Genomic DNA, 72089 nt, shown 5'->3' on the forward strand with positions numbered 1-72089 from the left:
AGTTCGTGGTCGTTCTGTTGTTAGGGCTTTATTTGTACGGCATTCTGTTATTGACGTACTTGTAAGTAACTTCTTGGTTGGTCTGTTTCCTTTAAAGGCATTTTGTTGTAAGGGGTCGCGGGTAATTTGTTGTTAGAGCTTTATTTGTAGGGCATTCTGTTATTGACGTACTCAGTACTTGTTGATCAGATCGTGGTTGTTCGGTTAGGGTTTTATTTGTCGGTATTCTGTAATGAACGTACTTGTTCGTAACATTATGAGTATTCTGATGTTATGGTGCGAGGGAATTCCATAAAAATGTTGTAAGTGTTTTGTTTGGTATTCTGTTATTGGGATATTATCTGTAGAGTATTCCGGTAAGGACGTACTTATACGGACTTTGTGGGTATCCTGTTATTGGGTTTGTAATGGAAGGGTATTTATTTATTGACACATTTATTTAGAAATTGTAGTTATTCTGTTATTAAGATTGTGTTTTTAGGGTATTCTGTTATTGGGGTTGTATTTTTAGGGTATTTTATTTTGGGGGTTGTATTTGTAGGTTATTAAGTTATTGTCGTTCTTATACGGAAATTTTGGGTATTCTGTTTATGAGATTTTATTTGTAGGCTATTTTGTCATTGACTTTCTTCTGCAAAAGTCTGTGGGTATTCTTTTATCGGGAATCTACGGATGTTCGAGGGTATTTTGTTATTGAAATATTATTTATAGGGCATTATGTTATAGGGATATCATTTGTAGGGTATTTTGTTATTGGGATATTATTTGTAGGGTATTTTTGTTATTGGGATATTATTTGTAGGGTATTTTGTTATAGGGATACTATTTGTAGGGTATTTTGTTATTGGGATACTATTTGTTGGGTATTTTGTTATTGAGATATTATTTGTAGGGTATTTTATATTGGGATACTATTTGTAGGGTATTTTGTTTTTTGGATATTATTTGTAGGGTATTTTGTTATTGGGATATTATTTGTAGGGTATTATGTTAGTGGGATATTGTTTGTAGGGTATTTTGCTATTGGGATATTATTTGTAGGGTATTTTGTCATTGAGATATTATTTGTAGGGTATTTTGTTATTCGGATTTTATTTGTAGGGTATTTTGTTATAGGGATATTATTTCTAGTTTTTTTTGTTATTGAGATATTATTTGTAGGGTATTTTGTTATTGGGATATTATTTGTAGGGTATTTTGTTATCGGGATATTATTTGTAGGGTATTATGTTATAGGGATACTATTTGTAGGGTATTTTGTTATTCGGATTTTATTTGTAGGGTATTATGTTATTGGGATACTATTTGTAGGGTATTTTGTTATTCGGATTTTATTTGTAGGGTATTTTGTTATTGAGATATTATTTGTAGGGTATTTTGCTATTGGGATATTATTTGTAGGGTATTTTGTCATTGAGATATTATTTGTAGGGTATTTTGTTATTCGGATTTTATTTGTAGGGTATTTTGTTATAGGGATATTATTTCTAGGTTTTTTTGTTATTGAGATATTATTTGTAGGGTATTTTGTTATTGGGATATTATTTGTAGGGTATTTTGTTATCGGGATATTATTTGTAGGGTATTATGTTATTTGGATACTATTTGTAGGGTATTTTGTTATTCGGATTTTATTTGTAGGGTATTTTGTTATTGAGATATTATTTGTAGGGTATTTTGTTATTGGGATATTATTTGTAGGGTATTTTGTTATTGGGATATTATTTGTAGGGTATTATGTTATTGGGATACTATTTGTAGGGTATTTTGTTATTCGGATTTTATTTGTAGGGTATTTTGTTATTGAGATATTATTTGTAGGGTATTTTGTTATTCGGATATTATTTGTAGGGTATTTTGTTATTGGGATACTATTTGTAGGGTATTTTGTTATTGGGATATTATTTGTAGGGTATTATGTTATTGGGATACTATTTGTAGGGTATTTTGTTATTCGGATTTTATTTGTAGGGTATTTTGTTATTGAGATATTATTTGTAGGGTATTTTGTTATTCGGATATTATTTGTAGGGTATTTTGTTATTGGGATACTATTTGTAGGGTATTTTGTTATTGGGATATTATTTGTAGGGTATTATGTTATTGGGATACTATTTGTAGGGTATTTTGTTATTCGGATTTTATTTGTAGGGTATTTTGTTATTGAGATATTATTTGTAGGGTATTTTGTTATTGGGATATTATTTGTAGGGTATTTTGTTATTGGGATATTATTTGTAGGGTATTTTGTTATTCGGATTTTATTTGTAGGGTATTTTGTTATAGGGATATTATTTCTAGGTTTTTTTGTTATTGAGATATTATTTGTAGGGTATTTTGTTATTGGGATATTATTTGTAGGGTATTTTGTTATCGGGATATTATTTGTAGGGTATTATGTTATAGGGATACTATTTGTAGGGTATTTTGTTATTCGGATTTTATTTGTAGGGTATTTTGTTATTGAGATATTATTTGTAGGGTATTTTGTTATTCGGATATTATTTGTAGGGTATTTTGTTATTGAGATATTATTTGCAAGATATTCTGCTATTAAAGTTCTTACAGGAACGTTTTGGGTATTCTACAATCAGGATTGTATTTTTAGGATATTCATTTTATTGAAGTATTTAAACAAAAAAACTGTGGGTATTCTTTCATTGAGATATCATTTATAGCTAATTCTGGTTATGGATTTTATTTGTGAGTTTTTTGTTTTTAAAGTTCTTGTGCAGAAGCGTGTGGGTAATCTGTATTTGTGATTGTATTAGTAGGATATTCTGTTATTGACGTACTTATACGGAAATTGTGGGTATTCTGTTTTTCGAATTATATTTGTAAGTAAGTCTGTTATGGTAGGGTAGCCTGTAGTTGACGGATATAGATGAATTAGTGACTGTGTGTGAACAGCTGCTTTTATCATGGTCGATTAACCCTTTTCTATGTCGTACACAATCAAAACCTTTCTGAGCCTTTCAATCTGTTATACAATTTTTACACCTTTTACTGATTAATAATTCGCAATTAGCCAGTACTGCTCTGATATTTATATTCAATGCAGAATTCGTACTTTGATACGTAATTAAGAACATACCTCCACTTCTGTTTCAACTGTATTTTTGACCAATTCGGATTTTCAACATTTTTAGCCCCTTGCATTCCCGATGTCTCCTAGAAGACGAAACAGATGTGGTGTGCAGTACGTTTTTGGAATACTGCATTTATAACCAGATTTTATGCTTGCAATTACATGTCTGTGTCTTGCGCAAATAAGGTTGGTACATTACTTCTTAGGCAAGAAAATTAAAGATCGAGGTGGAATAAACAACGTCATGATTTAAGTAGTGTTACGATTCCGTAAAGGTCAAACTATGGAGCTAGCGTAGAGGAATCTGTGAGGTCTGCATGTGGACATCGCTCTTTCGTGTTTGTCGAGGAATTTACATAACTAATAACATTTATCGGCATGTCTTACACCGTTTTCATTATGACTTCCAAAAAATGTGAAGTAGATCAGAGTACAAAAAGGTTTAAGAGATGAACTTCGTAGCCAGCAGTGAGTGTGATTAACGCATTGCTTGTTTTTATATGACGTACGGCCAATCAGATTTTGTTTCTCTATACTGCAAGCACGCTATCGATATAAACGATAAAAAAACCAAAAACGAAACAGTTTCTTTTTGTTTTACATACTATTTATTGTACAACAAAGGTTGAAATTTAACAATTTACATAAATTAAAGCGACTTATTGATAGATATTCGTCATACTGAAACATAGCACAAGATAACTTCTATAAATAAATCTATAAATTAAAATATTATACAATTACACAAAGATCTGAGTCGATACGTGCCACGTAGTTACAAAGTAGACACTCATATCCATACGCCCAATTGCTAATTGCAGTGAACGATAAATAGGCGCGATGTTTAATGAACACTTAGCTAGTTCAGCAGATACATGTCCCAAGTCATTGATAGGTCTGGTACTGGCAGTGTGTTGTCGATGGATGCGTAAAACACTAGAAGAATTGTTCAGTATACTGTGTTATATCCATCTGGAAAATGGCAATGTGGCCACAATTATCACAAACTAGGTGCTGGAATATTAGTCTTGATCTTTTGCTAAGAGAGAAATTCTATGAAAGCGAGTTGTACTTTCTTTCCTTTTTGGTTTTGTGTTGTAATCATTGCACTCGAAAAACATATCTCTGTTAAACCAACAGAAATTAACCAATAGTCATTACTTAAATGATCGACCGTCTTCATTTGTACAAAAGATTTCTCGATCACTGTACATTGCGGAAAAACGTTCAACATAGTGTCATTAAACAAAAATGAAGGACTCAATATATATAGCGTTTCGCTCTCTCTCGTTGGATGACTTACAAGACATGAAAAACTGATATCGTCATAAATGTGAACATTCGTGACATATACGACAAGAATGTGAACATTGTTGACATACATGATTAAATGTATACATCGATGTATTATATTGTAATACAACGTACAGATCACGTGATGCTCAAAATGTAAATACGGGACATGTAAACACAAACTGTAAAACAAAGACTGTAAATAACAGGGAATGTTAAAGAAGGGTAAGTAAGAATTGACGACCAAGTCAGCAGACACAAATTATAAGTCAGGTCTGTGACGTGTTTTGTGTTAGTCTGAAAATCGCGATTATATATAAAATATGACGTTTCTTGCGTCTAGTGTGTACATGGGATAGTTTTGTCACGTGTATAAACTAACCGCAGTAATATTCAGCTTCCGTGGAATACAAACAGTAGATGCAAATATTATTTGACCATTGTATCGCAATAAATCCGAAAAAATAGCATAGATTTATGTAGTAAATGCACTGATTAAACTGGGTCCGACGAGAGCATTCTGTTATCTTCTTCCCGGAAACGTAAAATCAAGTTGATTTGCATTTTCCCATGAAGAATGACCCTAGTATGTTGTCCGGGTCGCCCTGTATAGCGTACGAGGTTATCTGAGTCACCCAACGTAAGGGAGTCAATATTTGAGTCACTCAATGTGCAGGAGTCAATATTTGAGTCAAACATCGGAATGAAAGAAGAGCACAAGAAGGAGTGATGACGGATACTTAAAAAGTTATATAACTATGAATATAAAGCTACGACGTACAGCTATAATATACTCAGGTGACAGACATGTCCAGCATCCACAGCGTTCTATATGTGTATAACGTCATAGATTCAACGCCATAGAAACGAATTGCAATGATCAAAACACTGATTCCATCGAAATATCACGTATAACGCCCTTAACTGCAAAGCAGCATGGCCGGTATCCAAACCATTCAACTTCTATGTGCACGATCACCGAATCAATCACATGGAAACGTGTGTCGACGTACCGCATCTACCTCGGGCACTTGGATTGATAAAGGTGGTGGGAATCATGTCAGGATTCGATGATAAAGAAGACGAGACACATGTGATTCACTGTCATTACTCATTCTACACTAAAGTACGAATTCTGCATTGAGTAGAGTTTGTCAATAGGGTTAGGAACCCCACTTGAGTCTATCGAGGAATGCCCTGTCGTATCGCCGTTAAACATATGGTCCAGGCAGTCCTCCATAGAATGGCGTGCTCCTCCGGGGAGGTCCAGTTCATCATACGGGGACGCTATAACAGAAAGCACTTAGACTTATAATGGAGTTATGGTGGGGAAATGAACATCAAAATGGAAGATGACATTGCATGGCATTTTTGCTCGGCTTCATAATTAGAAGAATGACCAATGAAATCAGGTGAAGACTCAAAAAAACATTTCCCACTCTTAGCATGTTTATCCAGTGAGTTCCGTTTTCTATTTTGTCTATAAGCATTTCAATATAAACGTGTTTACATGACCACTGTGGTATGCACCAATGCTTGTTGTCTTTTGCGATTAACCGCATGTCATCCATCGTTCCGACAGAATGAAGAGAAATGGCATGATGTCACGACATTGTGACAGATGTATTTTTTAATTCTCCTCCTCGTTATACTGGATATCTTAATCCTTCCCGACGTTTTCTCATCAGTTCGACACTATCTCGCTTAATAAACACTTCGAGACTTATCTCATTTAAATGTCCCTTTTGTCGTTGTTTATTTTGTAAATGTGTTAACCAGTCTGTTAACATACAATATATGTTATGATTAACACTACTGTGGGTAAACGTTTAGCTACAATGACGATTGCTGAATTTCAAATAACAATTCTTAGTAGATTGTTACGTATAAAGCAAAAAAAAGATTTACACAATCCAAAAAAAAGACTGCCAAATGAGGGCCGAATATCAGGGAAAACTGACTCATTTCGATCTATTTAACAAGAACACCTCGGCTCTCGCTTGATTAGTCAGATATACGAGAAGGCTACATGGTCAGGCTTATACAGGTTACTCCATTGTATTATTTATTTGAAGAAACAAATATTTAATAGATTTACAACTGTTCCATGTCTAGGATGACAACTAAGTGTAAAGTAAATACCATGAAATACTAATTTCAAACAGCTCATATATAGCCCTAAATACGCTGTACAAATTATCAAGTCTGCGACTATAATGGGCCAGTCAGTTTTTCATTTGAAAGATGACAACATGCTGTGTTGAATTTTTTTCGAAATTATTTATTGATCAGCAGAATCTTTTGTTACCTTGATATTCGCTGGCAGGAAGTGGCGATATTTGTTCTGCATTGCCATGGTGACGGTTTTCGGATATCAGTGATCCTGCAAAGTAAGTCAGAATTAAAATGATGTAGTTTGACCTCCTAGAATGAATATCGTTAATTTGTTATTTGTGAGATGTTACGAGTCATCCTAAGTATAAAGCACGTGTATGACATCTACCAACATCAATTTCTGATGATTGTGAGGTATGCTATTTATTCGGATACAGTGACATATTGATAACAGTTATTGAAACACATTTTCTTAAAATCTTTATAGCGAAAATGAATTCGTAAAACTATTCGCAAAAGTAAGGAACACATCTCTATCCGCCAAGTTACAGAATTATTGTAAATTCTTACCAATAGATTCATCGTCGCCAAGTCTAGTGAGGCAATCTGTAGGAATAGTAAGAAAACATAAGTTATACAGTATGTAAAAGACAACGTGTAAGGAAAGAGAGAAAAAATAGATCATACAAAATTATAAATTGTATACTAGATAGAAAACGGGGAGTAAAGAAGACAGAACGAATAAGATAAAAAAAAAAAATGTCCTAGACAATTGGCAAGGAGAGAGAGAGAAAACATAATCTATCTAATGTATGCCAGAGACTTGTAATGATTGAGAGAAAATCAAATCTATATATTGTTTACGCTTGATTCATCGAGTAAGGCATGTTATTTTTATTTTACCTTACCCTGAAAGTAAGGAAATGTTAAGATTGTATAAGGGTTATACCAAATACTGTTAGTTAACATAAATCTTTATTGTAGTTAGATTAATAATATGCATGTGTAAAGTAACTTTAACCAAATACAGTTTTGTGAACATGTCGTTAAATTGTAATTCCAAACTAACTGCTTTGCAAACTTGCTGCACACGACATGCATGTTGAGATGCTGGTGTCCAATACGTTTAAAAGTTTAAAACACAAAGATATTTCCATGCTATCCAAGGGTTGTGAGGTCCTACGGGCGTTAAATTACCTTGATCAGTATCCTCATCCTTGGAGTCTGACTTCGAGTCGGATTTCATGTCTTTTTTGTTATCATTGTTTTTGTTTTTATTTCCGTTTCCGGTCTTGTTACCGTTACTGTCTTGACTTTGTCTGCGTGCTAACTTTTTCACCTGGAATCAAGATTGTATTGTTAATAACATCAGGGGAGTAGATCTCTTTGTTAACTACATTCTTTCCCTTTTCTTTATCATCTTTCGTATTTTATTTGTTAATAAAATATCTTTAAACATTCAGGCGTTAAGTGAAATTTCTATATAACCTATACTTTAATAAAGAGTTTGTACCCTATATCTTATATTATTAGTGGAATATTTCTTTCTAAAACCTTACAGTACACATGATTCTTTTAAATACAATATCAATTAAAAAAATAGGATTGTTCTACTGCTAGGATTATAACTGGTAACATCGCTTTCTATATTCTGTTGACAAAGGTGACCTATTGGTGATAAAGCGAGTGATGTGCCTGGACGTCTCTACACTACTACATTGTATATACCTACCTTAGCTCTCTGGTTCTGGAACCACACCTGTACCACCCGTACACTCAGTCCAGTCTCCGCCGCCAACTGTTCACGTACCTGTTAACGTAACAGTAACAATGTAGTCCTTGGATTCCTAAATATTTCAACGACCAGTTTAGCAAATTTAATATCATGAAGAAATTTCATTGAAATAATTTTTGACTGCAGTAATATGTTGTATAGATAAGATATTTTGATACGCCGTATGACAGAAGTTTGTCGCCTCTGTTGTTATACTTCAGCGTATGACTGATTGAGGACTATTGCTCTGTTAGAGTGTATGATACAGTGCATAACTGATAGAGGAGTATTGCTCCTGTTAGATGGTATGATACAGTGTATGACCGAGAGAGGATTATTGCTCCTGTTAGATGGTATGATACAGTGTATGACTGATAGAGGAGTATTGCTCCTGTTCGATGGTGTGATACAGTGTATGACTGATAGAGGAGTATTGCTCCTGTTAGATGGTATGATACAGTGTATGACTGAGAGAGGATTATTGCTCCTGTTAGATGGTATGATACAGTGCATGACTGATAGAGGAGTATTGCTCCTGTTAGATGGTATGATACAGTGTATGACTGATAGAGCAGTAGTGCTCCTGTTAGATAATATGATACAGTGTATGACTGATAGAGGAGTATTGCTCCTGTTAGATAGTATGATACAGTGTATGACTGATAGAGGAGGATTGCTCCTGTTAGATGGTAGGATACAGTGCATGACTGATAGAGGAGTATTGCTCCTGTTGGATGGTATGATACAGTGTATGACTGATAGAGGAGAATTGCTCCTGTTAGATGGTATGGTACAGTGTATGACTGAAAGAGGAGTATTGCTCATGTTAGATGGTATGATACAGTGTATGACTGAGAGAGGATTATTGCTCCTGTTAGATGGTATGATACAGTTCATGACTGATAGAGGACTATTGCTCCTGTTAGATGGTATGATACAGTGGATGACTGATAGAGGACTATTGCTCCTGTTAGATGGTATGATACAGTGAATGACTGATAGAGGAGTATTGCTCCTGTTAGATGGTATGATACAGTCTATGACTGATAGAGGAGTTTTGCTCCTGTTAGATGGTAGGGTACAGCGTATGACTGATAGAGGAGTATTGCTCCTGTTGGATGGTATGATACAGTGTATGACTGATAGAGATGGTATGATACAGTGTATGACTGATAGAGCAGTAGTTCTCCTGTTAGATAATATGATACAGTGTATGACTGATAGAGGAGTATTGCTGCTGTTAGATGGTATGATACAGTGCATGACTGATAGAGTACTATTGCTCCTGTTAGATGGTATGATACAGTGGATGACTGATAGAGGACTATTGCTCCTGTTAGATGGTATGATACAGTGCATGACTGATAGAGTACTATTGCTCCTGTTAGATGGTATGATACAGTGTATGACTGATAGAGGAGTTTTGCTCCTGTTAGATGGTAGGGTACAGTGTATGTCTGATAGAGGAGTATTGCTCCTGTTAGATGGTAGGGTACAGTGTATGACTGATAGAGCAGTATTGCTCCTGTTAGATGGTATGATACAGTGTATGACTGATAGAGGAGTATTGCTCCTGTTAGATGGTATGATACAGTGTATGACTGATAGAGGAGTATTGCTCCTGTTAGATGGTATGATACAGTGTATGACTGATAGAGGAGTATTGCTCCTGTTAGATGGTATGATACAGTGTATGACTGATAGAGGAGTATTGCTCCTGTTAGATGGTATGATACAGTGTATGACTGATAGAGGAGTATTGCTCCTGTTAGATGGTATGATACAGTGTATGACTGATAGAGGAGTATTGCTCCTGTTAGATGGTATGATACAGTGTATGACTGATAGAGGAGTATTGCTCCTGTTAGATGGTATGATACAGTGTATGACTGATAGAGGAGTATTGCTCCTGTTAGATGGTATGATACAGTGTATGACTGATAGAGGAGTATTGCTCCTGTTAGATGGTATGATACAGTGTATGACTGATAGAGGAGTATTGCTCCTGTTAGATGGTATGATACAGTGTATGACTGATAGAGGAGTATTGCTCCTGTTAGATGGTATGATACAGTGTATGACTGATAGAGGAGTATTGCTCCTGTTAGATGGTATGATACAGTGTATGACTGATAGAGGAGTATTGCTCCTGTTAGATGGTATGATACAGTGTATGACTGATAGAGGAGTATTGCTCCTGTTAGATGGTATGATACAGTGTATGACTGATAGAGGAGTATTGCTCCTGTTAGATGGTATGATACAGTGTATGACTGATAGAGGAGTATTGCTCCTGTTAGATGGTATGATACAGTGTATGACTGATAGAGGAGTATTGCTCCTGTTAGATGGTATGATACAGTGTATGACTGATAGAGGAGTATTGCTCCTGTTAGATGGTATGATACAGTGTATGACTGATAGAGGAGTATTGCTCCTGTTAGATGGTATGATACAGTGTATGACTGATAGAGGAGTATTGCTCCTGTTAGATGGTATGATACAGTGTATGACTGATAGAGGAGTATTGCTCCTGTTAGATGGTATGATACAGTGTATGACTGATAGAGGAGTATTGCTCCTGTTAGATGGTATGATACAGTGTATGACTGATAGAGGAGTATTGCTCCTGTTAGATGGTATGATACAGTGTATGACTGATAGAGGAGTATTGCTCCTGTTAGATGGTATGATACAGTGTATGACTGATAGAGGAGTATTGCTCCTGTTAGATGGTATGATACAGTGTATGACTGATAGAGGAGTATTGCTCCTGTTAGATGGTATGATACAGTGTATGACTGATAGAGGAGTATTGCTCCTGTTAGATGGTATGATACAGTGTATGACTGATAGAGGAGTATTGCTCCTGTTAGATGGTATGATACAGTGTATGACTGATAGAGGAGTATTGCTCCTGTTAGATGGTATGATACAGTGTATGACTGATAGAGGAGTATTGCTCCTGTTAGATGGTATGATACAGTGTATGACTGATAGAGGAGTATTGCTCCTGTTAGATGGTATGATACAGTGTATGACTGATAGAGGAGTATTGCTCCTGTTAGATGGTATGATACAGTGTATGACTGATAGAGGAGTATTGCTCCTGTTAGATGGTATGATACAGTGTATGACTGATAGAGGAGTATTGCTCCTGTTAGATGGTATGATACAGTGTATGACTGATAGAGGAGTATTGCTCCTGTTAGATGGTATGATACAGTGTATGACTGATAGAGGAGTATTGCTCCTGTTAGATGGTATGATACAGTGTATGACTGATAGAGGAGTATTGCTCCTGTTAGATGGTATGATACAGTGTATGACTGATAGAGGAGTATTGCTCCTGTTAGATGGTATGGTACAGTGTATGACTGATAGAGGAGTATTGCTCCTGTTAGATGGTATGATACAGTGTATGACTGATAGAGGAGTATAGCTCCTGTTAGATGGTATGGTACAGTGTATGACTGATAGAGGAGTATTGCTCCTGTTAGATGTTATGATACAGTGTATGACTGATAGAGGAGTATTGCTCCTGTTAGATGGTATGGTACAGTGTATGACTGATAGAGGAGTATTGCTCCAGTTAGATGGTGTAATATAGTGTATAACCAAGAGATGAGTATCATTCCTATTTGTCGGAGACGTACTTTTCTGCACGGCTTTGGGTTCAGCTCAAACGCGGCCTTGAACTTTCGTCGCTGACTGGTGGTGAGTATTGTTCTTGGTCGCTTTGGATGTTTCCCTCCGTCACTCTCTCCATCCTCATAACTCTCACTGTCGTCACCTGGGAACCAACAAGTGTGACACTTTATAGAAAACAACAAATATATTACATTTTAGAACAACTATCATTATCATAGCTTAATGATCTAATATGAAAGAAACGAAAATGAACAGAACGATGATAATACAATGCCAATACAGTAAGTGGCATACGATCAATTTATACCTCGAACTGTTCTTCACTAACACTATATGTATCTTTTTGTCTTTCGTCAACTTATAAACACAAGTGATAACGCCACAGCAAAAACTGTCTGCTGCACTGGAATATGCTTATAAAACATACCTACAGGTTTAATTTGGACCATCAATTCACGTTCAGACCTTTTCGCTTCTGTGAGCGATGCTATCGCGGAGGCTGAACACCTCATCTAGGCTAGTGCTGTTTCTAGACGACGTAACAGTCCATGCATTATAAAAAAAGTTCAGAGGAACTTAAAACAAAATAACTGTCTTATATCGAGCTTTATCATTATTTCCTACCTGGATCAATAGTCAGATGGGTATATATTACCCGTATTTTGAGTGCGCTAGGAAACGACCAGAATTGACGGCTTTGGTATATAATCATGTTAGATTTTCGGTAACCAAGACACATAACGACCTTTTACCGCCTAGACGGCAGCCTCGACTGCTTGTTGCCGACCGATTATCCCCCACGTTTGCCATCCCCAGCACGTCACGATCAATAATCCGGTCCGGACTCAGCCTCCTAATCTACTGTACACCGTGATTATCTAACTCCAGAGCTAGCGACGGAAGCTGTCATAACATCAGTCTGACACGAATGCACCCCATGTGGCTTGCCTTTACAGAGCTACCAATATGTACACTTGAATTTTTCAAAACACACTACAGCAAATATTTCGTTCGAAAACAAACTTTGTGTATCTTTAATACATAACGCATTGTTCATGTTAAAAAATGTTTTCCTGTTCTAATCTAATAGCGATAAGTATGTGCTGAACTTATACTGTCCTCAATATGGAAGTGATATATCTAGAAAAAGAACTGCACATGTCACAATTCATACGTATATAAAATGCATCTTTTTTAACTTTAACGTGACAGTATCCGTCAATCTTTGTCCGTTCATTAGTGTTTATAGAAAGTAATGCAAAACAAAGGCGTTCATAATTGTTTTACTCATTTAGACTTATAGTGGATGAAACATTTTGCAATCGGAAATCGATAATTTCTCCCTGTTTATAAAACAATAATCCAGATCAATATATCTCATTTTTAAGTAAAACGAAAGAAAAGTTGTATTTAGTATTTCATGGTTCATCCTTTCACTTTTTATTGAACACAATAATTTTACGGGTAAATCAAATATAAAATGCAATTATGTTATTCTTTCGATAATATAATTACATGTATGTGTACATAAGGCTTTTGATAAAGTTCCTACCATATGCTTGACAGTATTACTCATTAAGTATCCACTTTACAGAGACGTGGATAAACTGGATATTTAATGCACAACGGTTATGACGTATTTGTAATATGTGTGTACACCGACTATGACCGAGTAAAGACTGGATAGTGAAAAGATTCATGCAGCACAACCAAAAACGGTTTATATGTGACGTTTCGATGACTAGTACGATATATTCTCTGTCATCTTCATCAGACAAATGACCAGCGTCATCGATACATCACATATAAACAGATGTGGTTGTGCTACATAATTCTTTTCACAATCCATACTTACCAAGCTGATGAAAAATTTAGAAACATCCGAGTAAAAACAGTTTTGGAATATATCATTGTTGTTCAACAATTTATTTTTCATGAACTTATTTGCCTCAAGAAAAAAAAGCTTAATGTTCTAAAATTTAATATTTTAATAAGATTCCTGAGTATGATTTGTTCAGCAGGATATGTGTAGTCTACGTTGACCATAAGAGGATAATTAATTAGCATTTTTACTTCCAGCAGGGTACTTCTACTTGTTATATGTATGTGTGCTTTGTGATGCTTGTGATTTAAAAGGGATCAAATGCCAAATTACATACAAAAATATGAATAAAAACAAAAGCAATTATTTACAAACACAAAATTTGTGTGTGAGATATTAGTTTAATACACTTCTTGGAGGAAATGAAATTTAATTTAACTTTCGACATCAAATAAGAAAAGCCTAAAAAAAAATATATTGATACAATCAATATTTTATTTTGTATTGAATGATGTAGTTTGATATAAAGTGCATAAAATGCAATGTAGTATAACTCGCTGTTTGATTTAGTACGTATATTACCATAATGACGATATTACTTTTGCGATCTTGTTAACTATTACTGTATATTTACGAATTTCCTTTGTGTATAACAGTGTTATATCATTGCACATATCAAGTAATACTATTGTAGGTTCTGCAGACAGTTTTGTCTTATATTTTGCATGCTCCTGTATAATATATCAAATAACAATATATTGCATAGTTCGTGATATTGCATCAAGCTCTTTGTTTAAAATCAGTTTAGTATATAAGAAATATTGTTTGAAATTTAAGATATATTCAATGATATTTTACGTTTTTTGAATAGTAATGATGTGTGAGAGTACGAAGCTTTGTTACTTGTTTTATATGTTGTATATTGCATAAAAAGTTGTGTTACTTGTATATATTGTATATTGCATAAATAGTTATGTTACTTGTATATAAATACATCTGTGTTACTTGTTGTACATTCATATAGTTATGTTACTTGTATATAAATACGTCTGTGTTACTTGTTGTATATAGATACAGCTTTGTAATCTGTTACTTGTCTATGCATAAAACTCAGTGTTTTTCTGTATATAAACACAGCTGTGTAATTTATCATATATAAATGCACCTATGCTAAATTTATATATTTACAACTATTGAAGTTGTTGTTCAAAAATAAAGCTATGTTAATTGATATAAACACAGTTATGTTACTTGTTGTATATAAATATAGTTACATGTATGCTACTTTATATATAAATATAATTATGTTGCTTTATATAGATACAGCTATGTTACTTGTTGTATATGAATATAGTTATGATACTGTATATAAATACAACTTTGTAACTTGTTGTATATAAATATAGCTATTTTACTTTATATAAATACAGTTATGATACCTGTTGTATATAAAAATAGCTATTTTACTTTATATAAATACAACTATGATACTTGTTGTATATAAATATAGCTATTTTACTTTATATAAATACAACTATGTTACTTGTTGTATATAAATATAGTTATGCTACTTTATAAATACAACTATGATACTTGTTGTATATAAATATAGTTATGATACTTTATATAAATACAACTATGATACTTGTTGTATATAAATATAGTTATGTTACTATATGAATACAGCTGTGCTATTTTACATATAATACAGGAGTATCGATACTGACTTACTTTTCGGACTTAGAGGCAGCATGTGGAATTCCTTTTCATAATCCAACCGACAAAAGAGTTGACCGTCCCTGACGACGAATTGGTCACCTTTCTGTAGCTGCTGACCACATTCTATACACATGAAACACTGTAGGTGGTACACGTAGCCCTGGGCTCGCATCACCAGCTCGCTTGGCGACACGAACATCCCACAACCATTGCACATCACCCGGAACATTCTGAAACAAAGGTTGGGTTGATATAGAATATGAAAAACACCTTAAACATCACCCGGAACATTCTGAAACAAAGGGTGGGTTGAAATAGAATATAAACATATCATCATTCACATCTAGGAAAACACAAAAAGTTAATATATTCAATATGCAGCGCCCATAACATATCGCGAGGTACAATATGAAATTTCGTATGATCACTTTTTGTACAAATCATAAACAAAGTTTTATATATAAAGCAGAAAGGTTTAAATTGAAGCAAATAGGAAAAAGAATAGCACAGCGTCAACTAAACAGCAATAGAAATCTAGTCCTCTGCGGACGAAATAAATTCAATCTTTTCTGTGCCAAACGTATAAATCCCTTTTTAATAATTCAGCATACAGTATGTATATTTAAATTGAGATAACAACGATAAAAAGTTTGTTTCAGAAACGAAATCTGTAAATTAAAAGGTTCCATTCGTTTTTTAAATGCTAAGAAGGCGTGTTGGATATTTACTGTTGTACACTTAACATTGAATAGACCAATTAAAATAAGAAATTGTTTAAACAATTGTTTTACGTGGAAAGTGTATTGTTGTAATTGAAGTATACGTGTCGGATACCAAAACAAACCAGACTTGGACTTGGTTAGAAATCGTAAAACGTGGTTCGAAGTTATTCATGTGCGAAATTTAGTTTTGTTCACAAACAAAGGAAAAAACTATAATCTTGTAATTCGCCTTCTGAGAGATTGATGGTCACGTGTGCCTGTATTTCTGCTTCAACGACTTTAAAATAATTGCTTTATCAACTTTGAAATTGCACAAATGCTTTTCTTCAGAAGCTACTTGTGTTTTACGTTTACTGCACTAGGTAAACCACAGGGTTTTGTTCTATCAGCAAGCGTCTAAAAGACGCCGTAAATGAGTAGATAATGGAAACAAGCCTCCAAAAGACTAAGAAGAATAGCTGGATAAAACAGATGAGTTAGTGCGACAGAGAACGCTACTTTATGCTGGTGTTTCCCGGAAATGACAAGCGCTTTGGTGACGACGAGGCCCGCGGTGAATACAATCTGGAACAATAGTGGTCGAAGAGCCAGAACTAAAGAGCGGCAAATGAAATACTGGGGACAATGTTTGGCTGATGGGTTGGGAAATGATTCCGACAAAAACCCAGTGGTTACCAGATACGATCTTGTTTAAAGGGATTAGCTGCTAAAAGGCGAAAGCGAAAGGCGAGAAAGCACGCTTCTGAGAGCAACAAAAAGCTGAAAATATTATCTCTGCGGATTTCTTCCGTTCTGGGGGCGTACAAAACTTTTCCCTTTTGAAAAGTATAGCTGTATGCTGTTGGCTTTATATTTGCAAAATAAACAAAACATTAAACCAATAAAGCTGTTTAAAAATGAATACAGATATGTATGGAAAACGTTCAAAAAACAGTGACATTATTCAATGGCGATTCAAGTTCTTTTTTATAGAATTAGTTCATTATTTAATTTGATGAAAAAGATTGCTTGACTTATCCAAAATATATGAGGTCCGACTGGGAAATGAAAATAAATCTATATAAAGCAGAATACCTCTCGATCAGCATACTGTATACAAGGAAATGGATATATATCTATATAGCACATAAAAACAAAATGAGAACATGGAAGTCGATTTATAAAGACAGCACCTCGTCGAAATAGACAGACATCCACATAGAAAATTGTTGAAACCAGGAGCTCGGGAAAGGTGTTTCCTGTATGTACTTCATATCGGGCAGTCATTATGATGTCTCCCGTCAAATTCAGGAATGCTTGCAGGGCACAAACAATCAAAGACATAGTGGATACTGAAAATTCACCTAGTCATGATAACCAGTGTTATAATTGTTAGTGTAAAGTTAAGCCTCTCCGGTAGGTAACCCTTATTGATAAACACTATGCATCTATCTGGAATGTCACGATAACTAGAACAGGTTCCAAAGTAGCATGTGGGATGTGCAATCTATAAGCACCGGAAGCTGGTACATGTGTATGGTCCCACAAAGAAAAGAAGAATTAACGATCGTGAATTTAACAGTGTCTACGTTTGTTATAAATTTGCAGTGATGTGTCCATTATTGCAATTATGTAGAAAAAAATATTTTTTGATATTTTGTAAATCATTATTTGTATCCTAGATATAGTATAAGGAGCAAGGTTCTGCACAGGTTCGTGCTGTATCATTTTGTTAGACTGTTTTAATGCACGTGTAGAAAGCCCGAGTGATTATTTTGTTCTATCACGTCCTGCCGTGTTTCAATCAGACCATTATCTAACGCTACACAGATTAGATAACACATTTTTTATATCTAGAAAGGGCAAACAATAAATAATTGAGGGACGACCAACGTAAACGCAGTTTATCGCTTGTGTTTTATTACAAAGGGAACATAAACGAAAGTCCCCGTATTTTTACGACATCATGCATAATTTAGACGTTAACTTGGACGTCACACTGGTTAGATCGTCATAACGGGCAGTCGGGTACCGCCATAACGACCAGGTCAGGTATGATACACGTCCCCGACCTAGTAAACAGAGTCAATAAACCCAGCAGGCCCAGCTTAGTCCTGGAAATAATATCTGGAAAAACGTCAGTGTAATTATGTGGACAGTAATGCAGACTGTTGAGAAAAGCAGGCTCAGCGCAATAAAAGCAGCACGGTACTTTACCGTAATATACGTCACGAGCCGATGTACATAGATAAAGGTATACCACTAATTAACGTGATTTCAACGTGATTTAGTCACTGATACCTTTAAGAAATGCAGTTTCTTGAGAAATGGATATTTAATTTACTTTTTAACAAGTTTCGGCTACAATGCCTAGCTTTAATATTACGTATGTACAGCATTTTAGTTATTGGAATGCAAATGCTAAAACAAATCGTACAATAACAATCCCTACCTGAATAAAAATTATTTTGTTAACGCAGTAAAGTTCTTTTAAAAATCATTTCTACACTGCAAGCATTACTTATTGTGATGTTTAGTTCACAACACGGTTCATGTACATGTATACAATTTCTAAGAGTAGATGGTCTTGGTAATGTTTGATCTTATACAACTAACAGTGACTTCATTTACTTCAGAAATCATTAATGTAAAGCACCTTGAAAATCACAATATGACATGTATAAAAAAGCTTGTTTGTATCATAAAAGTCAAGCACAGGCATCTTAGCAGACTGGAAAAAAGTTGTACAGGTTTGAGAGATATTTGCTGTCGCGCTGTCGCTTAACAATACAATCAAAATATATTTTGTAACTTGGGGCAATCCAGACTTGCAATCAATGGATAAAATAGGGAAATGCAATACTGATGTGTACCTGCAAAAACAGTATAAGCCAGAAAAGCTCTGTGTCTCAAAGGAACACAAACCATAATTTTTTTACAGACATGCGTAATTTTCCCGTGATAAACATTGTTTGGTTGGAGAAACAAGAAAAGGATTACAGGAAGAAGAAGGCTCTACCTGGAGGAATGTTTGACAGTATCTATGTCGCCGAGTGCACACACACACTGTTTATATCTAAGGCATGATGTCTCTGATTTCGTGCCCACCAATCTATGGTCAACAACGCGTTCAGTGTAATTTCAACACTAGCCGGGCTTATTATTGTTCAAACTATCAAATCAGTTCATCTGATATAAGTTTGTTATGGTGTAATGTAACTTGTCCGTACTTTCCTGTCAATGTGCCTTGATAAGGGAACAGAACGACAAAAAAATGACAACCTTGAATTATCAATCCTTTCGCAATTAATTCCTTGTCCTATATGCCAACTTCAAGAAAATCGTAACATGTAAAAATAGGTTCATAAGGGTCCTGTATGTATATCTAATTTACAAGAATTTGATATCCTTAGTGCCCAACAAATACGACAAAGTCAAAATATTAAATATATTCTCATCTTCTTACTTCATTATGACTATCTCCCTATCGTTTGGCCGTCACTAATAACATCGTGAATGTAAAGAATGTATTGTTCAATGACAGCGTCACAATAGTAACTATGTACGAAATTATAAAATTAAAATGAAAGCGCTCGGGTTTTAAAGTTCTCCTTATATTTTGGTTCATGAACTGTTTCTAATTATATCAATAAAAATCAATGCTTTATGCTACATTGCATTAGAATCAAAGTAATCTCCTCGTCAAAACCAAGCTGATTCTGGTTAGTGGTTACCGTAATAATGGTATCAACACGTATTTAAAATTGATACACATGAACTAGCGTCATCTCACAACTACAAGTGTCGGGCATTAAGATAAGATTTGTTGATTTTTATCTTAACAACAGTAAACCCGTCAGGTATACACCACGATCATGCGATATCAAAACGTCAGGTATACACCACGCTCAGTTGGTATAAACCCGTCAGGTATGCACCACGCTCGTTTGGTATCATCCCGTCAGGTAAAAACCACGCTAAGTGGTATAAACCCAATAAGTAAATAACACGCTCAGTCGGTATCAACCCATCAGGTATACACCGCGCTCTGTTGGTATCAACCCGTCAGGTATACACCGCGCTCTGTTGGTATCAAACCATCAGGTAAACACCAAGCTCTGTTGGTATCAACCCGTCAGGTTTACACCACGTTCTGTGCGTATGAACCCGTCAGGTAAACACCAAGCTCTGTTGGTATCAACCCGTCAGGTATACACCAGGTTCTGTTGGTATCAACCCATCAGGTATACACCACGCTCAGTTGGTACATTGTACATGTATCAACTTGTCAGTTATACACCACGCTCGGTTGGTAGCAACCGTCAGGTATACACCACGTTCTGTTGGTATGAACCCGTCAGGTAAACACCGCGCTCTGTTGGTATCAACCCGTCAGGTATACAACACGCTCAGTTGGTATCAACCCATCAGGTATACATCACACTCTGTTGATATCAACCCGTCAGGTAAACACCACGCTCTGTCGGTATCAACCTGTCAGGTATACACTACGATCAGCCACGATTTCAACCTGTCAGGTATACACCACGCTCAGTGGTATCAACCCGTCAGGTATACACTACGCTCAGACGGTATCAGCCCGTCAGTTATACACCACGCTCTGTTGGTATTGGCTACACGTTACGGTAAAACGGAAAGCGCTGTAAATACCAGCGTGATGCCCTGCCGTCAAAGCCTTTAATGACATATTTGTCCAACATCCAAGCGTCTAACGGGCCACGGATTTATGCTTTGGGGACCTTGATTGCTGACATGGGATCGATGGTGCTAATCTTGTGTTTATTGGTGGTGGACGGCGAGGGAGACTGCGAGGCTATCATCCACCGATCCTCTACTGTACCACTGCCGGAGTTGTGACAAATTTACGACGCAATACAACGAGTTTACAAACATCTTTGCGCCACGCCGACTTGATTTATTCCCCGAACGTGAAAGCGCGAACTCATTGGAGCGACAATAATTGTGGAACGGACACCCTGCAAAATGCATGTCTATTGCACTGTATTTTAAACTAGGTCGTAACCGTTATTTTATTTACAATAAATGCACATTCCTTTAACTGCATATTAACATATATTTTACATGTCCTGAAAGTGAACGAGTTGTATACGCTTGGTTCATCTGGATTGTCATGATTTCCATATCCTACGTTGGCATGCTTTCTATGGTTGACGGGAGGCAACATGACAAGTATCATGTGATGTATTTTAGTAGACATTTGAAGTCGTATTTTTTTTTTTTATATAACAGTAATATATCAAAACATATATATATTTCTGTTTGATAAGATCAAAATGCAGAAAGCAATGGCCTAGCAAATAATTAGCCCGTAAAGGTCTAAGAATTAACTTGTCATGTACTTTTCAAAGTGATGAATCATCGTTACCAAAGATTTTTTTTTTTTTAATAAATAAGATGTTTTCGCGACATATGAACCAGATGTTCTGTATAAGACTTTGTTGAACTACTATCAATCAATGATTTAGTAGAGCAACATTGATAAGCAGAAAACACATCGTGCTAACAAAAGGACAAAATCGGTACAAACAGACAAAAACCGAGGAAAACAATCCGCCAAAAAGGATGACAGAACTAGGTTTTCGTCGGAACGGTAATACTTTCATGTTCTACAATGGTATAAAATGGTGTCAAATCCGGACTTAAACAGAAACTGTGACAAGTTAAAATCAAAACACTAAAACAGAAAATAAAAAGTTAAAATCAAAACGCTTAAACAGAAAATAATAAGTTAAAATCAAAACACCAAAACAGAAACTGTGACAAGTTAAAATCAAAACGCTAAAACAGAAAATAATATGTTAAAATCAAAACACCAAAACAGAAACTGTGACAAGTTAAAATCAAAACACTAAAACAGAAAATAACAAGTTAAAATCAAAACGCTAAAACAGAAAATGATAAGTTAAAATCAATATATTCTGAAGAACTGACTTTGCCTATTTCTTAATATATACATATGTTCTTTTTTATCAAATATTAAAACATTGTTTTAATGCAATAAGTCAATTATTCGATGAAGATGAAAAAAACAATCCACATTTCTTTTATTAATTGCCAACCTTGATAAAAAAAAACTTTATGATAAGAAACTAGTAATGTTTTTATTAAGTATAGACTTAGTATGTTAAATACTTCATCTGTATAAAAATCAATATGAAACTTTTTTTTTAAAGGGAAAACAAATCTCAACAAAAAACAGCTCAACATTTAAACATTTCGAAATCGATGCGGAAAGTCAACAAAATGAATCATTTACGCCTAACAAAATACAGAAGTCAAAACCAGATGAAAATAATTAAAGTTTTCTTTACCATTTGCATATATATTGACCATTGGTTCTGGAAAATAGTAGAAATCATTCATGTTTATATGTTAATATATTTCCCAACTAAAAGGACGTGTTACAGATTTTATGATTCAGTTTATCAAAATAATATATCTTTAACAAAAAAATGTCTTTGTTATTTTTCTTAAGTCGACAATTAACTTAGAAATCAAGTTTTTCTAGGAGACTGCATGACTATATTTTCACTGGTTTCCACTTCTTTTACGGTCGAAGAACATTTTATTGAAAATGATAGGTTTCCTTCGTTATCGTAACTTAATTATGCATTTAATTTCCTTTGTTTAAACATAATTTCAGATTAACTCCTGTTTCACGACGTTAAAAATCAAGAAAAAACATCATTTATTTTTTTAAATAGAGACAATAAGAACGATGACACGAGTACAGCAATATATACCAATAGTTAATAAGCAATATAATATGATACAACACTGAAACAAAAAATTGTTTGTGAGGAATTATGCTAATTAAAATGCCCTAAAGCGCTCAGATGGCTTTATAAGGAGTCTGTGTCGATATTACCCCTGCATGACCAACCCCACAGTAAATAAAGTCGGCTTTATTGTGGTCTGGAGTGATACTTATTCACGAAACCTGAATACTTGTGGACCGGCAGACCAGTAACAAGACAAGGAGAAGATAGCCGAAGCAATATCGTATAAGCCGTGGGCAAACCCTGCGCTTCGTATTTCGTCATCACTGCCTCGCGGAATAGAATGACAAACGATCTACGAACGGCAAATGACGGTTTGTCAATATGCAACACAAATAGTCTTGAGGCTAACCTCTCTTATTAAAAATGTCTTCACCCATATGAAAGATTTTCTCAATACGCATGAACGTTATTGAAACATTCGTTTTATTTGTTTCTCTTTTGGAACGTCGAGTTCACGTTGCGGTGCATTAATAAAGGGAGTTGTACTCTGTTGTGATGTAATAACGTAACCGACGCCGCTATAGAAATGTGTCGGCAGTCTTCACGGACTCATCCGTCACATGAGCTCCCTCCCTATAACCACAGCCTCTCATATCGATCAGGTGAATCAAGAATGGTGTGTACTACATAATGGGGTGGCCTGCTAGCTTGATGAAAATAGTCTTTAATAAATAATCTGGCACATTTTAAAAAAACATAAAGAATACTCTCTGGATTCATTCAAATAGTTTTTTCCTGGTAAACAAATCACAATCAGCATATCAAATATTGGTAAAACACTAGATACGAAGTAAATAATAAATAACAACACAACATCAGCTAAAATTAATAAATTAGTCAGTCATAATTAAACTATCAGATACTGGTCAATTATCTAAACACCATCTAAAAATCAGTTACTAGCAAAACAACTTGCACAAGTAATTTGCGAACAAAACACAAAGTAAATTACAGGCAAACACCATAAATTAATTAATTTCAAGTAAATCAACAGATAATTGTAAATTACACAGAGATACCAAGCCCAAGTTAATGATTAATAAACCACCAGGGTCAAGTTGTGCAAAAGGTGACAAGCTTAATCAGTGGTTCAATTTTTATTTTGTGTTTCATAGAACACAACCATAAACTGAATTAAAACTTCCCAGATAGCAAATATATAGAGGCTATTTAATGGTGTCTTCAGTAATAACAAACATATTTCACGAGTGTGGTATTTTGATAGTTTTCACGAGTGCGCATCACGAGTGAAACATATCAAAATTTTAGCCACACGAGTGAAATATATTTGTTATTACTTAAGACACCATTTAATTTCCTATTCTTTTATATTTTTAAAGCATAAAACATGAAAAATGTAATGCATTAAAATAATGGGCTGGAATCAGAAGCGTAATAATTAGCGCCATATTCTAATGACGTCACGCTTAACAACAAGGCTGTGCGCCATTTTGAATGGGATACTCAACGCAATTCCGACGTTTTCTGCTATTATCTGGTGTGATTGCTTATGAAAATGTTAATAATTGTATATTCATGTAAATACTTAAGTGTGTGTACCAAACATTTACCATAACAACCACTTATTCTACCGTCGCTTCATTTGAATCTGAACAAAAAAATCGTTGCCTTGGAATGCAGCGAATAGAAGATACCGTTATGATTGGTCAATACCAAAAAGTGATATTTACAGTGTGAAACTATCACTTGATATTTGTCACAGTGTGAAAGATATCAGTTTTAACAAGTTGATAGAATCCGATATTTCACTGGCAAAAATGTATTTAATATCAGTAGAGTACAATTACATGCAAAATAATGAGTGTTTACCTTGTTTATTTACCAAGTTATTAGAGTTGAAAAATGTCGTTAAACAATGATAAAGCTATTCGACTTTTGAACAACTGGACCCTTAGACGAATCCATAACTAAATTCTTAACAGACTGTCTGCATAATCCAGCATATTTCACTGCCCACACTATTGTAAATAATGATAAATAATATCACAGCAACTTGTTTGAAGGGTTCTAATCACTTCTAGGAGAATGTATAACACATATAAATGTATATACTTGAAAGTCCTAATTGATGTAAGGTCGCAAAGGCCAACAACCCTGAGCAAATGAATCAGCAAATATTAAATACAGTACTGTATTATCAGCCTTAATTAACGGTCTTTTCATATGAAGGGAAATTACACAGCTGTATGGTAAAACAATCTTATTTTATCAAACGTTAACAGCGATTTGGTTATGTTTTTAAACATATTTTGAACTCTTAAGAACTTTATTATTTAGTTTTTCTAAAATTCATTCCTAAGTTTAAATCAAAAGGTGCATTCATTTTAGATTTAGATTGTTCTTTATAACATTTATTATGGTATGCAACAGTTACATTTAAACATGTTTCTACTTTTTCAGTTTGATTTCTTTCATTTTGGTTTATGACACATTTTGATCAAATCCTGACCCCTAACCCCGAATGTCTAACCCAAATAATAAGAACTATAATACACTAGGAGAAGGAGGAGCGATATGTGATATGTTTTATAGAGAGTTGACTACTTACAAATTCTACTGTTTAAGAAATAAAGTATAACAAATCAATTAGTTTCATATTGATAAACGCTATCAAAGAAAATGTCAAGGAAATTCGTGTCTCATTAAGAAGAATTGTATCTCAAGAAACACGAGGTTGGGAGCTTGATCAGGTCTGTGTTGATAACCTGTTTTTATGTTACTCTGTGTTCATATTGAGGGGTACTCTTTATTAACATGTATTAAGTAAGTATTATCTGCTTACATCATTTTTTTCTAATTGAACAACATCGACAGTTAAATTTATTTTAATTTACCACTTGTATTGACATGCAGAGTAGAAAGGAGTAACAGAACAATTGACAATGACAACATTATCATTACGAAATGCACGCGCGAAAAAAGTCATTTTTAACAATTGAATTAAAATCGTTAGGTATAGTTACAGGACAACAACCCACTTAGTTAAAATCAGTAAATTTATCAGAATTAATGGAAAATGTCAGATTAGTTTACAACTTTAGGGTACGGAGAACAGTACTAAGTATTAACCTCTATAAACGGGGTCACGAGCAGTTGGAGTGTTCCTCTGACGTAAGGTGAAGGATTCCATGAGGGTATCTTTGATTTATCGTTCTAATTTTGTTCATTTCAACTCTCTGTGATGTATAATTAATCCTTATTAATTCGCCGATCGCTTCGAAATGTCATATTTCATGCGACTAAACACCACGTTTCGTGTCCGTTCTTCCCGGACCTCGCGGTCGTGTGCCTGCACAGCGTTTAGTCAATACTTTTGGCATCAGGGGCTCATGAAGGGAATTCTACTTTTGTTAAACTCCTCAATTGCTGTTTTTAATATACTGCTAGGTCACAAAAAATTATTCTTTTTAAGTATTTACTGTTTAAAAATATCCACAATTCATTATTTTAAAATAAACGTTTATTTGACAACAGTTTCAGGAGTTGCATAGAGTCAAATATAATTTCCCTGCAGACCCCACGTATCGTTGATGGCCAAGCCCAGATGGTTGGTGTCGAAGTCTGCGACGATCCACGTTAATAAATTCCCAAACAATTGCAGTTATCGGTAACCAAGGGGTAGAAACAATTTGTTTTAGGATCGCACATGTTTAATTGAATCGGTAAACATATAACAGATTCTGTACAAATCGATGTCAGCATTCCAAACCCCAGCCATTACCGCGATACACGCACAGTCAATTTTCAGAATAAGTCCACAGTGTGAAAACGCATACAATTATGTGCAATACGACAACATGTACACCATATAAATTCGTAGAAGGTAGGGCGAAAACATATCATTTATATACCTGCGTTGATAATTTCAACCAAACATAAAACACACGTGTATGCTTTTTTATTTTTATTTGTTTTATGAAATTTCCTAGCATATTTCGCATAATCCAATTAAAATCCTCACATTGTATTGTTATATACGTAACTGCAGTACCAACAAAACCTATGGTCTTATAACACTGCAAGCAGTATCTAGTAAACAATCGTTTAACCGACTCTGACTTCCATTTTGTAATACGCACTTTCTGTGTTCATCAATGCATATATCAATTTCATACATTCTAATCTTTTAAAATCAATGTGATTGTTGTTGGCCTGAGGTTTAACCAGTGTAAACCATAACTCCTTGTAAATACTTAGTCCAGTTTTAGTAATAACCCCTTGTAAATACCTAGTCCAGTTTTAGTCATAACTCCTTGTAAATACATACAGTCCAGTTTAAGTCATAACTCCTTGTAAATACCTAGTCTAGTTTTAGTCATAACTCCTTGTAAATACCTACAGCCTAGTTTTAGTCATAACTACTTGTAAATACGTACAGTCCAGTTTTAGTCATAACTCCTTGTAAATACCAACAGTCCAGTTTTAGTCATAACTCCCTGTAAATACCTAGTCCAGTTTTAGTCATAACTCTTTGTAAATACCTAGTCTAGTTTTAGTCATAACTCCTTGTAAATACCTGCAGCCTAGTTTTAATCATAACTACTTGTAAATACGTACAGTCCAGTTTTAGTCATAACTCCTTGTTAATACGTACAGTCCAGTTTTAGTCATAACTCCCTGTAAATACCCACAGTCCAGTTTTAATCATAACTCCTTGTAAATACCTACAGTCCAGTTTTAGTCATAACTCCTTGTAAATACCTACAGTCCAGTTTTAGTCATAACTCCTTGTAAATACCTACAGTCCAGTTTTAGTCATAACTCCTTGTAAATATCTACAACCCAGTTTTAGTCATAACTACTTGTAATCACAGCCTGTACTTAGTCTAGTTTTGTTCATAAATCATTGTAAATATCAACATAACTGTTTTAGCCTGAATGAAACAATCTTACCAATATTGTAAATAATTTGACAAACATGTGTATTTAATATTCTGCTTAAAAAACTTTTTTGTGGACAGGCAATGCATATAGGACATTAATTTGTTCTTTGGATGCGCTCCACAAATAAATTTGAGAGTAACACTTTAAAAAATTGCACAGTCACTATTTAGGAGTAATGCTAAATAACATTTAAGAGAAAACCTTAAATTATGGCTTAACAGGCTTCCATATTTATTAAATACCACAGAATAATTAACTCATTTAAAGAAATGTTTGTTCCCGTGTCGCAACCGGTGTAAGAAGAGGAAATATATAAAATCATGACATGCAAATATGATATAGTGATAGCTATTTTATAAATAATATCGAAAAAATGGCACAACATTTTTTTCTCTCCAAAAGTTTTTATTATTATTATTTTATGTTAAGGTGACAAAACAGAATGACGAAAACATAAGATATTACTGGTCTGAAAAACAATCCATACAGAATTAAGTCTCAAAATGAATATATTTTTTTATGATTTTTAGTTTCATATCAATTGTATATTTCAATATAGACTTCATCGCCTAGTGTCAGTTCCTTGTTTACTTGTTTTTCCTAGTTGATAGTTTGATATAACAACATTGCTTGCATTATAGCCGTCTCTGGATTCTATTTTACTTTACATGTTCATATTAAAACAGAATTCATAAAAAAAACATGATTGAGGTTGACTCTATAAGCTTTAAAACAAAATAAAAAAACTACGCATGCAAAATAAATATACTTACTTTTCATAATCTAATTTGCAATAAAACTTCCGATTCCGTGCGAAACAACTTCCGGTTAAAGGCATTTGGCAAATGGAGCATAATACACAGTGCTCGTGCCATGAATTGTCCATGATCTTCAGTAGGAATCTGTCCTCGATTGCCCTCTGACATCCAGCACACATCTCTTTATGCACCGTCGGCATCCTGGCGACCAAATATCAAAATGAGGGTAAGTACCAAGCATAGAACATAGCAACGTCTATAATGCTTACTCATTGGCGAAACAAAGTAACAAACAAAACAACACACGAATCTGTGAACAAATAATAAGAGCACTCATTGGGAATATCAAAAATGAAATCGACGTTGAGCTTCAATTATTTCACTCTTTAAACCTTTTATAGTTCAAGCGTGTTAAAATTGAGCAGAACATCAACACTTTCAATTCATGTGATGGAAACGTGTTCCGGGTATCAACCATACCAAACCCTATCTACAGCAACATCTGTGCGGCAAATAAGGACGAAATGTAGCCTACATCCCATTTAATACTTGATCTTCACGATTCATATTATCAAATTGTAACTCCTTACACACGTTGCTTTTTTAATATAAGGATTCAAGCCAAACCGGTTATTAATAAATATACAGACATATTCTAAATATTGCTCTGATACTTACGTTAAATGTTTAGAACATGTGTTATACAGAGATCCGGTGTAATCTGTAAACAACACTGTGCTTTAGCCAGCACACATCAACAAAATAAACGATTTTCATCGAGAACTAATTTCTTATGTGCTCACCTGTGTGATCTCAAGAGTTTAAATTTATTTTACGTGAAATCGATTTTTTATGGACAAATTTAAATATGTTGAATATTTTCCCTGCAATTCAAGTTTAGTGTGCCGGAATCACGGTTGTGTGGTCATATCTGTGCTAGTTTGTCAGTTAGGGTATGTCTTATGGGAATCAAATGTAAACTACGTTACGCTGTAACTATTCCTAAATCTCAGTCGCTTTGATCTCGTCGTCTTTTTGTGGAGAAGTTTTACATATGGCTGACGATCCTAAAGAAAAATAACCAACGACATGAACAAAGTGTAGGAGAGTCTTGTCATGGGATTATAGTTGGTAAAGTCTGTGTTAAAATCTCAATAAGAAAGAGTAGAGTGTGAAAAACAAAATAAAGGAAGAGAAACGAAGGCAAATGAAGCAATGCTGTAAGCCTGTCGCGGTTCCGTGAGTCAGTGAGATGTGTCCAGGTGCGGGGTTACTTTTTCCAGATGGTCGCTTTCACCCAAAAGCCCCACTTACACATTAATCCGCGTGCTATTAGCATATGTTATCGTCAAAACACAAACACAGCACCACCAACTGGCTGTGAGGTTGTCACTGGGGAGAGGTCTTGTCCCGTATAGTTCTCCCAAATTGTAACATTGTTTGTGTCCGTGAGCTTTGACTCGCTTTTATCATATACAGGGACCGGGACGCTTAACATATTCGGACGTCAACACAGCTTTAGGGCCATGGAATTGACTCCTTTGTGAGCCATAATGCATAATTTGCAACGGTTATCGACTTCGAATAAAAGCTTGTAGAAGGATTAGTACATTTTAAGAAACTTAAGCGTTTTTGTGACTTGTAAATTTGTGATACACGGGCATTATGTGAAAAGGTGGGCTTAAGTTTGTTGTTGAGACGGTAGCCGCGGTGGGTGGTAGCCAATTGAACACATTTTACTGAGGAAACCTCACAAGGGATTGCGCTTTTCCAGTCGGCTGGACTTTATTCTTTGCTATCTCCATAGTTAGCTTTGATGTGTTGCACCCACTTCGCGTCTGTTGCTAAAGACTTAGACTTGGAATGTTGTTACGGGCGTGTTTTGCACTGTATTCTTCACATTTACTTATCGATTTAAAATTCTATCCATCATATACACGAGTTAAACGTTCGTACTCGCAAGATATGTCTGGTCTGAAGAAAATTTAAAATCTAACGTCCTCTTTTAGATGTATTGTGTGCATAAGTCAATAGATTAAAACATTTCGATGTACAACCATAATTCATCGGAGCGCACCAACGCCATCACTGCTTTTGTCTTGTATAGTTGGTATACATTTATCATTACAATCGTTTCACAAACAATTGTAATCTCTGTGTGTGCCATTGTGAGAGATATTTAAAAAAAAACAATTAACAAAACAATCTTGATTTTTTTTTAAATCAACAAAACATATCATAATTTTGTGGAAAGTGTTGCTTGATATGGCAACAGAATCTGAAGTATTTGCTTAATAGAATTTCTTTGTTTCTTTTCAAAAGACATCGTATCATCCTTCAAAAATAAACGTGTTTTATTTAAGAAATTATTTAAAAATATTAACATTTTGTGTTTAAACAAGTATTCCTGTTTTTATTATTTCGGCCCTTTCGGGCTAATTAGTGCTTGCCTGATTATAGATGTATAACGCGAGTAGGACCGATCACCGCGCGGCTGACGGAAGGACAATTTATCCGATTTCACCAGCAAAATGGAAATAATTACATCCTATTATGTGAAATTTGAATCGTTCTCCTAGTGTTGTCCCCAAGGCATCGTTCACTGGGCGATGACGCGTGCCATTACAAGTGCAAATATTGTCAGCATCTTTATATGACTCGAGTAACGATACTCTCACAGAAAAATATCGCTGTACACAATAGTGTCAAGTTGTCGATTATAAATATTCATAGTTGAACACATAGCGGAACATTTCAAAAAAGTTAAAACTTGGAAATATAATTGTATACTTTTAACAATATAGTTAGACAGCATAAGAAGCTAAAATAAATAGATATATTGTAATATGAGAGATATACATCATGTTACCGTTTAAATTATTGAGAAAAGTTTTATTATATATCTATTGTTCCGTTTTTTATATCTTCATTGTTTTTTATAATTTTAAATTGTTTTAAACATTGTCAATGATTTCGGGAGATTTGCACTGATTTTAGTAGGTGTGTAGATATGTATGCAGATTCATAGTTACTTATTTTATCAAAAAGGGATTTAATTTCAAATAATCAAACAACATTCGAGAAGTTTCTAAGCTTTTAACAGTTGAATGTCTATCGGAAGTAAAGATATTCTATTTACTTCACACTTTTCTTGTTAAACAAAATTAAGCGAGTATTTTTGGATGTTTAAGATTAATTCTAATGTAACTTGGTGCAGGATATAAACGAAATGTCATACCAGTAAATATTAAGATGGCATTATGGCAATTTTACAGCTCCTGTTGTACAGTACTCGGTGTATTTTTGTCTCATATTCATTTTCATTAAACTGAATACTTCACTACAAATGTCGGTGTGCAAATTTCACCCTTTCACGGTAAGTATATTAGACTCGGATTGAGGTACAGATTTACACTAGTTTATATATCACCATTACTTATATGATGCCTATTACTATGAATGTGTTGGTAATGATCTTTGTCAAAAACGTAAACATATTAGTCAATCTCATATTGGTATTGTCCTGAGTGTGCTTGTGTTTGTGATTATACAAAATGCTATTCATATTAACATTTTTATAACAGTTCAGGGACCGAGAATAATGCTTCGATAGAAATGACTAAGGTGAGGAAATATTTTTTAATGAATAATTTATCATTTATCATTATATAATTTTATTTTATCATATGGCTTAGAAATAAAGTTTTTAAATAAGATGATAGAAGACTTGAATAATTCAGCCTTTCCTCCTTTGTCCTACATAACCAAAAATTCAGCATATTTTTAAAATTATATTTTTCTACAAGGGGACAAAAATGATACCTGTATGTGTGTTCTTGATTACATATCAACAAAACATTTTTGTTTTAAATGAACCAGCAGGTGCTTGCCGAAGTCCTCACATCTGCAGTTTTGTGATAAATTAAACTGTTGAGATGTCGGAATACATTTGTTAGGATACTTTAAAAATAGTAAGCAGAAAGAAAGGTAAAAGTGCTGAAAAACCCAGTTTTATTTCGGCTCAACAGAACGTTGAATTCCTATGTTTTTAATACTCTAGATAATGTTTGGTGGGTTATATGTATTATGTTTGGCTTTCTTCATCAACTGACTAATTAGTTTTAAAAGGTGCTTCCTGACTTCGTTGTATTAGTGATTATGTTTCGTATATGTTTTATGAAAAGGATAAATAGCTGAGTAAGTTCCTTCTAACATTGCCTATGTGATCAAATATAAGTATGTATACCACAAACAAATTGCTGGACAGGAAATCATAAACCGTAATCAAAAACAATTGTATCCTGCTTCATAACATGTTTTGTTTCCCTAATTTATCTTAACTCAAGTATCGTTAAAAACTTGTTCACTTCAAAAATTAACATTGAAACATCTAAATATCCAGCTAAGTGTCTCTTTCAATAAATTGAAAATTTATTTTATTTATTAATTTATTAATCCATTCGTTTATTTAAAGTTAAGCCCAGTAAAACATTAACTTTTCGTTGTTTTTATAAGCTTTATTCAAAAGGAAAATATATAAAATAATATAAAAAATATACATGTATACCTTGTTATTCGTGTCCTAAGTCAATATGCCCAAATGTTGTACGAGAGCGAAAAGGAACGTCGAGGGGCCATTTATTGTTGTTATTTAGGGTAGTCCCATAACCACGGGATCGTATTTGTATGTCAACATAGAGGAACCGCCTACTCATTCAGGTACAGCACGAATATTGTGATCGAGATCAACCTTTGACCTTAGTCATTGTGCAGTTTAATTAATCAATTTTCGTGTAATCATTACGTTTCTGTACGATATCGCATCTTCTGTAGACACGTTTAAGTTGTACAAACATGATTATTGCATTATAATTAAATTCCTGTCCGAGTATTGTATTTCATGTACAATAAAACAGGAAAATAAATGTCTTCATGAATTGTTAACTAGCAAGAAATTTCTTTAAATATAATTTAGTAGAAAATAAGATGGTTCTACAATTTTGTAAACATTACATGACTGGCAAAGTGATAAAAATAAAACACCCAAGATAAACTCTGTGTATGTTAATAGATTAAATACAACGACAACGTGTAGAAAAAAAAACGTCAGATAAGGGATTGGCTGATTGTCGACAATACCACAGACACTTTTCAACACACCAGTTCATAAAATATCAATGTTTTTTGTCCGTTTAATCGGTAAGTATATACATGTTATTTGTTTTATTTGTACAAAATATAGTGTTGTACTGAATTTTGCCTGTACAATATAGCGTTAGGTTTAAGGTAATGCATTGGTAAATCATTGCTATGTTTGGCTTATGTATAGGTATGATATTGCTAACGTGTGGCCTTAGTCTACTATCTTATCAAAATGGATTGAAATAATACGTAAAACTTGTGTATGTCATATCACTTCATGGATGTCTGTCCTTTTTTAAGGTAACCCGGACGCATTCTCCAAAGAAAATTGTTGGTTTATCATAACGTGGAGTTTTAGCCATGAAGAAAAATTTGAAAACAGAAAAAAAGTGCAGGTTTGGGAAAGAAGAAAGTATGTTTAACGTTGGAACAATAGTGTTACCGTCTGTATCGAAGAGGCAGTAGCTGTCAGAAAGGGCCATAACGATAATTAATCAGAGGGAAACAAATCACATTGACCATGTGGAAACAAAGGGCGAGACACTTTCTTTAAATTAGTTTCAGTTTGCTATGTTACCCCAATCTTATATTATTCATGTAAACTGAAAAGGATATGATTTTGTTCTTGGTTTTGACAAACTCTTTTGCAATCAATTATTATTGATATAAACAACCGTTGTCTTAATCGTGTTCTCAAACCCCGGACATCAGTACTTGTATACATGTGTAATGCTTGGATAGAACTGACTAAAGTGAGGACATACTTTTTAATGAATAATTTATCATTTATCATTGTATAAGTTTATTTTATCATATCACTTAGAAATGAAATTAAGTTTTTAAATAAGATGATATTAGACTTTATTAGTTCAGCATTTCCTTCTTTGCCTTAATCATATTTATCAAACCCCGGATATCAGTACTTGTATACATGTGTAATTTGATTATGTCATTTTCTTGCACTATTGTTTTGTATTGATTAAAACTATTTGTATTTTTGTGTGTGTGTGTGTGTATGTGAGGAATAGTTCTAGTTCCACCCAGTAGGTTGTGGATTGTAGAAAACCCTACTGACCCCACTGCGTGATGTAAGAGGCGACTAATGTGGGAACCCCCTGCAGACTAGGGATATTGCTTTTGTGTCTTTTACTTGGAGACACAGAGTGGACAAAATAAACCTTCTGCACCCATTGAAACATTTGGGATCGTGATATTTTCTCTTGGTTATCTAACAACTTTCGCCCGAATGGGGAAGGCAATGTATTATGTCCAAACCTCGAGACATTCCAAGTTCTTAAAAGGAATTTGTTATTTCCTGCTATATATTCAACCTATAGGGTAACAACTGGTTAGCCCGTTTTAAGCATAATGTGACCGGGTGGAATGCTATGCTGGGAACCTACAGTACGGTGTTTCAGTGAGGTAGCACTCTACAGTCAGAATCAGATCCGCGCTATCGCAAGGGAGCAAATACACCTTCGTATCACTACCGGCAGACATACACACATGTACGCATGCATTATACACACAGAGGCACGCTATCTAATGATCTGATCTGTGAATAGGATGCTTAACCCAATAAAACCTTACCCAGTTCTATCTTTGTACTAGTGATTACATTGTATTAATTGCATTCTATTTTTGTACAGGAAAATAAAGCTTCTTTTATTACATAAAACAATGTTGCATTACAGTAAAAATAAATTTGTATTAATAAGACCTGTTTGTACAATTTTGTTTTAGTTATCACTTTTTTGAACTAGTTAAATTTATTCCGATCAATCATGGGTTTTTTTAAGACATTTGAGAGTATGTTTTTGACTCCTCAACTGAGCTTTGATTCTCGGGTTTGAAAGGACCTAACAGAAAGCCCTGCTAGTCAGCACTGCTCTGTACTCGCAATAATATCTCTTTACTCACTAAAGCTACTTTACAACAGTCAGCACTCATTTGTACTATTCAAAACGGTTTTGAACTATTCAGAAGCAAGATTTGGTAAGAACAGCCTTGTGCGAGTCTGACCGATATTACTCTTTTAATGCAAAGCTTCAAGAAGAACCTATTGACATTAAATACATAGAACCAGTTTGCTACCTCATGTTTCCTTTTATGACTTGAACATATTTCTACTCAGAAGTTGAAATCGTGTTTTTTTCCGTCAAAGTAATTTTCTCATGACATTTTGTATTTAAATAAGGGATTTTAAAGAAAACGATATACATTTTTTCAATCATCCTATCTCAGATCAAACGGTCGCATTGCTGCTTCCGGTCTAGTGCACACGGCCTAGATTTCACGGTCCGCTGGCCATTGAATGGCGTGTGACGTCTGCACCACTAGTCCAGATATTGTCACCATGGAGCTAGTACTGAGTGGGGAAAATCGTTTGCTTTAAAACTTTTGGATGTTCACATTTAAATGTCTATAGGTGGGGAAATTATTTTCCAGTTATCGGAAAATTATTAACTGGAGCAAGTTGAAACGCAGGCCACCCAAGGGGCGAGGAGAATTTAATGGCGACAGCATCCAAGGGCACATTCCATTGACTGTTCACAGTTCCAAACTGTATACTAGTAAGTTTATTTACCGAAACATGACCCCCAACACATGTGTAATGCGTATATCTGTTGGATTTCTGAAATCTTGTTCTGTATATAACGATGATGTTCCCGGTGTCCGAGCCTAGCACCGACTTGGAACAGGAGAGCAGGTGTCTCCGGAGAGTACCCTACACAAGGACAGTGCTTACTATACTGCACTTTTCAAAACTGAAGTACCAAGCTTCCAAACCAATGCATCTGACTTATTCATGCCAATGTTCAAACTGGCCATTGCTCGTCGGTCACGTGACCATGAGTGTGCATCATTGTTGGGGCGCGCGGGATTTCGCGGGAGAGGCTGACATATGGAGGGTGATGGTGAGTCGCGCCCCAGACACTGAGCGACGTGATGAATGCGCGTGTTGACCGTGTTTGTCCAGCTACTTAACCCCTATATACAATGGACGCAGTCGTTTGGAATCACCTTCAGTTGTTCCTAGCTATATCGATATAATGGTTCTCTTCCATGATACGTTGGCATCTTTAATTCTAATTTTTGTCATTTATAAGTGAAAGTTTAGACGCCATGTATTAAACACTTCCAAACCTGCGAAATACAATGAATTATCATAGTATTTGAATCATAGCAGGCATATACAACATTGACATATTATGACATACTATGAATATGTCTTATAATAGAGTCGCCTGCCGAAAGGCTGCCTGGTCATACCGATCATGACGTCAAACTAGGTGGTGTGTATTACACTAGCATCGTCACTCACAGTTTACGGCATCACGTGATCTACTTCCTCAAAGCAATGACTGCGTACTTATTATGCGGTGAATATCAAGGATTGCAAACCTTCAACATATTTCATGTATAATTAATTTGTGTATCTTCTTGTATGGGTAGCGCCGGATCCGTGTTAGCTGTTATCCTAATTACTAGATTCCGGAAATCCATTTTTGTTAATAGAATACTTTTTGTTATTAGAAATGCATTTTGGCGTGAAACCGGAAGTTATGGGGATTTACCACAAAAGGTGGCGTTGCAGAACGGTTTTTGGCCACAATCCTTTCTCCATACGGAGAAATATTTCTAGTCGTTTGTTTCCTTATGTAATTAACTGGTTTCACCATAAATATGTACTTAATGACCGTATTCTGGTGTAAAATTGTTCAAATGTTATTCCAGTGATTCAATATATTTCAACATTTATGAAAAGAACACAATAAAATTACGACTGCTAAACTTGAAAGTTACATTTCAACAATGTTATTCGATATAAAAGCTGTAGTGTTCCGAAAGTTGTTTAAAACAAGGGATTAGATAGATTTTTAAAAGTCTATATCTAAACTGACCTCTCCCAGAATGCATTGCGGTGCGAAGCGCAAGGGCCCAAGGAGAAATTAGCCTAAACGTAGTCTTATGAAAACAGCTACACTTTTTTTTTTGGAGGAACCAGAAATCTGTCAGTTAGAATATTATCAAATTTTTCTTTTCCTTAATCCTCAAATGAAAAAAGTGTTATCAACATGATCATAAATGAATTAGATAGAAACTCTCGATGTGAATATGTTAACGTCTCCATGGTCTGTGCTTACCACAGCAAAGTGTGGTAAGGCTCTTATCTGTATTGGAACTAATATACATGGGTACATACACCCGTATCTGTGCTACCTGTCAAGTGCTCAATTGCAATTAGCGTCTTATCTCATCTGCGCCGTACAGGTAATACTGCTAAGTAAACAGGCATATCGGGGCTATAAAAACGTCATGGCTGTCCGTGTGTGTTTACAAACGTCCGTGGACCACACCCATTCCACATTGGAGTCAACATGAATATCAATCCCGGGGACACGGGTCAAACGTTCCACACAGAAGGAACGGACATTGTCAATATCCGGCCCGGGACACGGGCAAAATATTCAACATAGAACGACAAATAAAATATAAATATACGTCATCTTTGTTATATATTATAGAGATTTGTGTTTCTAGAGGTGATCAATTAATTAGCTGTGATTCTGGTCAATAGAAATATAAGACTGCATCGAATAAGAGACAAAATCTACACCACCTCCATCATCACGATTAGGTTGGTCTCATGTTACAAGTAATTTGTTGGCAGACGGACAGATTAAGATAAATGTTCAAGGACTAATATCATAGGGTATGCTAGTGACAGGAGGGTGTATCCTCGAAACGCTATGCTGCAAAATTCTGCAAAGTATGTAAGTGAGCGTTACCCATGGACTCTCCAAGATAAGGAGGGTATGGTTTCAATATTAATAATTTGTGACCATGGAAAAGGATAAGGCCCCTCCCCACTAAAAAAGTTTTCGAAAATTCTGGTAATTTTGGTTTTAATCATGTTGATAATTTTTTGAAAATATTTGCAATGCACAATTTAAAACCATCACAATGTTTTATTATGGAAAAATATAAATATCTATATAATATAGTCTGCTGCTGGGAAATGAAAATATGAAACTATACCGGTCTCTTCAATTTGCTCTTCCACCCCTCCTTTACAAGCCCAACGCCTTTCACCGATAGTATGTTCAATGCTCAGATATAACCAGGGATTAAACCCATTCTATTTGTGTCAGGTAAGTTGTGATTAATTTACTGAATTCACATTTTATCCAAATGTGTATCAAATATGTAATTACTGCAAAATATACAGTCAAACAAAAAACTAGAAAAATCGAATATCATGTCTTGAAATTATTTGATTGCAGCTACATCCGATGGTTACCGATAGAAACAATACAATGCAGGTAAAAGAACTCACAAATTCGAAAATGGTTACATACTAAATTTGAAAAAATTATAATTGAATGCAGGGTAACGTTTCATTACATATGTCTATGAGAAATATGGTTAATGAAACAACATCCTGCTCAAAAGAAACAAATCGTAGAACACTCTTCAGAATATACATGTACGTGATAAATATACGTGAGCTTAATTTAATTTTCAAACACTGAACATGTCGGTATGAAATCGCTTACAGTTTATAGATTACGACGAAATTGCTAAATTTTATCTTATACGCATAGTGATTTACTAAATGTTTATATTTTATACTATTTTTTTTTTTAAATATATTCTGATGGATTAACATAAAGATAAAATCGGAAGGTAAATAAAGGTACAGTTTCCGGAATTAATATTGGAGAATGACCCGTGTTTACGTACAACCAGCTTTAAATATAAATGCACATATGACAAATTCGAGTACTTGAGATTTAAATCGAACAAGGAAGTGGTAGATGTCTAGTCTATGAAATTGTCTGTGAGGTTAATAGATATTTTGGCACGTATACACAAATTACGAAAAATATAATATGTCCTTATTTACATATATTTTGTTTATAGAACAAAGCATAATAGCAGTGATATTTGTTACTTATCTTGAAATCGACAGAACGCATTTGCCGGAGCGTAAAATATTAGATACCTGTCGATCTGCATACAATTGTAACTAAGAGTGAGCGGTGTTATAAAATTGAACAACATAGTATTTAAAATGTGTTTCAAAATTAGTACATATATTATAAATATTGGTGATCGTGTACCGTGTGGTTGTCAATGATCAGTAGAAATTAGTGACACTATCGTGTCGTTGTCAGTGATCAGTAGAAATTAGTGACACTCTAGGAGAGGTTGCCTACAGAGTGGTCAGTAAAAATTAGTGAAACTTGTCTACAGAGTGGTCAGTAAAAAATAGTGAAACTCTCTACCTTGTGGTTGTCAGTGGAATTTCGGTGAAACCCTAGCGGATGGTCGCTTGTTAACACCGCTGAACAATTTGTAGCGCTCGATCCAATGGCAGAAAATAATGGACAAAAATGTACGAATATTTTAAGCGTTTACCCCAAATTGTAAAAAAAAAAAGTGATAAATACTTGTCTTAATACAAAACGACCTTAGATGTTATGTATATATTTTATCCAATTAGAACGAGTTAATGTGATTAGCATGTACACCTACATTAGAACATCTTTGAATGTGTAATAAATTATCACGTATTTGTACCACTTTTACTATATGCACTGCACATATTGTGACCTTTTCGTTTGACCTGACGGGACCGCTGCCTAAACATATGTTGTATATATATGTTTATCTACTAAATGTCACCGGAGGTCTATTACTCGGGGGTTTAATAAATAAGTACGTGTTTCCACAAATACAATAATAAGAAATGATAATAATAGAATTTCAAGAATTAAAAAAACATCTTGTCAAATGTGTAAACTGAGCGCAGTATGTGAGATGTTATTTTTAGAACGTAATATGTTGTTCTATTATTATCTAAATATGATATACTAAAATAGTGTCTTATTTTTGAAATCGTGAAACTTCATAATACATGTACAAGTGTTTGGGGCCACTAAATTCTTGGTGATATTATGAATGGATGAACATGTCGGTCCTTAACTATTGAATAGAATCAAAATGAACCAAAATAGAATTAAATAAAATGTACATTAGAAGTGATAAATATTGAAAAGTTCAAGATACCGGTTTACTTGCTTACTATATACTCTGCCCTACAGTGTGGTTGATTCTGTCCTTATTTTGAAGCTTTAAACTCGAGTGAATTATCATGTAAAACATTATTTGGTATTGTTAGTAGAATGCCTCTAAGGAGTAGGTATAATAGCAAGTTACTGCTATAAACAAATGTAAGTAGTGAATAAAATGAAAGTTTGTCGGTGTAGCTCTTTCAGAATAAATTTCCTTTTTGTAAATCACCATGGATATGTCAAAATTGAAGAAGAGAAAGAAATATATTTGCATTTTCAATTAAAAAAAATAACCAATTGTGTTCCAAACAACAATAGTATAAAGAAACCCTTGCTTACCTTGTATAATATGGTCGTCTTCTACGAGTCGATGATTTGAACCTATATCCAGAAGTTTAATATAAATGACAGATTTATAACATTATTTTGTAGATTGGAATGAGAGGGTGACCTTGGTAGAACACAGACCCTTCTCCAGAACTACCCCTATCATTAGTGAAAGGATTATACTCAACCTCGGAGTGTTTAATCTAAATATTGTTGTCACTCAACGGCTGGTCCACGTGTGACAAACGCCGTATCACTGCGCGATAGGTAGAGGGGAGGTGGTGCCGCTAGCTCCGCCCGGCGGATAACACATTATCGATCTGTAACGTCGGCACTGTGATTTGTCGCGATACTCTGGAGGTGTGAGAAGGCAGACAGTCGGCCTGTCAACACACGCCTCTGTCGTACCACTGTCCGTCAATCAACAGTTTTATATATAGTGAACTTTAAAGTGTGAGGAGTTTGCATTACAAACCTTCTCCGCTAAGCTGCTTCAAGGCGATATCGATGCTAGTGAAACCAACGACAGAAAAGAACTATTTTAATGTTTCGTTTACAAACAGCGGTATTTCTAGTGAAAATCAGTGTCTCCTTCATACCCAACACACCATGGTAAATGTAACTGTCTATGTACTCACGAAACCTACACAATAAAACCAATCTTATAGTAAGCAATACTACTAACTTTACAGGAATATGTGCATCCTACCCAATACGAGTGGTCTTTTACGATTGAAATCGCTCTTGCAATCCATGGTTACCGATTGTTTATTGTACGTTTGAAAGCGATTGTACAGTAATTACCTACATACTTGAATTTTAATTCCGAACACAAATCAGATACAGATTTAAACAATCCCATATTTTACTATCTCGAGTAGCTAATTTTAAGAATAAATAAAAAACAGCTAGTTTCGCAAATTGTCCTTAGAAGATTTATATTCGCGGGTTTAAAATTGTAAGCTCGAGGTAGGGGACCTTTTATCGGGTTTCAAGGTCACACCGGTAAAATAAGGACAAAATTAGAATACCCAGCTTTTATTTCTAAATGTACTTGTATTACAATTCAGTTATATAATAGGTAATTGACCACAAATTTGTTCAGCAATATCAGCAAACAAACTCAATAAAAATGTTTAAATCAAATTTTCTATTTGAATTTATTTTAATTTTGTTCATGTTAATAATATAAGCAATCACTTTGCGACTTTTCTACATGTACATGTATATTCATGTATTTCGCTGTGTTTTACTGTTTTGCCTTCAAACTACTTTGTAGTTATAAATGTGCAAATCAATTTTGAACTTGAATTTGAATTTAATTTAATTAGTGCAATATCTTCGCTCACAACATAATACTTGAAAACAGGAAAAAGATGCATGGTTGAGTTCTTCAAAAAGTATGAAAGAGAAATAGTATCATAAAAATTGATAATTTAACACAATATATGACACAAAAATATTTTTTATAGATTTCTTTTGATAATTCATTTTTAAAAGTCAAAGGCAATGCGGTTAAGGACAAGTACGTATAAACTTTATTATACCAAACTTTGGTTAGGATTTCTGTTTAGACTTTTTTTTATCCCAAGTTTTAAAATTAATTTGAACCTACCTCCAGGATCCCACAATGGTAATACAATGTCGTTTCACCTTTCAAATATATTAAGCAGGTATGTTTAATAATAATGATATACTACATTTATATAGCGCCCTATATAGTTTGTAAAATTACTCTTAAGCGCTTTACAGCATATGGATAATAGTATTAGTTATAATTGTGAAACAACAAAAAAGGGGGAAACTTAACCAAAAAGGCGTTTTTCTCGAACATGTTTTGATGAGACATGATAAAGTGACATGGTAACAGGACAACATGACCGTATAAGGAGAAATGGCAAACGGGGTGAGAACCCCGATAAAGGGACAGCACAGGGTGGTAAAAGGTACCTGACACTAAATTGTTTATAATACTAGCTAGGGTATGATACTATATTGAATTCCAATTTGTTGGTTTTGTAATTTCAGCATCAAAATAAGAGGCAAGAAGGTCAAGGTCATAAATGAAGATGGTCATTATTTGGTTAATATCACAGTTTAATCCAGTTTAGCGGAACTGGACTGAGTCCATCGTCGGCGACCAGGTAGTTCAATTGGTGGAGCGTCCGTCTAGATTTCGGAGGGTTCCTGGTTCGAATCCCGGTCTGGCTGTTGCATTTTTATCTTTCTCCTGCCTGTTGCACTTCTTTACATATTTCGTATAGACAGATTTGAACTTGATTGCCACCGACAGATCATCAAATCTGTTCAAAATATTTTATATTTTCCAACTATTTGATCGTCTGGTAAGCTGAAGCAATGTCAATATGTTATATACATTTTGAATAAGATACACATATACAAATGAAATTTGACAGTCTGTATACTTACATTTGACAAAAGTCCATACTCAAACGGCAGTCGTTCTGAAGTTTGTGTGAAGCAACTTCCGTCTTTTGCATTACAGTATACGTATGGAAATGTCGGGTGACGGTGAGCATCACATTTTATAGTTATGACCTGAACTTGGGAAGGCCAATTGTGGGGTAAATCATGACATCTATTTGCGCAGTTACATAAACTTTCAGATTAAAACAATTTAACACTAGTTGCTGATTCCCTGTTACAGCCATACTGCTATAGGAATTGGTACCACGGTGTTTGTATGGTGTATGATTAAACCAGCTGAAACAAAACTGGCGTTCCCAATAAAAAAAATAAAAAAATCGGTTTCATTTTGTCCATTAAAGTATGACGTCATATCAAAGTTGGCGAAATCGGTAAGAATACCGTATAAAATAATAAATGTGTTAATTGTGACCTTAAAGAATTGTGTAAATCTGCAAGGAGAGCATTGTATGCTCTTTATTCCAAGTATGTACATGCTGGAGAAATGTGTTATGAAGTTTACTGTAAGCTGTATGTATCCCTGGTAGAACTAGTGCTATTTTATGGTACTGGAATCTGGGGTCTGAATAAATATAGAGAATTGGCTATGATTCAAAATAAAGCATACAGGTATTTTCTGGGTACTGCTAGAAAAGCAAGTAATGTAGCCCTTCGAGGAGATATGGGTTGGAATTCATATGAAGTTAACCAATTAACTGAAGTTTTTAGACTATATTTACGTACATGTATAAAGAATTGCGATGATAGCAGACTACTGCAGACAATTCATAAAGGGTCATGTTCTATTAGAAAATCCTGGGCCTCTCGGGTTGTTAGTCTGATAGCGGAGAAAAATGTAAGTGAAGTTTTAACCGCAAATACATCAACGTACAAATGTATGAAGGATATTAAGGATATTAAGAATGTCCTGAGTTTTGAAGATGATGATAAGTGGCAGTTGTCTTTGTGGGATGACACAAACAATGTAAATGGTAATAAACTGCGTACATATAGAACTTACAAGTATGAGCCTGTCACTAGCGGTTTTGTAAAATCTGTACATCTCGAATGTTAAAGATTTTTTTATTTAACTTTAGATGTGGCTCTTTGTCCCTTAAAATTGAAAAAGGTAGGCATGCCCGACCTGTGATTCCTGTCAATAATAGGGTATGTAAATTATGCAACAATGATGTAGAAAACGAGTATCATTTTTTAATGGAATGTATATTTTATGATGATCTTAGATCTGTAATTTTAACGAAAGCAAACAATGTATATGAATTTTCAATGATACAAACCCATTTGAACAGTTCAGATATGTGATATGTGAACCAGTTCTCCAAAAGACATTAGCTACCCAACTTTCTCTTATGTGGAGGAGAAGAACTATGTTTCTCCCATATTAAATTTTGCATTATAATTATTTGTCTAGGTATGGGGTGGATATATATAATTTGTCGGTAGGGATAGGCCCAACCACTCTTGTATATCTCTTACCCTGTTGGGGGACATGGTATTATATATATATATATGGAAATTATAGTCCTGCTATCAATAAAATTGTATCAAGCATAATTGTTTTACAAAGACTGGTTAATAACATTACATGTCTGAAGATAGTAAATAGTGTGATTGTTCTTATAACGTGTCTAATAAGTCATTTCGGCTAGACACATTTTATTTTCAAAGGTATATATGTATAATTGTGATTTTATGAATACTATATGTTTGACACGAAAATACAATATTTGAACTTGAACTTGAACTTGAACTATATAATCCTTACCCAGTACGTCATCATTACAAACATAAGTTGGATGGGGAGAGGACCAGGAGTGGACAGATGACGTGACCCGACGAGATCTCAATGATCCTTGTTAGGGTAGGGGAGTGGGTCAGGACTGTGATATGATGACAAGCTCCGCCGGGGTATCATTGCTCCTTGTTACACAGTTTAATGCGTTGCTACAATTCGCATTTGAATTCATAACGACTTATTTGCAATCATTTTCTGATCAATTTTAAGCGATGCCTGAACTTAACGAAAGTTGATGCCATTTTGAGCGCGCCCGCTGCACGTGCAACCGTTCCTTTATAGGTTTGGACCCCGTCATTACGCATGTCATTATTGTTTTGAGCATGCGTATAATTGATTTAAGTGGTTGTGATGGTGATAACGTAACGCTACGAGAACGTCCTCCTGACGGGGTTACGGAGACAAGGCATGTATCGGCCTAATTAGGACCGTGTAGCGCGTGACACGTGGGCACAGTCCGGAGTCGACAGGCCCCTGCTGGGGGCGACTTGTCCTAGTGAACACAAGTCACTCCCATATTGTAATGACCACCGGCATGAGACGTACGTCTGTAATTCTGAGGAACATTGTCCAAGAAATTGGGAAACTCGGCTGAAAATTACCGATGATTACGGTAACAAATGAGATGCTTGTTTTGTATGTTAGAAAACTCGGCTAAGTGTTACACATCCTGCTTGTGGTACACTGCCGTTCGAGTATATTTTGTTTCATTGTGAATTCTATGACACACTACTGAATAGAGTATTGTACTTTGGGTACTATACCTCACGTGTCATCTACAGTGGGCAGTTGATATGCTTCTTTATCACATGTCTGCTCATAATACAAGTATTTTTGGATATGTGATCATTTATTACCCTACCTGATACGACGTCCTGTCACTGTTGTATACTATCTGGTTTATCTATCACACACGATAAGTCAGACGTAATGTTTCCATTGTTCAGGGCCCCTCCAATTCTGTTTTGGCCCAAGGGAAATGTCAGAGTCGTTAGAAATCCGAAATTCGAAATTCGCGCCACTATGTCCTTTCAATCAGGGTGAGGGGATTCTAAATATTTTGGCGTCAAAAAGATGAAAAAAGCAAAATGCTGAAACATGTAACACACATGTAATATAAAAAGTGATCACACTTTTGTCTCTGATAATGTACGTTTTGCCCACGGGCTGATATCAACTTGTGGAAATTTTAGACTTATTACACATACAAAAAGGGTGTTATTATTAGTAAACATATGATAAACAGTTTTTACACCATACCGGACCGATACATATTTATCAGCCCGGGCTGATGTCACTTCATCCGGGTTCTTCACTCCTGATTTCAGTTTTTCGTTTAATAGACGCTTCGGTTTCCGACGATAGCACAGACGATAGCAACAACAACAACAAAAACATTTATCAAATTAATTTATTTTTGTTTTGTTTTTCAAAATGTATGATAAAAAGGTTGTGATATAACTATTTTGATATCACACCCTTTATCAGCCATCAGGCCTGCCGTCCTCGGGCTGATATCAAGGTATCGGGCTGATAAAGGATGTGATATCAAAATAGTTTATACAATAACTTCCAATTCGTACAACGCAACATGATGGTAAAACATTACAGCAATCTGCACAAGGTTCGGGTTGCACTTGTTTGATAGTGATGTATTTCTTTGAGACGGAGTTTAGTTGTCAATTTCATATGTTTTGGCCGTAGAATGTATTCTGTTGATCACAATGACAATTATACTGACATCCGGTTTCAGTAACTCAACCCACAAACACTGAACCTTCCGTTTAAGCAATTCCCAGTTAAAAATTGAACAAAATAGTCTGTCCTCAATGAATGTTTCACAACTTGCCTTGTAAAGGCAGGAGATATGGGTGGGATAAACCCACTTATTTCATGAAAACTTGAGTCAAACAAGGGGTAACGAACTTAAACGTGACGTCACATTATTTTTTTACAAGTTTATTATTACTTTAAGTCTTCCAACTTATCAGTTACAACATACAGTGTATATACAGTACAATACAATATACGCCCATGCAAACATAATATATCTAGATATTATATTTGTACATTATATGGTGGAGATTATCGAATTATGAAAGTGAAACGAAAATATCGCTTGTGTAAAGTGATAACTAAGATGATGTTTTTGTATTGGGTAACTTTTAGCGTTAAGTGTTAACGGTAAACAGCGCTAACTGATTTTGTTCTTGGCGTTAAGCGTGATGATATTTTACCATGTAGTTCCTTCATCACGTCAATTTAGTGCCGATGACAAACACAATGATTGAACACAATGGACGGACGTCACTTTGGTGGAGAAAGCGGCGTTAATGAGTATCCCTGACCACTGTATTGTCAGTACCACTCTGGTCACTCTCCGGTAGATATATCTACTTAACACTGACCAGCTGACCAACAAAGAGACGGTAATGAGTGACCCTCGAGGTTGTTAACTACGTGCCGGGTATAAAGACACATTTACAGCTATATAACAACAGTGGTAGAGTGGCGCAGCCTCATGTAGTGTAAAACTGTTAACAAGTGGTAGAGTGACGTAGTGTAAAACTGTTAACAAGTGGTAGAGTGACGTAGTGTAGTGTAAAACTGTTAACAAGTGCCTCACACAGGATCGGGGCCGTTACTGGAGAACCAGGTCTTACCGTCCTTTTTATGGTTTTGTTTTGTTTGTATCTTTGGCTCCCGTTCGGATATTTTTGTTTGGTGTCACTTTAGCTCCAGTTCGGATATTTTTGCTTGGTGTATCTTTGGCTCGCGTTCGGATATTTTGTTTGGTTGTATCTTTGGCTCCCGTTCGGATATTTTTGTTTGGTTGTATCTTTGGCTCCCGTTCGGATATTTTTGTTTGGTGTCTCTTTAGCTCCAGTTCGGGTATTTTTGCTTGGTGTATTTTAGCTCCCGTTCGGATATTTTTGTTTTGCTTTGATGCTGTGTCTCTTTGGGGTATTTTTGGAATTGACTTATGTGACATTGTAGATTTGTGATGCATTAAGTCTTGTCCTCATTCTGGTTGTTCACGTTGTGGTATATTTTCGTTATGTAAACTGCTAAGTGTTATACGCAAGTTGCTATCCACAGTATTTTCTAGAGACAACATGTTTGCGTGCTCTAATATTTCTCATGTATTTATTACTGATATAATCTTAATACATGCATGGTCATATAATAATTTAAATGCTAAATGTATACCCCCACTCCTACCCCCAGGGAACCCTCTCCATTGTCACTGGGACCCCCGGCACCACCCCTAGATCTCAGTGTCACAGATATCAGTGTCACTGCTACAGATGCCCACTTCCCTTGAATCATAAAACATCCTGCATGAGATCACATGATGATTCTTGGATTTTACGGTGGCTGATACGGTTTTACGTTTTTACGTTGTTTCGTCTGTTTGCCTCGAAAGGACGACAATTAACAAACCTTAATTCTCGTTGTGTCGTCTTTTCGCCCCGAAAGGTCGACAATTAACAAACCTTAACTCTCGTTGTGTCATCTTTTCGCCCCGAAAGGACGACAATTAACTAACCTTAACGCACGTTGTGTCGTCTTTTCGGGGCGACATTTAATAGGTATCCTTAATTCTCGTCCGCTCGTCTTTTCGCCCGAAAAGACGAAAAGACGAACAACTAAATGGCACAAATCAGCCACCGTTGTAGGGATCGATGTCAAATGTCGACAGAGAGTGTTAAACTATCAATGTTTGACTGACAGGTGATTGACAGCAAATCGGTGTACATTACCCACTTTTATCATTTGACGTGCATACCTTTACAGTCGTTATCAACACGTTAACAGTTTGTGTTTGTCTGGCGTGATAGACGACGTCCCTCACAGTAAAGCCACGCAGTATTTAGCGACACAGTGTGTATGCATGTACTTACGAACCCAACTGTTTACCGTGACAGTTTGTGTACATGACGACAGAATCCCACTGCCATTCATAATATCGTGGGTGTATGTACTTACGACACAACCCAACTGCCTATCGTGAACAAAACCCCTCGTTTACCGTTGGGTGTATCTTTTTACGACGGAGACCAGTGAAATTCCCGTGTTAGTTTAAACATATTTATTGCCAAAATTAGACAAGGGATTAGGCACAAGTTATAACAACTTATCAACGCCTTCTCCCAATATACATTTGACATGACATTACAATAATGACAATAAATATATACAATTGTTATTACAATTTGAACTCAAAATCTCTTGCTGGATTTAATAAAGTTTTGCACAGATCTAAAAATGTTTGAGTTAAGGTCCACGGAAAATTGTGAATTGCCAAACAAAAGAATTTCTAAATTTAACGCAACATTCAAATTAATCAAATTTTGAACCAAAATACGTCTTTCGTTTGTAAAAAGTTGACATTCCATAAAATAGTGAAAGACATTCTCACAAGGATGACCACAATTACAAGATGCACTCTCAACAAGGTTAACTCTAAAAAGGTCATAATTAAGGGAACTGCACTGGTGTCGGAGTTTAGTATGCAAGATATTAAGTTTACGATTTCCGATTTTAAAGTAAATAGGTGGACTTGACTGAATATTTGATGTTAAACAGGATTTGAATGAATTAATAGAGGGTAGAGATCGAACCGAATTGTCTAAGTTATTCCAATAGTGAAGAGTAGAAGGTAGAAAAGAAGAATTAGTAAGAGATAATCTGAAAGGAGGAATCCTATAGTTATTATTGTTACGTAAAGCGTAACGATTATTTTCTCCAGATAAAGGCGGCAAAAGATGATTGAAGTAATCAGGAGTTAATTTATTATGCATCTTATACAATAGTTGAAGTTTCCTCCGTTTTCTGCGATTAGATAAAGTTTCAAGACTAGTTTCGTAATATAAAGTATTAATAGGAGTATATGAAGGAAGTCCTAATATAATGCGAGCAGCTTCACGTTGGGCTTTTTCTAACTTTTCAGATTCAAAAACAGTGCAACCGTCCCACAACTCACAAGCATATTCTAAAACAGGTAAAATAAAAGTCTTGTAAATTATTAAAAGAGCATCCCTACTTAATAAGAGTTTCAGTTTCCGTAAGACATTAATTTTTTTCATAACAGAAGTGTAAATTCCATTTACATGATCCCCCCACTTTGCATTCGAATTAAAAGTTACCCCTAAATGTTTATGACAATCTGTAAAATTTAAGACTTTCCCATCAAATTCTAAATCTAAGTCTTCTTCGATATCGATTGAATTCGAAATAAACAATACATCTGTTTTTTCAGGATTAAAATTAACCAACCAGGTTTTCGACCAAGTATTTAAGATATCTAGGTCTCTATTTAAAGTTTCTTGAATTTCTAGACAAGATGAAGATGACTTAAGTAATGATGTATCGTCTGCAAAAAGACGAGACGTTGATTCAAAAATATCTGCTATGTCATTAATAAATATAAGAAATAAAAGTGGGCCAAGAATAGAGCCTTGCGGAACCCCTGCCTCAATTAGACCTACAGAAGAATATGAACTGTTTAAAAATACCTTTTGGTGTCTCTGAGACAAATAATTTTCTAACCACATAAGCAATTCACCTGAAATCCCGTACGATTTTAACTTCACTACAAGACCTCTATGCCAAACCCTATCAAAAGCTTTGGATATGTCACAGAATACAACACACGTATGTTTTTTTTCTTCAAGTGCAATACAAATTTGGTGATATATATCAATGAGTTGATACACTGTAGAATGACCATGCATAAAACCAGACTGATATTTGTAAAACAAAGAATTTTCTATAAAGTAGTTGTACAAATGTTTAAAAATCACTCTTTCAAAAACTTTACCAACAGTGGACAGCAAGGAAATTGGTCTATAATTCGAAGGAGAATGTCTGTCACCCTTTTTAAACAATGGCATGATATTAGCTAATTTCCATTTATTTGGATAAATCCCTGTTGATAAGGACATATTAAATATTATTTCGAGCGGAGTACAAACAGTGCAAGCAGTATTTCTTAGCATATGGTGGCTGATTCCATCCCCACCCGAGGCCTTGCCGAGCTTCAATATCTGTAGAACATCGCGTATTTCAGTTGAATGTAATCTAATTGAACTAATATTTTTGTCAGTTTTTGGCACAATAATCGGGACATCCGTGTTACTGTCATCTACTCTAGTAATACTACAAAAATAGTTATTTAATAATTCAGCTTTATCTTCATCTCTAGTAACTATGTCATTAGTAATAGGATCGACTAAGGAGGGTATAGGTTGTGAAGTATCAGACGTTTTAATTAACCTTTTAATTAATTTCCAATAGGACTTAGGATCAGAAGATGAGTACCCATCAATAATATCATAAACATTTTCATAAAAAGTAACACGTGCATGCTTTTTCATATTATTTACTTTGTTTCGCTGTGATTTGAATTTATTGATATCTACCAAACGTTTTGTTGACCTCGCTATTTTATGTAATCTATCCCTAATTCTTAAGTTTTTTCTAAGCTCAGAGGTCATCCATGGCTTATCATTAGGTTTTATATTTACTTCCTTACTAGGAATACATTCATTGGCAAAAGATAGATAAATGTTCGTAAATCGATCACATGCTAAATTAACTGAGTCACAATTATAAAAAGTTTCTATCCAATTATGATTAGATATAAGTTCATTAAATTTTTCTAAATTTGCACTCTTGTACTGCCAAACCTTACGTTTATAGACTGGTTTAAAAAGACAAGGAAGATTTACGGAAGCAGTACAGCCATCATGGTCACTTAATGATCTATCAACAGAAATTACAGAAGAGTCAATACAAGAAATAGAGTCAGATAATAGTATAGGATCTAGTAAGCTAGATCTAGTACGTCCAGTACGAGTAGAATCTTTTATAACATTAGTTAGTGATAAGGAGTTAATGATGTCAAAAAGAACGTGATTATTTGAAGCAGTGAAGAAGTCAACATTTAAGTCCCCTGTTACTATAACATTTGGAGATATATCAAGAGCATTATTTATAGATGACCTTAAATTTTCCCAAAACGGTAGGATAGAGCTTTCTGGTCTATAAGCTGTTCCAATAATGTAAGTCGAGTGGGGTAGGCTAATTTTTGTCCATATTACCTCATCACCAGGATATTCCAATTCTGGCAAACGATCAACTTTCAAAAGATTATTTATATAAACCAAAATACCACCCCCCGCAAAATTTCTATCAAGTCGAAAGGGAGAATGAAAACCATCAATACATAAATCATTAGTAGTAACCTGATCATCTAAATGAGTTTCGGTAAGACACACAATGTCGTATTCATCTACTATGTCCTCAATATAGTCTAATTTGTGTCTAACGCTCCTAATATTTAAATGAAATATAGAAAGCTCGCCAAGTCTCGGACCAGGATTGGACTCAACATCCATATGCTGTAGTAATAACATTAACAAAATCACCGAAAACTCGAAATTTCGGAAACAAGAAATAAATATAATATTTATCTGAATAATCAACCAATAAAGATAGCTATGCAGTTGATGAAGTAATTTTAACCAAGAATTTAAACCAAAACAAAAAGTGATAAATGACTTCATCACACATCTTCCGTAGACCTTAGCATAAAAGGTACCGATCGCTATTCTATGACACATAAAAGAATTATCCATTCTCAAATATGTAACACAAACATGAAGTAGAATAGCGAATCAGTACCTGGAATTTCATGAATAAATTATAATGTGCAAACCAGCAATTGAAATTGTCAAACCTTATTACAATATATTTAAGCGAACAAACAGAACATGTCATGTAAACAAAAAACACTGAATAGTTAAAAAAGAGCAAAGTCACGTGAAGTAATAATGAACCCAACATGAAAGAAGTCGGTACAGTATAACACTGTCACGGTTTAGATCGTGTGGTGACTATAAATACATTTGACCTAAACCATGAAAATTAATAAAAGAAGAGTGCATTCACGTGTGTGAGGGTATATATAAATCATTAATAATTTATGCCTGATATTAGATCACTGGTTACCTTTGCTCATAATTTATATAAAATGTCGATATAACGTACGCCTTGACATAAGGGCCATCACCTGGACAGAGCGCAAAACCCACAAAAAGCATGGGTTTGCAACCTATCCGAGTGGCGCGTGTGTCGACAATGAATATCTATACACAGGTCAGTCATGCATACACATAATTTACATTATAAGTTTGAGTTGTGAGTATAGGAACACCAGAAAATAGGGACGGGGAAGTGGGGCCAGCCAATATAAAAGTTTTCTGTTATTATTTTGAAATTGTGGCAGACTGTCATTTGGCTAGCATCCCCCCACCCAGACGGCACAGGTAGTAATACTATACAGACACTCATATTCCTTCAACTGATCATTTGTCCATCACTCCCGTGCCTTGGTAGTCTTTCTCCTGTCATTCCTCTCCTTCGTGTAATACTCTGATCACCTTGCCATCTAGGTTGGGGGACGCTAGCACAGAAAACACTTGCCAATACATTGGAGAAAAAAAGAAAATGGAAAAAAAAACAGTAGTTTATATATAGTTTGGTAAGTAGACTGGACACAACCCTCCACTTAGTCCCGACATTAGATATATGAAAACACTTACTTTCAGGTACACATAAATGATATATATTTCACATTTGAATACTACATAATTTATACACTAAATACTGATTTCATCACCACATACAATGTATACACATACAGATCTATAATTATTAAGTGAATATATTGCAAATATACACGCATACACGCGCCACACCCTCTTACATGTAACTCCACAATCACACACACCGTCACACATACACACACCACACATACAATGCCATATATAACGTTCATACCAACCATATACACACATACAAAAATGTACAAGTGCAAATTCCCGTGTTTTTCTCCCACCCTGCACAGCTTTATCTCCCGTTTCAGCCTGGACAGATCAGCTTGTCACACCCTAGGCGGAGATAGCCTCGTGCCGATTAGCACGTGTTCGATTGTGACGTCATTCAAATGTGTCACCAGTGTAATTATGCCGTCATCAAAAGTGAATGACGATATTCATACCCCACACGTGTTTTTGTTTACAATCAAAAGCAGATTATTGTCGGCGGAGCTGTAAAATAATAGGATACGGAGAAAAATAATCATCCCCTACGTTGAGAGTGTAACAGAGAAATCTCCTACCCTCGGGTGATTTTTTGTTGGTTGTCTAACCCTCGGCAGAGCCTCGGATTAGACAACCAAAATAATCACACCTTGGGTATAGGAGATTGCGGTGGGTTACTGGTCATGTTCCTTTGTACGTTCTCAAATTAAGTTCTCTTGAAAGATTTCTTTTTTTACATACACTTTATATTTTACTTGCACTGTGTCAAATATTCTGACACATATGCGTTTTCGGCACGATTATGACGTCATTTACGTTGAGAGGCACAGCAACGGAACAAAGGCGGAGATAGCCAGTAATGGTAAGACACCATGATCAAACAAGCAAACAAATGGTCGATAACTAGCAAAGAACCGGTGATAGCGAGCAAACAAACAAGCAAAAGAAAGTTGTTAATTGTTTGCAACCGAAGTACTTATTAGACGCAAACGCGTGAACGTTAGCTAGCGAACGAAGGTTTCTCACCACTGGACACTTTGCAAGTTTTCTAATCTCATATCGGCATTCGTCCCAGCGCACAAATAAAGACAATCTTAATCGGCGATTTCTTACGCACAAATGGTTGACATCAGCGGAGGACCGCGATATCGAGCAAAACAAATGGCCAATATCAAGCGAACGAATGGATAAACAAATAGATAACTGTTAACAATTGACTTTTCAACTTTAAATGAAATCGAAGGAGCAAAAACAATATAGAACAAGAAAAAAAACAGCCGCAAAAGATTGAGCGATAGCAGGTGAACTAAGGGACATCACTACTCGGAATTTCTTAAACTATCGAAAGTATCTCAGAACTGCGGATTTTCTTTTGATACAGTATCAGCATCCGTCTCAGTGCGCAAATAACAAAAATATATTAATACTCCTACCGCTAATACAGACCAGTTTGTAAGCGATATTGTAACTAATGACCATCATGGTTGGTGGTCTGGCGTCGCATTGAATGGGAGGAATCACTTAACGCGGAGACAAAAGATCAAAGCCTCGAACTGATCAGGTACACGCATCGTGTAAATGTTTGATTGTGGTCGTGCCAGGTCAGGTACGATGTTAATGGTTTCCTCGTGAACAGCGCCGCCTATCAAACTCGGATCGATAACTCCAGATAATTGTTCGTCGAACCAAAACGACAAATACTACGTCACTTCCTGGTGTGCTGTTGGAAAGGAATGCTCATCGAAAATGAATTTATTTAATTTTATGGTAGACTTAAACTTGATCAAAGCTGGCTAGCTTTAATTCAAGAAGCGTACAAGTATATACATTAAAAATAATAAAAACAACTGGAAAACAAAAATCATACAAAATTATTATAAACAATAAAAGTCGAAACCTACCTTTTAAAAGTACAGTAAAATCTCAAAACACCATTTTTTGGGCCTAGTCTCAAATTATTCTGTCCAAAACATGATTAACAGCATGAAAATATACGATATATTAAGTTCACACTTCACTTAAGTTTGATTGGCTACTGAAAGTATAGGGCATAATCAACAGTATAATGTCTTATATGATTACTGCAGTGTAGGTATCCAAAGTATATAAGTGGTTCATGTTAGGTACATGTTACATGTACTTCATGAGAAACGCATAAAACTTGTTCGATGAAGCAGGTATAAAAATGATTTCATGAGGCATGTTTAGAAATGATGAGGCAACAACTATTTTAATTAATGAGATGTTAAATGAAATAAGGATTAGTTTCTTGGATGCGTGTATGATCGGTTGTTTGAGGATAAAAATATGCGAATGCTGGTAGTTTAAAAAAACCACACAAATAAGCAATGGTTTACACAAGAGGAAGACGAACGTTTTATGTTCCTTACCATGACTATAAAATACTCGACGACGGGTTACAAGTTAGTTAAAGCTGACAGTGCAAGTTAAAAAGTTTACAATTGAGTTAAAAAATAATAATCTGGTTTTCAGATCATCCCCATCTCTTCCGACTATCGTTTTGAAGGAAGTGCCGACATTTTAGTTTGTCCTTGCTTGTTAAAACGCGCATTACCTGTCAAACCGGTTATCATTCTACAACTGACCGTCTTGCGATCCAATGCACCGCGCACCCTGATCGGATTGTACCGCCTATACAACTATAAATTAAAGAGATTTGAGAGGTAAGAAAATATTGATTTTTAAGAAACTCACCAAGGCGAAAAAACCCCTACGGTACATAGGGAATCATTACGATTTCCTCTAGTCAATCAAATAAAAACCAGAGTTATCTTATTTTGGCATAAGATAATTACAGAATAAAAATGTAGTAAAATATTTAACAGTGTGTATCAATTACACTAAAGTGGTAAACTTCATTCTATGTTGTAAACATGTAAAAACAACTATGATCTTTTTATAGCCAACTTAACGGATTCAGCAGAGTGTAGATGTGGGCATCCCTGTGAAGATTCTTTTTTACTTTTTTTGTCCCCTATCAGGGGCGGGTCCAGGTGAGGGCGGAATGGGCGTACGCCCCCCCCCCCCCCCCCTTAAAAAAAAAAAAAAAAAAAAAAAAAAAATATCGTAATCTGCTAATAATGTTTTGAATATGGCAATTTATCTTATTCATTAATTAAACACATAAACACCCTGACACTTTAACTATAAAATATACATGCTTCAAGTCAGGAACCGTTACATTAGTGCATTTCACAATTATTTTATGTTTTTTAGCAAAAAAAAGGTCCAATTTTGATTCTACGCCCCCCCTCTTTCAAATATCCTAGAAACGCCCCTGCCTATATCAGAACTTGCGTATAATATTATATACAGATCTAGCATGGTATGATGGTGTTATTGATGTAAACTTACTACTCTGTAATGGTGACGCTAGTGTTTCTTCAGATGATAACAATAAAATTGCCAAATCAGTACAAAATGTTCTAGGTAGGTCGGGAAGATTTGATTAATTCTCTGTTTCTCTATTAATATGAACAGAGATATTTTTTTCCCGAAATATTACTACAGTAATCTAAATTTTAATAAATTAAAACGAGAGGAATGTTTCGATATACAGTGACTGTTCTATAAAAATTAAATAGCTTATTTCTTGGAAAAACAAAAAACAAAAATAAGAACAACATGGAGCCAATATGCTTATTTATCCTGATTAATATTTAACATTGTTATACTTTATAGTATGGACTGTATTGCTGTGTATGTTACCTACTTTAAATTGTGAAAGGAAAACAGCTTAATCCCTTGAAATGTTGAAACCTTATAAAGACTGATTTTCAGTAAGCCTGGAGACTGATATGTATGTATAGCATGTCCACACTCTAATCCCGAAGCATCAAGAGAACTAATCGGAGGTTGTTTTGAACCAAAAAAATGAAATTTGGAAATTGACATTTTCGAACAAGCGATTTCCAATATATAAAACGATTAATGTGTTGGAGTTCATCACCGTGGCAGTATTTGATAATGTATTATACCTGTGTTTTACAGGGGAGGTGAGCTAGGGAATAACGACATATAGAACACACACTGCGGAGGTTTCTCTTTTATATAATATTACCTTGTTTGGATGAAATATGCAACAAAGATGACGTTTTGTTAATTATTTTGTTTTTATCTTTATAATGTCGTCTTATTACACGCCAAATTAACGACGTCAGTAACAGGTCCCCAAGGTGCACGCGTATGTGCTAATGACAGTGCATACCTCCTCGAAGCGGATGTCACGCTGGTTTACTGTTTACATCAGCTGACCTACAGACTGATCAAGCTGACATGTAGGAGAGCCAATGAGAGGTCTGATCTTAGTTAAATTGAGGGTAATGGTGACGTCAACAATCAAGCCGTGACACGTATACATATAGTTTGATTCCCGGAGTTAATAGGTTAATATTTGGCGTTCATATTTTTAAATTTAGGATTTTATCTGGCTGAAAATGAAAAGCAGATATTTAGAAGAAAAAACAAAACGTTTCAGGTTTTTTCTTCGATTTCAATTATAAGAACTGTTTACAGAAATATTTTGATTTTCCCCTTGAAGTTTACGCAATTTATCACGCTCGTCTATTATACTCAACTATGTTGTGGCATCGCTTCAAAATGACAAGATCTGATGATACCCCCTTAAAGATACCAACACTACGTGCATGATAGAAATAAAACATTCCCCTATTACATGTATTTTTAACAATTGCATGCACAGTGATTCAATTATGACAAAAATAAAATTGTATTTTTTTTGTGGTATGATAATCAACTTGAAGTGTACCTGTAGTGGACATCCCTCGGGGTCCGGTATCCGCTATGTACACGTATGCTAGTACGCTATATACAGCTGTACGCTTGTGTCACTACCTGTATGCACGTACGTTTCTACAGTACATACACGTGTGCTTCTCTACGCTATACACGTGTGTATCAACGTTATATATACGTGTGTCTTTCTACTCTGCATACACGTGTCTCTTTACGCTATAAACACGTTTGTTTATCTTTTGCTATATACACGTGTGTTTATCTTTTGCTATATACACGTGTGTTTATCTTTTGCTATTAACACGTGTGTTTATCCTTTGCTATATACACGGCTGTTTATCTTTTGCTATATACACGTGTGTTTATCTTTTGCTATATGCACGTTTGTTTATCTTTTGCTATATACACGTGTGTTTATCTTTTGCTATATACACGTGTGTTGATATTTTGCTATATACACGTTTGTTTATCTTTTGCTACATATTCGTGCCCTCATGCGATTTACATGCCTCTAAGCTTTCACTTTAGCACCGATATATATGTGAGCTTGAGTGGTAAGCTCAGCACGCGCGTCCTGGTCCGATCGTGTTCTTTCAGTACTTGCCAGTCTTTGAACTTCGGGTAAATGATTATCCCATTCGTACAGAATAAATGCGAACATTAAACCTTTCAGCATCGATTAGAGTGTTATGCTCAGTGGCAGCAGAAACAGATATATACATTAATACTAATACGAACGTCTACAGCTTCCGGCCAGCAGATCTAACCAGATATACAAAATCTCTCACTTTTTGCATTTTTCACCTGATGTAACAATTCCATGCCTCAATTAGCTGTACATGGAATGTCACTAACACTGATGAAGGACAGGAAGTCACATTGAAAGGGGCTATTTATGTCTGTCAGGTTGGGGAGTGATGAAACAAAACGTTCAAACAAACCACACACCATGGACTCTCCGGGGCGTAAACGAACCAGTGATCAGTGCATCTCGCACGTACAGTCGTTTGTCAGGAGCGTGAACGAGCCAGTGCACAAATCCCGTCCGGGGCGTTAACGGTACCTGTCCAGGGAGTGAACGAGTAAACGGCACATGTCCAGGAAGTGAACGAGTGAACAGCACCTGTCAAGGGAGTGAACGAGTGAACGGCACCTGTCCAGGGAGTGAACGAGTGAACAGCACCTGTCCAGGGAGTGAACAAGTGAACAGCACCTGTCCAGGGAGTGAACGAGTGAACGGCACCTATCCAGGGAGTGAACGAGTGAACAGCACCTGTCCAGGGAGTGAACAGCACCTTCCCGGAACATGCATGAGCCGGTGAATAACACTTTCCTGTGGCATGAACGAGCCGGTAAATAACACTTTCCTAGGGAATGAACGAGCCGGTGAATAACACCTTTCCGAGGCATGAATGAGCCGGCGAAGAGGACCTTCCCGGGGCGTGAACGAGTCGGTAAATAGCACCTTCCTGGGACATGAACGAGCCGGTGAATAACACATTCCAAGGGCATGAACGAGCCGGTGAATAACACCTTCCTAGGGCATGAACGAGCCGGTGAATAACACCTTCCCAGGGCATGAATGAGCCAGCGAAGAGCACCCTCCCGGGGCGTGAACGAGTCGGTAAATAGCATCTTCCTGGGGCATGAACGAGGAGGTCAAATCAGTGAACAAGACCTGTCCGGGAGTGAATGCACCGAAATCCGGGGCCCGTATTCATGAAACCGTTCTCATGCTCAAGCAAGGGTTTTGTGCTCAAGCCTAATTACTTCTTCCCTTTATACAAAAAATAATTTAAAAAATCATGTTTTGTAAATGATTTGGGGAAAAAATGAAGAGACTCATGATAACAGTTTACAATGTTTACATTTTAAATTTTGCTCATTTGACAAGATTTAAGCGAGTTCCAAGAAAATTTGCTTTAGCACAAAATCCATGCTTGAGGGCCCGGCGGGGGCTTTAATACTTTGTGTGTGTTGTTAAAGAAAAAGTACGTGTATCACGTGTGTATTCTATACATCTATAGATATTTGTTGTTTCACGTGTCTGTATCACCTGTGTGGTATCACAATTGTTCAATTGTGTTCTTAAAATGTTTGGAGGGATGTAGTGGTACCGACATTTCTCACCACTAAATCCCGCCACAGCTATGCTTCATCAAAAACCTATAAAATCTACAGTCTTCTCATAACACGATCATCTATAAGGCAGAACATATGGTTGGATAAAGAAAATTTTAATAAACTTTCGTCGATTATCGCTTCCTGACAAATAAAGTGAAGCCCGTTAATTCTGCTTATATAATGAAGCAGCAATGTTCCGGTGTTCACGGTACAGGAACCGCGGCGAGATAATCACACAAGTTATGAAAGGACCTTGTTTGAAGGAGGATTTGTGAAAGTGCGAACAGGTATTTAAGATGAATTAACATGCCTCTTTAAGCCGACATTTGTCACCGAGAGTGGTTGGGTGATCCCCCTTGGATGTACTCGCTAAGGCTATCAGATAATAACATGAAACTGTTATGTTATCATCTGATACGGAGTGACACAATGATACCGTTATTGTAATCAAATGTCTCTCTCACCAAGCTAAACACCGATCCGTACCCGCCCCTTCCCCACCTACCTTAGCTGGTATACACCAGAGCCGTCCCCTTCCCACCTACCTTAGCTGGTATAGGCACCCGGCCGTCCCCTCCCCAACTACCTTAGCTGATATAGACACCCTGCCGTCCCCTCCCCACCTACCTTAGCTGGTATAGCCACCCGGCCGTCCCCTCCCCACCAAACTTAGCGGGTATAGACACCCGGCCGTCCCCTCCCCAACTACCTTAGCTGATATAGACCCCCGGCCGTCCCCTCCCCACCTACCTTAGCTGGTACAGACACCCGGCCGTCCCCTCCCCAACTACCTTAGCTGATATAGACACCCTGCCGTCCCCTCCCCACCTACCTTAGCTGGTACAGACACCCGGCCGTCCCCTCCCCAACTACCTTAGCTGATATAGACACCCGGCCGTCACCTCCCCACCTACCTTAGCTGGTATAGACACCCGGCCGTCCCCTCCCCACCCAACTTAGCTGGTATAGACACCCGGCCGTCCCCTCCCCACCAAACTTAGCTGGTATAGACACCCGGCCGTCCCCTCCCCAACTACCTTAGCTGATATAGACACCCGGCCGTCCCCTCCCCACCTACCTTAGCTGGTATAGACACGCAGCCATCCCCTCCCCACCTACCTTAGCTGGTATAGACACCCGGCCGATCCCTCCCCACATTCAGTAGCTGGTATAGACACATGGTCGCCCCCTCCCCACCTACCTTAGCTGGTATAGACACCTGGTCGCCCCCTTACGTCCTACCTTAGCTGGTATAGACACCTGGTCGCCCCCTTCCCACCTACATTAGCTGGTATAGACACCCGGCCGTCCCCTTCCCCTCCCCACATACCTTAGCTGGTATAGTCACCCGGTCGTCCCTGCCCCTCGCCACCGACCTTAGCTGGTATAGACACCTAGCCGACCCTGCCCCTCCTAACCTAACTTTCTCATACTCTTTCCCGACCCCTCCCTCCCCGACACCGTCTTTGTCCACACTCTGCCCTGTGCTATCACCTTTCTCACCCCTCGCCGAAACAGTGTTCTTCACAAACCCACCTCTCTCCGACCCCGCCTTTGCCCCCTTGGTTTCAGTCGCTCCGCTTCTCTATTTCTCAATCGCAAAGTAAGGAACTTTAATCCAGATTTCCGATTGACCACTTCCTAACGCCTGTCTACGTTAACGGATACTTTTATCAGTACTGTTTCGAACGATAGATACATTTAAGTATTATCAATATAATTGGAATCAGAAAACCAGGCAAGGGTCATAAAAAACCGTTTTTATTGTACATGGCGACCTACCAATCCTTTATTTGTGAATGCATTTCAAACGAATAATACTGTTCGGGTCATGCAAACTGATACAAAGAAACTGAATAAAAATAACTGATTTATACTGCAGTATTCATTCATCTGAAATCGACATCCAGATTATTTAATTTCCCCGTCTTTCACTGAACTTGTCGCTTAGCGTAGATCATTCTAACTGTCACGCAATGATATCACGTTCAGGCAATTTCTTGTACAAAAACACCTTGTGTCACTCTATATCTATAGTTAATTAAACCAGCCCGAATAGCAGCATCTTGTTCGATTTCTGATTTTAAAGGTATGCAAAACTCAAGGGCACACTCTTAAAATTTCCGTTTAAGCCTATATCGAATAAAAGCACTTAGAACAAAATAATTAACGAAGAATCAATCACAGGAAAATCGATGTGCATGCTATTGTAACCAGGAAACCAATCCGGAGCAGGGATTTATTCTGCCCGAACCTATCTTTTGTCACGTGTGTGCCGATAATGGATGCGAGTACAATGGAGGACACCTGTGCTTTGTGGTATTGTATCATCCACGGCCCCATTGTACCGCAGACCAACTGGTGACGAGACTGTTCACCTAGTCACACAAGTATCCTTATTGACTACATAGGTCCAGTAAACCCTACTAATGCCCACCAGTCCCGTCCGGTGGACTGAGGATTGATCAGGCACGGCCATTACGTCATAAACCGTGTAACACCGTGTACAACTCCTTGTACTTATCGACTGGATTTGACGAAGTATCAAACAACCTGATGAAAAGATTAGAAATCAATGTATGACATGATCAATAACAATGTAGATATCAAGGGTCAATCAATAATTTTCTGTACGGTTGTTGTACCGTTGCCACGGTAACGGTACGCCTACATTCACCTGTAAAGGTAGTATAGACGGGACCCCGTCTCTAGAATATGGAATCATTTAGAAAAAAAAAATAAACTTCGTTGATCGCTTGGATGTCTAATCCAAAATTTGTAAAAGTAGTAAAACGCAGCTGGGAAGTAGCATATCTGCAATACAGGATAAGTGTTCGTGGTCTTATATGACTCGGGCATGGCATGGAGAGAGCCAAGCACGTACTGTACATTTGTTTCAATAGTATAGTATACTTTTTTAATCATAACATTACCCATTTTAATACATACGAAATGTACCTGATATGCCAATCCATGAAGGATGTATCTTTTTTTAATTTAAATGTGTTTAGCATGTTAGACACAGCAGGTTAGAGACTGTCACGTCTCCCACCACTATAAGTATAAAATAAAGATTTTAGATTTTTCTTTTAAATAATTTAGATAATCCGAGTGAAATGAATGTTTGCACTGATTCTACACCAGGAGATTTCTCCTCTTCATCGTCGCTGTTGTCATAAAGTTTTTGTAGATACCCAGAGATAGATTGGCATAAAGTTTCTGGATGGACACCATCGTATAACTTTGAGTAATCATACTGTGTTTTTTCTTTTTGCCATTTTGACCATGTTTTCCTCGATATTTGATTGATACCCTTATTATGTCATTATCAAATTTGAGTATCAAAGATTGTGTGTTGTGTTGTGTTCAGTGATAACTTGATGGAATTGATGTCAGTTTCATGATGGACTTGTTGTTTTTGGGTCAATGATGGTGTTAAATGTGGTTAAAATAAAACAATTGATCACCGGTTACATCATATGAGGAATATATTTGATTTTGATTAGAAATGGCTGCTGACGGTCGCATAGTATGCAATCTTGTAACAAAAATAAAAGTGGTGGAAATATAATGTTTCTAATCATCTTCTTTACTGATATTCATAAAGCAGAGCAAACTAATGTGTTCACTTCAATGTCTAATCAAAATGCTGTAATGATGTTTACAGTTGAACGGAATTTACAAATTGTCAAGCGTTTTAAGTTTATATTTATCCAAGTATCAATAAAGATATTTTACTGAACAAAACTGTACAGATAATGTATGTCTTTTTGAAGTAATTGTTAGTTTTGTTGCATTAGATGAAACTAGTTCAATCTATTGTACAAGCAAATCTAACATTGAAATTCCACAATCTTAGTTGTAAAATATAAAGGTATATTTTATATATATTTGTTGAAAAAATCGTTGTTTCGAATACATAATTTTCCTGCTACGTTACATGTCGCTCTATTTTGATTCGATTAGGCATACTTACGGGCTCCATGAACCGGAAGTGGTCACCGGAAGTACGAAAAGTTTCTTGGCTGTAGCTGTATGATTCAGTGATGGAATCAGTTTGGTTGGATCAGATCTAATTTCATCCACATTTTTTCTGCTATATCCAAACAATCTTAAGAATTTATTGCACGCATTCTAAAAGAAAAGAAAAAGAAATGCAGTTCATTCACAACGCTTTTTGCGATATGTGTGTGGTTGTATATCGCGGGCGTATAAACCCCGGTATGTGCTCCTCGTGTCAGTCTTTTGAGGACCAGTAATCTTTTAAGAAATTAATTAAGTGCAATAACATGAAATATAGTTGAACAATAAATTGATTTCGTTGTGGCTATTTATATTGATAAAAAGACATCAAACTGACCAACAGAGTTGTCTCCCCTAATGGTAATAATGTTTGTGTATAGTGTCATTTACTGAACACGAGAGATATTTATAAGACCCTGTATCGCTACAAATAAATGTTTTATTTTAAGCAAAAATAAAAATGAAAATAAAAATGACAGTATATTAGTTTTGTTCGCTCAACGATTCGTTTAATGGGAAAAGCTCATGGGTAACAAAACAAAAATTTAAAAAAATATAACTTGTTTTTTTACGTTTTTTTAAAACAACGTTGTATTTAAACTCGCCCTATTGAGCATGTCCAGCAGTCAGCGATTGTACGGCTGTTGTACCGGTAGCTTACCGGGACGGATTATTGGTGGATCAGGGTGGATCAGGGATGGATTAGGGATGTTTAGTGTGGATGTACGTGCAGCTGCTCTCTAACGTATGATGCTACTGCATCGTAATTGACCGGGCCCTGATCCCTGGTCACGTGTCCAGATAACGGGCACGGTCTCGAGAAGATTGCGTAAATCATAAATTAATTAAAAACATAACAATTATCATAAATTGTACTATGTATCGGTTCTCTCAGTTTGCTTAGAATTGAAATGCCAATAATAAAACCGCAACTTCCAAATACTCATCTGGTCGAGAAACACTCGGGGGACCGAGGAACATTACGACATTGACGGATAGATAATCTTTATGGCATGTGAACATTTAAAACGATTGCGGTATTAGCGGTGATTTTAATTAGAGTAGTCTTTACTCGATCTGAAATCGAAGCCTAAAGACTATTGACTTACATCTGACATAAAGACATGAGCGACACCTATTCTGGTGGCCCGCCTCTGCCGGCGACTCGTATAGATCTAACTGCCTTTGTGGTTGAGGGGCCTAATCCCTCCGTTCACCACCGAAGCACAGGCGCTAAAAAGCAATAAAATGCACAATCAAGTCACTATTGTTTCTTTCCGGAAGTAAATAAATTAATCAAGTTTCCCGCGCCTGGCGCAGCCTCCGCAGCACTGAGACAGTGCCGGTAATCTGTGACAGACAATATTGGACCGAGCCGTATGTACAGGCACTGTCAGCTTACTTATCGATACGGGAATATCCTCAGTTCTCACTGAAGTGGGCGATCTGGTTTAACTTTACTTACACCTACATTGCAAACAGTTTGAGTTGCTGAAACCATTTCAATTTCCTCATAATCATCTTTATAGTTGTCCGTGCCAATTAACAAAGAATACGCCAAAGCTAACCCACCCGGTATCCGAGCTATACTATTGGACAGGCCGTGGTAAGGAATCGGTGCGCGGGTGATCCAGTGTTCTCTTAATTAAAACTCCACAAATAAATTACGCAAAGATAAAAGAGACTCGTCATGAATGTATCTCTATCATTGTCTAAGTGTCGGAGTCATCCGGGCGGCCATAATCCGGAGATTACCGATCGCTTATCCCGCTTACATGACGTGACTTGTACACGTTTTTTGGTGTCTGATTGGCAAAGTTCACACGAAAATGTAAGTGTGAAGTTGATGTTTCTGTTAGGGGAGTTTCGTGGACAACCAAGTAGAAGAGAGGAACATCTAGCTGATATATTCTATAGGAAACGGATACGTGAGTTAGTATCACGTACAATGACATACGTGATGTTCAGTATACCATATGGAGTAAACGTAACTGTAGCTTGCTGTGTCACTGATATACCTTATCGTCGAAGTTCCCTAAAGTTAACGCAGAAATGATCAATCTGGTATCATTTTGTTAATACATTTCCTGATAAAGGCGAGAAAAATGAAGAAAATAAATCGTACAGTGGTACACAACACATAACTATGGCAAACCAACTTAACAATTATTACTTAAACGCGATATCCGTATTGATATAAAAGAGATATCGTATACTCAATAGAACTATTTCATATAATCTTAGTAAATGATATTTTTTAAACATTTAGTATATGTTTAATTAAATCAGAGATATCTTTAATTTATTGAAACATATCTCTTTATCTATTATTCTTTATAGATATCTCATTTAGAGATATTTCAAGTTGAATTACAATTCTCTTACATCTAAACATATCTATTTTCTTTCAAAGGTAACTCATTTTATACTGGATATATTTGAAAAAGATTTTTGTTCATTGATATATAGATATCCCTACTAAGTCGTGTTTGAAAGATATTTTAATTCAAACGATGACCCGACCACAGGTATGATATAAATATTGATGACACGATGACAAGGTAACTAAGTTCAATCCGTATTCCATATTGTTAAAAATATCATGCATAAAATAAATTAGAAATATTAAACACTACATGTATACCGTCTGAAAACATAAAAGATATCTTTTAATATTTTATAACATATATTGATTACTTAATATAACTTATACATTGTCTATACAATATCTACATGTATCTCATATAATACACGGTATGTTAGATATTCTGATAAGATATCTTATAAACGAAGTACGATATATTATATATTAGAAAATATTTTGTTAAATATAAGATATAGCCTTTATAAGTTTCTTTTTAGGACACGTGTATCTTATATAAATGCGGTTATAGGATATATTATTATAGAACGATATTTGACTTGAATTTGTCGGAGTATAGTAATGATGTTTAGGCTGAAATTTACAGTGTTTTGTTTATGATTGTTCACTAACAGGTGTGTAAAACAAGGTGTTCACTTACAGGTGTGTAAAACAAGGTGTCTAACTTACAGGTGTGTAAAACAAGGTGTCTAACTTACAGGGGTGCAAAACAAGGTGTTCACTTACAGTTGTGTAAAACAAGGTGTTTTACTTACAGGTGTGTAAAACAAGGTGTTCACTTACAGGTGTGTAAAACAAGGTGTCTCATTTATAGGTGTGGAAAACAAGGTGTTCACTTACAGGTGTGGCAAACAAGGTGTTCACTTACAGGTGTGGCAAACAAAGTGTCTAACTTACAGGTGTGTAAAACAAGGTGTCTAACTTACAGGTGTGGCAAACAAGGTGTTCACTTACAGGTGTGTAAAACAAGGTGTCTAACTTACAGGTGTGGAAAACAAGGTGTTCACTTACAGGTGGGTAAAACAAGGTGTCTCATTTATAGGTGTGGAAAACAAGGTGTTCACTTACAGGTGTGTAAAACAAGGTGTCTCATTTATAGGTGTGGAAAACAAGGTGTCTCATTTACAGGTGTGGAAAACAAGGTGTCTCACTTACAGGTGTGGCAAACAAAGTGTCTAACCTACAGGTGTGTAAAACAAGGTGTCTAACTTACAGGTGTGTACAACAAGGTGTCTAACTTACAGGTGTGTAAAACAAGGTGTCTAACTTACAAGTGTTGAAAACAAGGTGTCTTACTTACAGGTGTTGAAAACAAGGTGTCTTCCTTACAGGTGTGTAAAACAAGGTGTTCACTTACAGGTGTGGAAAACAAGATGTCTAACTTACAGGTGTGGAAAACAAGGTGTCTCACTTACAGTTGTGGAAAACAAGGTGTTCACTTACAGGTGTTGAAAACAAGGTGTCTAACTTACAGGTTTGGAAAACAAGGTGTCTTACTTACAGGTGTGTAAAACAAAGTGTCTTACTAACAGGTGTGGAAAACAAGGTGTCTTACTTATAGGTGTTGAAAACAAGGTGTCTTACTTACAGGTGTGGAATACAAGAGAGTTCACTTACAGGTGTGTAAAACAAGGTGTCTCATTTACAGGTTTGGAAAACAAGGTGTTTACTTACAGGTGTGGAAAACAAGGTGTCTCACTTACAGGTGTGGAAAACAAGAGAGTTCGCTTACAGGTGTGTAAAACAAAGAGTCTCACTTACAGGTGTGGAAAACAAGGTTTCTCACTTACAGGTGTGAAAAACAAGGTGTCTCACTTACAGGTGTGGAAAACAAAGTGTTCACTTACAGGTGTGTAAAACAAGGTGTCTCACTTACAGGTGTGGAAAACAAGGTGTTCACTTACAGGTGTGGCAAACAAGGTGTCTAACTTACAGGTTTGGAAAACAAAATGTCTAACTTACAGGTGTGGAAAACAGTGTGTTCACTTACAGGTGTGGAAAATAAGGTGTTCACTTACAGGTGTGTAAAACAAAGTATCTAACTTACAGGTGTGGAAAACAATGTGTCTAACTTACAGGTATGTAAAACACGATGTCTCACTTACAGGTATGGAAAACAAGGAGTCTCAATGACAGGTGTGTAAAACAAGGTGTCTCACTTACAGGTGTGGAAAACAGGATGTTTCACTTTATTTTGTGCAAAAATGCGTTTCTTTAAATGCAAATATTGAAAAAAAAAGATGTTTTACTTACAGATGTTGGGAAAAAGTTTCACTCACATGTGTTGGATCTCGCTTTTTAGAGGTGATCAAACATATCTTAATTAAAGAAAACAGTTTTCATCATCTGGGATTTTATTTGGTACAATTAAACATGTCACGATAAAAGGAAAAACAGCTTTATTGACAAATACAATATGGTTAGGGTTACATTTGATATATAAACGTTCGTTAGGAAAAATATATTAAGACTGCTGTATCAAATGTTTCACTCTAAACAAGAAAGTTGGAAGTGCTTAGGAAAACACAGTAAACAAAACCAGAGACGGCATTATTTTTGGGCAAGCTCACTATTATTTAAGGTTTAAATAGCATCTACATAAATGAAGTGAAAAATGCTATCTTACATTATTAAACCAAAATGAAAACAATCATTTTCAAGTGAAATATATTTGGAATTTAAAACATTCTATTAGACACAAATCACCATTACATATCTCAAAGTCACAGACACTTGTACCCACAAACACAAAATGATTAAATAATATAATACAAATTAATTAAAAACCAAGTGATTGAAGAATAAAAAAACCCGACTGAATCACTGAATCTATAAAATGAGATATTTTGAAGCACACAGAGAAATGGCATTCAACAAAACCCTGTTAGTTCTTATCCTAATTATCACATTTTGTGACTCTTATTTTTGAAAATTGTTGTTTTTCCATGCTTTGCTGGATATTCCTAGTTTCGGAAATATGTCAGGTTTTAAATTAGTTATTTACTTCAATTGGAACTCGACAATTAAAAAAAACCCAATTAAAATGCCTTTTTGCCACAATTGGCTATCCTCTCCAAGCTAGGTAACATCGGTCCTTGTTGAATAAATTGTTGCAGGGGAAGAAACTCCCGCAAGTAAAAGCAGAATGATCCCCCTTCCCGTACCACTAGTGAGCGAAAATTCTACAGATAAGTAACAGTGGCATAAGAATAAAACTAATAGTCTCAAACTCAGTTTCGGCCCAGTTACACTTAGTCGAGTAGCTATGCCACGAGTTCTTGCATGTGGAAATAAATGACGACGATAAACCAACTCGTAAATGGGACTCCTCTTTATTGTGAAATGTAAGAACAAAACGTTATCCTTACTTTATACCTAATCAACACAAATGAGATACAAATCACATGTGCTTACTACCCGAACTAATGACAACCGAGAATAAAGTTCAGAATATTTATAAATGCCGACAGAAACTCGCCGCCCAGCCTCTCCACATAATATAGTACTGGTCGTGAATATCATAGGATACCATTGTCATTCCAGTTACTGACCTGATGACATGAAGACTTATATAACACAAAGAGATATAGTGCAGACTCGATCAACAAGAGCGCTAAATACCAGGATAACTTGGGGTTGTGATTTCGACAGTTCATTACTCGTGCCATCAACAGTTACACATGACTTCGTGTGGAAAGGAATAAGGCGAATTAAAAACCATAAATAGCGGATATCGGGAATTTGAATAGATTTCAGCTTCTAAAGAATACAACATCTCTACATTGAACCTGGCCTGTTGTTAATATTTATATTGGTCGTCTTTTCAAAAGGTTTGATATCCGTAGTTGTTCATACAACATCGCACTAACATGAAATACATAGGAAAGTTCCGTGTGTTACGTGTTGTATACAGTCATCGCTATACACATATTGACACTCGTAGACTACTTAAAGGTAGAGTAAACTTGTATTATGTACATATAAAATTCAGATATGTAGAAAAGTTAAAACACATTCAAAAGTTGTCCTGTAAACACGGCGCTTAGAGATACAACCGTATGCCAAATTGATACTTAGAAAGGTGTTTTTATCTGCGTCTTTATGATCTACTGGCTCTCCGGGACGGCCGTCTGGACGGGAGCTATAGTACAATGGGAATTGAACATGCCACACTGGTAGTGGTCCTGATCGTCGGGTACACCAAGACATATGAAGCAAAACTTCTGTCCGCATATACAAACCATGTGCTTGCACGCTTTCTCGTGTTGTATCAGCATACCACAATTCGGACAAGCCCTGATGGACGGACATCCTTTCAGACCAACGACCTCCTTGACAGAAGCCTCCTTCAATATCTTTAGTCTGGGGTCCTCGCCTGTGCAGGCCGTGTTCCCACAGCTAGTGGTGTTGAAGGTCTTCCAGTCACCCAGGCAATACCAACAGAACTCGTATCTAGTGCTCTTACTGCACGACAGACACACCACGCGCCGGTCCTTGAGGTTGACCCTCATACAGAAGACAGAACACTGAGGACATTCCTGTATACCGGCCGACTTTCTCATATAGTTCTGTGACATTTTCGTCTCAAATTCTTTCGTCTCTTCCTCTGTGAGAACGGCAAGCCGGCGAACAATGAAGTACTCCCAGGACTGTCCACAGTACGTTCCATTGTCATGGTCTATGTACGGACAGTAGAACTGGAACTTACCCGCCGTCAGCAGACTCCGGCA

The 72089-nt window shown here is 35.9% G+C and overlaps 2 protein-coding genes across 2 annotated transcripts in view; both read right to left on the reverse strand.

Annotated features, from left to right (window-relative positions):
- Positions 1–3694: 3694 nt before the first annotated feature.
- Positions 3695–41348, reverse strand: LOC110461803 (LIM homeobox transcription factor 1-alpha-like). The gene is made up of 9 exons (XM_021515472.1): positions 41214–41348; positions 28666–28851; positions 15475–15692; positions 11927–12063; positions 8229–8306; positions 7694–7835; positions 7067–7102; positions 6690–6764; positions 3695–5668 (listed from the first exon to the last, which is right to left on the reverse strand). Exons 2-9 carry the CDS (start codon positions 28848–28850, stop codon positions 5493–5495), a joined length of 1047 nt encoding a protein of 348 aa, XP_021371147.1. The 5' UTR covers position 28851; positions 41214–41348; the 3' UTR covers positions 3695–5492.
- A 28395-nt stretch (positions 41349–69743) lies between these two features.
- The window catches only part of LOC110461809 (uncharacterized protein DDB_G0292642-like), a 13379-nt gene continuing 11033 nt past the window's right edge, over positions 69744–72089 (reverse strand). Inside the window, exon 4 of the mRNA XM_021515484.1 lies at positions 69744–72089. This exon is cut by the window's right edge and continues 23 nt beyond it. Coding sequence (XP_021371159.1) covers positions 71466–72089 — 624 coding nt within the window. The 3' untranslated portion in view covers positions 69744–71465.

The sequence above is a fragment of the Mizuhopecten yessoensis genome, unplaced genomic scaffold, assembly GCF_002113885.1.
Source record: "Mizuhopecten yessoensis strain PY_sf001 unplaced genomic scaffold, ASM211388v2 scaffold10685, whole genome shotgun sequence".
Classification (NCBI taxonomy): domain Eukaryota; kingdom Metazoa; phylum Mollusca; class Bivalvia; order Pectinida; family Pectinidae; genus Mizuhopecten; species Mizuhopecten yessoensis.

Bases quoted from the DNA above. Each gene is read 5' to 3' on its own strand.
- LOC110461803 (XM_021515472.1), bottom strand. From the start codon at position 28,850: ATGCCGACGGTGCATAAAGAGATGTGTGCTGGATGTCAGAGGGCAATC. The intron at 15,693-28,665 runs GTAAGTATATTT...CCTTTGTTTCAG, and splicing joins TGCAAATTAGATTATGAAAA to AATGTTCCGGGTGATGTGCA. The intron at 12,064-15,474 runs GTAAGTCAGTAT...GTTGGTTCCCAG, and splicing joins GCTGCCTCTAAGTCCGAAAA to GTGACGACAGTGAGAGTTAT.